The sequence below is a fragment of the Stegostoma tigrinum genome, unplaced genomic scaffold, assembly GCF_030684315.1.
Source record: "Stegostoma tigrinum isolate sSteTig4 unplaced genomic scaffold, sSteTig4.hap1 scaffold_49, whole genome shotgun sequence".
NCBI lineage: Eukaryota > Metazoa > Chordata > Chondrichthyes > Orectolobiformes > Stegostomatidae > Stegostoma > Stegostoma tigrinum.
In genome coordinates, this window is record NW_026728419.1 from 1,195,508 (window position 1) to 1,267,596 (window position 72,089).

Below are 72,089 nucleotides of genomic sequence, written 5' to 3' on the forward strand. Positions count from 1 at the left end.
GCCTGCATGCTTGCTTTCAATGACTGATGTAGAAGAACACCTAGATCTCGTTGTACTTCCCCTTTACCGAACTTGACTCCATTGAGATAGTAATCTGCCTTCCTATTCTTGCCACCAAAGCGTATAACCACACATTTATCCACATTAAACTGCATCTGCCACGCATCTGTACACTCACCTAGCTTGTTCAACTCACCCTGTATTCTCGTAACATCCGCCTCACATTTCACACTGCCACCCAATTTTGTGTCATCAGCAAATTTGTTAATATTACTTCTAATGCCTTCGTCTATATCGTTAATATATATCGTAAACAGCTGCGGTCCCAGCAGTGAACCTTGTGGTACCCCACTGGCCACTGCCTGCCATTCTGAAAAGGACCCGTTTATCACTACACTTTGCTTCCTGTCAGCCAGCCAATTTTCAATCCAACTCAGTATTTTGCCCCCAATACCATGTGCCCTAATTTTATTCACCAATCTCTAATGCGGGACTTTATCAAAGGCTTTCTGAAAGTCCAGGTACACTACATCCACTGGTTCTCCCTTATCCATCTTCATATGGACATGGTGCAGAACTTGTTGGGAAATATAAGCTCAGAAACAGAACAGTGATGGCTTCCTTCTGACTCGAGAGGGTCTAACTTTACTTTTTAATTGAAAAATGTTCAGGTTCGTTTATAGTTCTTCACGGAGAATGAATTGTTGAACTTTTCAGCTGCATGTGTACAATAAATTTCTTTCGATGTGAGTTCAAAGAAATTCAAAACTATTCCTCATCCTCCCACAAACTTTCTCTCACTGTTAAGGTGCCTACTCATGGACCTAGGGGATCCAGGTACATGATTATTTGAAGTTTACATCCCATTTACACAGTGGTTAAACAGTCTTTTGGCACGCCAGCCTTCATTGCTCAATTGTTTCAGTTTCGGAGTTGGGAAGTCATATTGAGGTTGGACAGAAAGTTGATGAGACCTCTTCTGGAATACAGTGTGCGGTTTCTGTCGCACAATTACAGGAGGCATATTATGAAGCTGGCGAGTGTTAAGAAGAGGTTTACCAGGATGTTGCCTGGTATGGAAGCTTTGATTTATAAAGAAAGGTCGGATAGACTTTGACTTTTCTCGCTGGTGCTTAAGAGGTTGAGAGGCGGCCTGTTAGAAGTTCATAAAATAATGAGACATGTAGATGGTATGAATTGTGGTCGTCATTTCCCAAGGATGGGAGATTTCAAGACTAGGGGATGTTTTTAAGTTGGGAGGAGATAATTTCATAAAAAAAAGATATGTGAGGCAGAACTTTGCAATAACTGTGAATAAAACAATGGCAAGTTCCAGCAGAGAAACAGGTGACAGTGAAGCAGGCATGTGAGGATAAGTGTGTTTCGTTTGCCAGTGACATTCGCCACTTCACAAAGTGGGGAACATTGAAGTGCAGCAGTGACGGTGATTATTTTGCAGGATATTCACCTTGCAAATGTGTTTTTTTCCCGCCACGATCCCTGATTACATCACATTCGACAGGATGAAAGCTGCAGCAAGACGTGTGGAGCCAGTGGAGTAATTGATACGGCATCTGAATTTGAATTGGAAGTTTGGAATATTGTATCCTCTCTCACTCGAGTGAAGTTGACAGCTTTCCACCCTTGCAAATTGACAGACGCTCCCGAAGAGGAATGTCTGCCCAAAGCTGTTTTTGTCAGGTTCCCAGCAGCTGAAGTGAATGGATTGCTGGGTTTTGTAAATTGAAAATTGAAATTGAAAGGCAAATGAGTAACATGAGTGTGGGGCTACTTCAGCTCATTGTATATTTCATATCCCACTGGCGACGGTACATATTGTCAGGAGAAACTGCTTGTGTTCCACATAAAGCTGCCTTTTGTCGGGAAACCTTGTGTACAGCGGGAGAAGCGGGTAGAACATTGTGTGTATAATATCACAAAGACTGACACTGAGCCACATATTAAACGGTAAAGTTAACAAGTAAAGTTGTAAACTTGCTCACCCAGGTGGCTTGTTTTCTTTTCGACTTTTTGTCACCATGCGAGGTAACGTCATGAGTGAGACTTCTGAAGAAGCGATGTTGCTCTCCTCCACTTGCAATTTATACTGCCTGGTCTGTTCCGGCGACTTCTGTCATTGTGCATTCTGTTCTGTATGGGTTGCATATGGGGTCCAATTCTATATGTTTGCTGACTGCATTATGGATTGAGAACCATGCCTCTAGGAATTCCCGTGTGTGTCTGTGTTTAGATTGCACTACTACGGTTATGTTGTCCCAGTTAAACTGATGGCCTTCATGATCCGGGTGTACTGATATTAAGGAAAGTTTGTCATGTTATTTTGCTGCCAGCTGATGTTCATGCACACTGATGGATAGTTTCCTTCCTGTCTGTCTGATATAATGTTTGTGGCGATCGTTGCACGGTATTTTGTAAACAATGTCAGTTCTGCATGTTGTGGGTATGGTGTCTTTAATCCTTGAGAATGTTTGTCGCAGCATGGCTTTGGGCTTGTGTGCTACCGTAATTCCTAGTGCTCATAGGAGTTGTCAGTTCTGATATGTTCTTGATGTGTGGCAGTGTGTCCAGTGTGTTAGGGCAGAATGTGTCCTCTTCGTGTTGCTGTTTAGTCAGCACCTGCGGATGAAATTGCAGGAATAGCTATTCAAAGTGAAGATTTTGTATTGGTGTTCTTCCACTTCCTGCATAGCTCTTGGTCATTGCAATGAGTGGTGGCCCGTTTAAATAGTGTCCTGACACAGCTTAGTTTGTGCACCACTGACCTGAGTTAGTTGCCAAATTAAAAGTATCCGAGCCCCTCGAGGCACTGACCCGAGTTGTTGTGTGCAAAGAACAACACACAAAGGAGGATCCTTGTGTGATTGATCCAATGTGCTCTGTACGCCAGAGTAAACAGTGAAGGCTGGTCTTCAGCACCCACATTGAGCCTAGCTCCACTTGGCCTCCAGTCAACCCTCACAAACTACCATTGCCCTTCACTTTTCCTGACCTCCCCTCTATTCTTGTTTTAAACTGATTGCACATCAGGCAGTTACAGCTGGCATTGCTGATGTGGAACTGTAACATGGAGTGAATCGATTTTGACTGATCAATGGCATAATTCTGCTTCTCAAGATCAAGATCAGTCAATATTTTGTATTTATTACTTTAAATGATAACCATGAACAGGCTACAACAGTGAAGGCACTGAATCGTAATCACTGGACCAGCAGGAAAGATCAGTTTATGGCACTCAGGACACTGTCTGATTCGGCCTTGCATTCTCCCAACCTTCTGCACATGATGCCCCTCTGCTCTGTTTCGGTTTTGTTACGTCTTGATATGTAATAGTCTCCAGTTATCCATTCTTTTGTTATTTCCAATACATGAGACCCTCTTTCCATGCCTTGTGCCTGGCTGCACAGCTCAGTGGTCAGAGCACTGGCCTCAGAAACAAGTGGTTTCGAGCCTGTGACAGTGTTTGTGCACCCCCTGCTTCAAAGGTCAAAAAGAGCCCTTTAAATATTATCTGAAATTATAACAGTATCATTTCCTCCACAGGCCGGAAATATGTTTGAATTTCCACATTGCTGTTTGTCCTTCCACTTGAGGAGCAGCATTTGGAATGGCAGGAAGCAGCTGACATCAGTGATGTTTGGCTGGAAGTACAAGGTGAAGCAGGAAAACTGCAGGTGAGCAATGGGGGAGGAGCACAAACCCAGGGCATCCGTCAAATACTTCCATTTGTTGCTGTAAATAGGTTCTGGTTTTGGAGTCTGAAATGGGACAATAGAGCCAAGTGAGTGACGTTCTGCTTTCTGGGGGTTGCTCTCTCTGAAAGCCTCCGGCACTCTCGTTGGAAGGTGTCCTTGTCAGTTTCGTTCTGTGGGTGAAAATGAGGTTCACTTCCCCGAGGGGGCATGGACACAGTCTTCCCACCTCAAACTTCAGTTTTGCTTGTCAGTTTTGCTTGTTGGTTCCTCAACGTGTTGATCAAGAAACCCGCACAGCACACAATTCATTGGGGAGACAATGGCCTGAGGTTGTTATCACTGGACAGTTAATCCAGAGACCCAGATAGTATTTTGGGGACATGTGTTTGAATCCAGTTGCAGCAGACGGCGGAATTTGAATTCAATGCAAACCTGGAATTAAGCGTCTAATGATGAGCATGAATCCGTTGTCCTTTAAGGGAAGTAAACTGCCATTCTTGCTTACATGTAACTCCTGACCCACAGCAATGTGGTTGACTCTTAACTGCTCTCTGGACATTTAGGAATGGGTAATAAATGTTAGCCTAGCCAGTGATGCCCTCATCCCGTGAATGAATTTAAAAAGTACGTCAGGAATTCCTCCTGTATGGAATGATAACTGATTCGCTTTGCCCAATCTTTATGCGGACTGAAGTCACCTGACTCTTGAAGTCAGTGACCTTTCATCATAGTTAGAGCTCTCCCTTTCTGCTGGTGTCTTCAATTTCCTGTTTAGTGCCTTCTGCTAAAATTACCACTAGTGTTGACTGGGATGTATATACATTGACCGCGGTCAATTGCAGTCCCTTGATGTTTCTAAACTGTACCCAGACTCCATTTCACCAGAACTAATATCCATTGTCATTACCATATTAATTTTATTCCGTAACCAGCAAAGCTGACCTACCTCCTCCTTCTTGTCAGTCCTTCTAAGAAACTGAATACCCCTGGAGCCCAGCTTCAGACATCATAAATGTTTTGGTTTCTGATTTACCAAAACACCTTGGATTCTGGAAAAGTCTGAGTGAAGTAGAAATTGGCAGTTGTAACACTGCTACTTAAGAAAGAAGGAGGAGCAAAAATAAGGAATAAAGCCAGTTAACATGACTTCAATCAGTTGGGAAAGTGCTTAATAATGTCTCTTCATTAAGTATGTTTCAGCAATGCACTTAAAACAAAAATCGTATCATCTGATTAAATCAACGTGGTCAATCCAGAAGAAGACATTCCATGATGGAGACAGGGCAGTTGCAGGTAAGTCCAAGGTCACCCTGGGGCCAGGCATGTTTGACAATTTTATTCCTTTTTCAGAGTCAAACAAGTGAGTTTGGAAAGAGGAAACCAACAGCTGCATAATACCTGGATTCCCAAGAGGCATTTTGTAGGGTGTCACACTGATTGCTAATAGATAAGATTGGGGCTCATGAACTGAAGATAACATATGAGCATGAAGAGAGAGTTGGTGAACATGCAGGACATAACACTAAGTGTTGTTGTGACTGTGACGAGAGGAGTACAAAGGATTCACAGGCCAATGTAAAGTTTGACTTAACTTCCAGGATGTTTTTAAGGGACTTTCAGGACAGATGAGACCATCCATCCTCTTGACAGCTGACCAGCCAGTCTGGCCACCAAATAAATTCATAGACGTATTGGTCACATGTGGGCAGGCCTCCTGGTACCTTCACCCCCATGGGCAATATACCAGGAAGGCTGTTCAGGGAAGATGGCGGAGATGGGAAACTGCATCCGTGACATGATGCCCACGTTTACAAACAAGCCCTCCCGACATGACAACCGCGTACACGGAGATGAAGTGGAAAACAGCAGGTAACTGCTGGAACAGGTTTTGTGTTCTTTCTCGGGAAGGTTTTCTTTTAAAAAAGAATAAGCCCAGTGACATCACAATGGTTTGCCTGTGATGTCATAAACACAAACAAGAATAAACAATAACTGCTGTGTGTCTTCACTTCATGTTGAGACAACGTGAGGTGAACATTGCAGACTTGTAGCTCTGCAGTTTCAAGTGCGAATCGCTTATTTCTTTTCTCTCCCTCATCAGTGTAATTAGAACAAACACTAATTGAAGCGGAGGGAAAGGAGCAATACCTTCGTGGTATCACTCTTGGTTGTGAGAAGAGTTTTGAGGTAATTTGAATTCAGTTTATACTGGACACTATTTGTAAAGAAATTGGATTTTAGTGCGAATTTCAAAGATGGGAAAACTGGAAAAATGATGTGAATATGGGGTAACCCGATTGAATTAATGTGTGTATGTTGTAGGTCGCAATGGTTCCAGTACTTGCCAAAACCAAAATTATATTGGCCACATTTTTGTGTCCACTCTTTGCTGGAGCAAAATGTTTCTTCTGGTCTTTGCTGAAGGTGATATTAGCAGGGAAAATGTTCATCTCGGATGACCATAAGATTCCATTATCACAACAATTCGCAAAAAAAAACAAGAATGGAATTCTCCCGTATAAATCATCTACTATTTATCCCTCAGTGAATGTTGTTTCAATGGAAAAGCTAATCATGACCAATTGTTATTCATGAAAACGTGCTTTCTGCACATTAACCAGTGCCTTTCCTACATTACAGCAGCCAAAAAATAGTATTTAGATGAAAAAGGCCCTTTGGGAAATCATTCCAGATATTCAAGGTGTTGGGTTAGAGCAAAGCTTTGTTGAGTTTCATTTTGACCTGAAGTATCTGGAAGGGTGATGTCCTGGCTGCTCAGTTGACAAGTTAAAGTGTTCAATTGTTGAAGGAAGACCAAGTAGGCAGTGAAGGGGCAAATGAATATTAGACATATGTAATGAGGCTGAGTCAGCAGTTGATATTTTTTGGTCTAGTATTTAAGTGTGATCATACTCTTTCTCTTTTCATGTTGAATTTGGTTTTTACTTTTATGGTGTTTTCATTTGTCTTTTAGGTTTGACGATACTTCACCTTTCTCATTCCTCAGACTCCAACCCACTTTGATTCTGAAAGGTATGAGTTATCATTAATTTTTCACAAAGCACAAGCTTCAATCCAGTTCCTTGTCTCCCTGTGTTCAGTCAGGCATTGACTCACTTATTCCAGACCTCACATGGAAATTTACCTTTAGAGACAATGGGAACTGCAGATGCTTGGCCTGCTGTGTTCATCCAGCCCCACACTTTGTGATCTTGGAAATATTCCTGCTCCTTTGTTCCATTTGCTCATACTCATCTCTGACATATTAAATTAGATTAGATTCCCTACGGTGTGGAAACAGGCCCTTCAGCCCAACAAGTCCAAACCGCCCCTTGAAGCATCCGACCCAGACCCATCTTCCTTTCACCCACACAACCCTCAACACTACGGGCAAATTAGCACGGCCGATCTACCGAGCCTACACATCTTTGGACTGTGGGAGCACCCAGGGGAAACCCATGCAGACACGGGGAGAATATGCAAACTCCACATAGTCAGACTGAGCCTGGAATCGAGCCCGGGTTCCTGGCACTGTGAGGCTGCAGTGCTAATCACTGAGCCACCGTGCCTCCCATATCCGACGAGATTAAAACAGCAGCGGTCCATGACACCTGTGAAAAGTAGTAGTTGTCAGCCTTGCATCAATGACAGCAGCCTGACCCTGGAGTCAGACAGTTCTCAGTGTAATATCACTGAGCACAATGAGGACTGATGTGGCAGCCCCCTTGTGCGACCTTGACAGTCTGAGCAATAGGTGACCCGACATCTAACTGATGTCTCTACAGTCTCCCAGCTGTTTTCTCCCCACTCCCCACACCGGGTTCGGTCTCCCACTGGGCTGACTGTGTCCCACTCACTGGACTGCAGTGTTGTGGACTCTGAGAAGCTGACTGCCTCGGGTGTCCATCTGGCAGTGCCCATTTCCCTGTATTAATGCCAGAGACTGCTCTTGGTGAACCTATCCTGCATGAAGGCAGCCTCCCTTGCTTTGACTCTGGGTTACTCCCTTTATATTCTGCGACAGTGCTTCCAGGTTGTGTAGAGTGATTTTTATTCATTTATTGATGTGAAAGCTTTGTTGATTTTTATTTTGAGTGGCCTAAAAAGTCTGAAACCTGACGTCCGTGTTGGCTTAGTTCGGATTTTAAAGTTGTGTTTTCTAAGCAAGAGCAACATGATATCAGAAGAGCAAACAGATCATGGACAGATGTAACTACACTGAAGTCAGCATTTTATCTTTTTTGGTCCAGTATTTAATTTTTTTATGGCTGTCTTTCTCTTTACGTGTTTAATTTTGTTTTGTCTCTCATGATGTTTTCATTTCTCTTATAGATTTGACTATTATTTCCGGTCAGTCAGCTTGCCGAAGCAGTCAGATTTCCGTCATACTACTCTGAATAAAAATGGTATGTACTATCCTTGCTTTTTCACACACAACAAATTCCAATCCCCTGATTACTTATTCTTCATATTCCGATATATCATCCAACACACACTCACTCGCACATTCTTCCACGATGTGCAAGATGTTTTATATATTTGGTAACAGGTTTGTCCCATTTCATTCTGAGGGAGCTGAAATATTTGAAGGCTGATGCTCTCGTCTGCTCACTTGGCCTTTTAAAGTTTCAATTGTTCTAAGGAAGAACAAGGTGATATTGAAAGAGTAAATAAACATTTGTGTTGACAATGAGGGTTTGTCCTTATCAACTTCTCTCCGTGCCTGACATGCAGGTTAAACAATCACCAGCTGTCTCTCTCTCTCACTCATGTGAGCACAGCCCTATGATGTGGTGTGATAATGGTGACTTTCTTTTCGAAAGGTGGGTCACTTTGGAACAGACAAGCGGGTTTTTCTTGTGATAATCACTGACTGTTTATGTCAGGAAATATCTATTGCTGCACTTTTCAAATCCAAGCTACGTCCGATCGGTGTGAAATCTGGCGACAGACATTTTTCCAAAAATGTTGTCCGTTGGAGCTTCTGAAGTTGGAGTCTGTTGGGTTCATTCAGAACTTCAAGACTGCCATTTATGTTATGCTAGTGTATTCATGGCAAATGGATAAATGGTGGATAAATGGAGTTAAGAGAGAAACACATCATGATGTGATACAATGGAGCAAGCTCAAGAGACCTTATTCCTATGAATTCAGAAAATATAGTTTAAGTTCTGAGATATTCAGCAAGCAGACTGTCAGACAAATGGAGTAACAAAAGTATGCTGTGTACTAGGATAGAGATCTGTTCAAACTTTTCTAATTGGTATTAATTAAGTAAGCAACGTGCAAATTCTTCTTTTCAATTTAAGACTGAGATAGAATAGTCACCCAATTTACATTCATGATGAACGTAGAACAATGATATAATCATGAAGAGGAATTGTGTCCCTTGATGTCGTGTAGTGGGGGTGGTGAAAATAACTGTCATGTTTTTCGTAAATTTTTGACAATCATCATGACGAGAACTAACTTATAGCCACAAACTGGAGTGTGTTAATAGGGGTTAAGAGTGGACATTAGATGGTGTTTCAATCACTGGCCACTTTCCACTGCTCTGCCACATGCTGTGCCTGGCAACCTTCAGTTAACAAAGTCCAAATTTGAACCAGATTTGCAAATCAGTTCCTGAATTCAAAACAAGAAGAGAACATGTCATCTGTCAGGCAAGCTAGTGTGTTGTGGCATTTTGACTACGAGAGGTAAATAAAACGATGTTCATGTGGAACTCTACTTAATATTTGAAACCTGAATGTGCACACTTCAGTTGATTTTCTCCACTGCATAATTAACTTCAACTCTTCCATCCTGCTTTTATTGACATATTAATATCTGCTTGAGAGATTTCCTCCATGCCTGTTGATTGCTTACTAATTGCATATGTTCAATATGCTGTGAAAATGCACCAGTTTTGATTTATCGCCGCAAAAACTGTGCGTTGAGGGACTGTGATTTACTGTGCTCGTTTTTTTTTCCTTTTTGCTGGCATTGTGAAAACTTAGAACACTGAAGGGCACATCCTTCCATAGATATCCTGCCCTTTCTTCTGTTACACCGTGCAATGAATGGGAAGGAAAGGAGCGGGAAGAATGATTATGAAGTAAATTTGAGTAGGGGAGCTGATAGCCTGGTACCACAACAGCAGAACAGATGGAAGGAATGAGTAGTAGGGTGAGAGAGGAAGGAACAGAGATTTCACCATTAAAAATGGTGAAAGCAATGTATTGACAGCTGGTAGCTTTTATTTGAGTAACGTATTGCAACCATTCAATAGTTTTGCTCTTTTAATATTTAAACATGGACATTACATAATTTCTCTTGCTGAGATTGTCAGCATGGTCATAAAACATCAATTTATTTTTAATGTTATTTGTCTTACTGGATCAAAATATGGTGACACATAAACAATTTGAGCTTCAAAATCTCCCCTTCCCCTACAGCATCCCAATACGAGCCCAACTCGTCCCCGCCTCCCTAATCTGTTCTTCCTCTCACCTATCCCCTCCTCCCACCCCAAGCCACACACCATTTCCTTCTGTCTAACCTCATCCCACCCCCTTGACCTATCCGACCTCCCCAGCCTGATCTATCCCTCCCACCTCCCCACCTACACTCACCTTTACTGGCTCCATTCCTGCCTCGAAGCTTCTCTGTCTCCTCCCCACCTAACTTCTCCTCTATCCATCTTCGATCTGCCTCCCCCTCTCTCCCCATTTATTTCAGAACCCTCTCCCCCCTCCCCCTTTTCTGATGGAGGGTCAAGGCCCGAAACATCAGCTTTTGTGCTCCTAAGGTGCTGCATGGCCTCCTGTGTTCATCCAGCTCCACACTTTGTTATCTGTGTTTGAAGGTTATGCTTTTCTTCAGTCATGCTTTTTTATACTTGTGTGGGGTAAAGTTCTTAAAACGGCAACTTCATTTAATTGAAACACATTTTGTCCAATTTTGTATTACTTGGAACAAGTCTTGGAAATACATTTCCAGTGATTACAGACAATTCATAATTCTGACAGAACCGGCCAGCTACTCTGGCAAAGTTGAGAGGTTCACATTGGATTTCAAATTTCAAATCAGGCTCCTTAAAGAGTGCTCCAATTCCCTCCATTGCTGACATGCTCCACCCTGACCCCTGCCCAATCCCAAAGGTATATTCATCTGCTGACATGAAGGAAACTGAATTTGATATAGGGGTGCTTGATGCGATTTGAACTATGAAGTTCTTTGTGAGAGTTCTTAATTTCTTTTGCACCCTCCACAGTATCAAGTATGATCATCCTTAGGCAGCACATTGGAAGAGAGCTGTGGAACAAAAAAAAACATAGCTTTCCTTTATCTTCAGTTTCTCCCTCCTTCTATTTTCCTCCAAGTCAGCAAACATTTTACACCTCTCTGTTTTCCTACCAGTTATGTAAGCTTGCTTTCAAGAGTAATTAGATTCCTAAAAACAATATTGTTCAGAAATGTGAGGTCAGTGATAATGTTAGCAGAGAGTTCAAATGTGATCGAAGCCGGACTGTCCTGTTTCCGGTAGCTTGCTGTGGCCTCGAGCTGTAGACAGAAGTTGCTGCACATAATTCCACATTTACTCTGTTGTGGAAACTTTCCGGCCCGTCTGATGACTGGATTGAAGTAGAAATTGAGAAATAGTGGGTGGTCAGCTGAAGGGATTTAATATTAAATGTTTATTTACTTAAAATGATGGTTTAATATTCTTGAGATCGATACAAAATAACTCCAAGGCTCAAATTTCTGTTTTATTTGAATCTAGCTGGCCATGTTTCTGTGATGTTTTGACTTTAACTTTGTATTTTCTTCGAATGGTTCAAGTAATAAATGAAGTGACCAGCTGCTTTATCATTGGATTGAACATATTGTGTCTCCTCATCAATGGTATTCCCCTCCAACCCTTCAATGCTCATATCTTTGCACTTCTAATTCCGGCCACTTTGATCTTGCCTGCATGCTTGATCTTCTTTATTCTGTCATTGGTGCGTTCAGCTACCCAGTTCTGGGACACTGTTCCAAAACATCTCCTCTTTGTCCTCAAAACCAATCTTTCTGACCAAGCTTTTGGTGACCTGCCCTAGTTTTAGCTTCATGAATCTTGGAGCGATTTTTAAATGATTATGTAAATGTGAAGCATTTTGAAATATTTCTACCGTGTCAGAGATCTATACAAATAAACGTTGTTCCTGCATCACATTTACTTTTTAAATTCGTACTCTCTGTAGGCATCAGGAGATGAGCTTCCATCACATCTCGCTGTCGATACCTCCAACGTTCAAATTCTTAACTCTGAGACCTCAAAAAGACTCGTCGAAAATTTTGTAATCGCTCTCATGAACAAGGAGCGTTTCTACATCCGCATTTCTTTTCGACATACAAACCATATGCCACTGCTGAAAGTGTGTTGTACATCCTCCTGGACAAGTGAGCATAAATCTTATGAGCATCTCCTTTGTTTCAATGTAATGATAGAAAAGTATGTTCTGTCGAGTAATTTTTGTTATTAATCCTTCTGGCAATGAATCGCTGAAACTAGCCGAATGGAAACAACTCTCAGTAAACTGAGAATCTCCATCCAACCCTCAGTAAGGGAGACTATTTTTTGTTCATTGAAGACACGAACTTACCTGCACCCCAATCCCTTGGACGTTAAGCTCTGCAAATTTGGGCTTTAACTTTCATCCAGCTTCATCAGAAAAGTCCACATTTTTTAAAGTACAATGGAAGATTTTATTCTTCACACAGATGGTTTTATCCTCCATCTTCTGCCTAAAAGGTCCAGATTCAAATTCTATCTCCTATGTCATGTGTCAAAATAAGTGTGAATAACTTGATTAAAAGTAATTAGACTTGACGTCCTTCATAAAGAGAGACTGCAGTGGGACTGATGAGCTTGTTTGTTTACGACAAGGAAAAGCAGTCCTTCAGCTCTCCTGTTTTGTGTCCCCATCGCCTTCCAATATCCCTGATCCCAAATGGTGGCACAAATCATGTTTAAGCTCCCTGCTAGTGATTTGGGACAGAAGTGAATAAAACATACTCACAAAACATAATGCTGAGACAGGTGCCAATGTATTTTTGATTATTTTTTCGCAATAATGAAGCGATCGAGAACCAGTACAATACAACGATTAAAAAGTGTGGTGAATGTATTAGGACAATGTCTAGACCTTGGTATTAAAGATAAACAGTGACGTTGACTTCCTTCAATGCTTTTTATGTAGTTTGGAGCTTCCTACAACTATGTTTGGAATATTTAATTTTCTGCGTGTAGTGAATGGAAAAATGTTATTTTAATTGAAAGAAGCCTATCAATTGTCTGTAATAACAAAGTGTGGAGCTGGATGAACACAGCAGGCTAAGCAGCATCTTAGGAGCACACACGCTGACGTGTCAGGCCTAGACCCAGCTTTTGTGCTCCAAAGATGCTGCTTGGCCTGCTGTGTTCATCCAGCTCCACACTTTGTGATCTCAGATTCTCCAGAATCTGCAGTTCCCATTATCTCTGATCAATTGTCTGTAAGTCTGTGTTGGGCACAACAATCAAAGTTTGGAAGCTGAGTTCAGGGTGAGGAACCTTCATTGCAAAACTGAAATGTTGGTCAAATGAATGTCTGCTTCCAACTGAAATATGCAGGAATACCGCAATTCTGTAATAATGGGTGAAATGTTTTTCAAATGACATCAGTGATGGTTTCTCTCGTCACCTCAGTTTTTATACATTAGTTTTTTTGCATGTTGGGTGAGGATTGAACAGTTTATGTACTTCACAAATGGTTTTTTGGGGTAACTGATCAAAATTCAGTTCGGGGACAAAGCGATTCTCACCACTGCTGACCTTCAATTGATGTACCTCTGACATTAGAGGGATATCCCTGGGGAGGAAAAGTTTCCCAAATGTGCTATGCTTATAAAATTTGAGAAAATCAGCAAATAACCAGAGATGATTAGATTTTTCTTCAAAGCAGTAAACTAATGAGCTGGCTTTCATGAACCCAGTGGGTTGCAGAAATCAATCCAGCTGGACCTTTCAAAAGTGAATTTGGGTTTCTCTTTTTGCCTGTGGCCAAAATATTCTCTTTCTTTGCCCAAGTAAATAAATGTTCCAGCAGAATAATTCCAGCAATAAGCTTCTGAGTTTTTAAAGAAAGATGGCCCATACTTGCCGTAGAATTTGAAACATCACAGCTCACTCATGTGTCTCACGTTATCTCTCAGAGGTGAGATAGTGGACAACGATTCTTCGCAGATTATTACTTTCTTATTTGCTTTTGTGTTAGGCCGGTGGTCATCTTAGATGATGGTATTCTTTTAAAGGTAAAGCGAAAATTTCATAAAACCAAGGAATCTCAGCAAACTGTGGTTTGTTGAAATTTGAGGAGTTTGGTTCTCATTAAACTCTAAGGTAGCTGTGGTTAAGACAATCATCTGTTATATTTACTGTCTCCTCCTTTCACAATGTAGCTGTTTATTACTTTGGCTGCTTAGATCTCTAACTTGTCCATTGTCTTTTGGTGAAAGTCTCCATCTGCAGGGAGATTCTTGGAGATTTTAAAAAGTCAACAACAAAATGGCTTCCATGCCATTCAAAAGTTCAAACCCATTTTACCAATTGGACAGATGTTGTGTTTAAGATTAGTGTTTGAGCCAACCATTTTAATTCGGCTAAAAGATCATCATAATTCAACGGATGTTTATAGTATCCGTTCACCTTACAGGCACCCTACATTTCAAAATTTTCCTTTATCCGTGGTGAAAGGGAGGAACAGTCTGACTACACGCTCCAGTTATTTTGGTGTTCTGTAATTAGATCCAGGGAATTCATCCCTTTTTACGTGAGTGTTCTCATTTACTGAGGTTTTTATTTGAGACTGAGAATTAACTTGAGTTCAAAATGGTTAGGATCGTATAGTATGAGTATAATTTTAAAAAATCTCTTCCTGCCCAAGTTTTCCAAGTGTTGACGATCAGCCCATGACTTCTGAAGGAATGAATTTATGACTGACAGATTTGGTGATGTGACAAAGATGGGCTAAAAAATTAACCTTAGAGGACTTCGGAATACTGCAGAGAAATATAGGTTTAGCAAGTAGTCAACGATCTGACAAATAGAGTTGTATATGGGTAAATTTGAAGTCCATTTTGGCAGAAAGAATAGCAGTTTTGTTTTTATTGAGGGAGATTGCATTGCTCTGAGATAGAGTGGAATCTGGGTATCCTCGTGCATGAATCACAAAATGATCATGCACAGACACATTAAGTAATTTGGAAAGCAATTAAATGTTTTCATATTATCATGAGGGAATTTAAACACAAAATTAGGGATCAATGGTGAGCCCATGCCTTGAATGATTTTCTTTGTATTGGTCAGTATATTTCAATGGTGGAAGTAAATATATTAGAGGCAGTTCAGAGCAGGTTTACCAGAATAATACCGAGACTAAGTGACTTGTCTTACAAGGAAAATTTGCACAGGCAAGGCTTGCATCAGTTGGTGTTTAGGGAAGGAAGAGGCAACGTGATTGAAACAAAAAAAAAACCTGAGCATTTGTACAGGGTCGACATGGAGACAATGTTTCCTCTTACGGAAGAGACAAGAATGAAGGGTGAGTGTCTAAAGGGCAGTGGTTGTCAATTTAAAACAGTGATTTTTTAAAATCTCTCAAAATGTAGGTATTCTTTGGAGTTTTCTTCCAGAAAAGATGGTAAAAGCAGAGCTCTGGAATATTGTAAATGCAAAGATAAACAGATACTTGTTGAGGGAGATAAGGTGAAAGGTCATTAGGAGAGGCAGGAATGCAGATTTGACGTTACGATCAGATGAGACAGAACCACATTGAATGCTTTACTCTTCTCTCTTTGTATGGGAAGTGGCAGGTATGCTGGAAAATGCCAAATTGGAGTTTCAGTGCAAAGTTTTAACAAACTCGGTAATCAAGGCTTCAAATGCCGAAATCCTGACCCTTGAGATGTTTTTCAGCGGCTGGATGCAAATTGCAGATTCAAGCTTGTTCAAAATCACTTAGTTTGTGCTGTATGACCAATTGCAGATATGGAAGCTTTGACACCTCAGAGGCAGAAGAGATTCCAGTAATCGATTCAGTGAGCACAAAGTAAGCTTTAGTCGAATGTGTGACTTAATTAAGTTTCATCCAAAATACAACAATGTTAAAAAACCTGCTGGCACTTCCTGTAAGATCTGTGGAGGGCCTTCCTCCCACAGCAATGCAGCAAACACTGGACAGCAGCAGTCATACTAATGAAGTTGCTTGATTGTATCAAAAATCTACACAGATTTTGTTAGTTTGAAAAGAAAAGTTGTATCAACAGAAAAGATCCAAAAGTGTTGAGTGAAAAATTGCTCATCCATTCACTATTCAGACCTCCATTGGTCGCCAAACATTTAGATAGCTGAGCTCTGAATTAAGTATACAACATGTCGAAGAATTGATTTTCCTACCTCCTCCCCTCCCCTCAGTCTGCCTGTGGTGTCTTTCAAATCTCCTGTGAAGGTTTTGAAGAAAAACCTACTCCCAGTACATCTGGAGGGTGATCTATTTTATAAAAACAGTTGACCAAAGAATGAAATAGAGGCAGAGCTGCAATCTTTTCTTTGCTGTCATTACGGTTGGTATTGCTGAGCTTATACAAAAGAGATTTGCAGGCCAATGTCCACTGTAGGAGTTGGGAAGCTCCAATATTTGCCAGAGAGACAGACATGTGCAGCTCTCAGCTGGTGACTTAATTCATGCCCAGTGAGTCATTAAACCTGCTACTTTGCCCACTGCTGACAACACAGTATAATGGTGCAGAAGAGAGTTCAGCTCTCCTCATGAACTCCCCTCCACTTTGCCAAGAATGTCATGTCTCAGGCCAAGGCCAGTTGACTTGGGACATTCAGCCCTGTATGTAGAGACAGTATCTGAAGTTCTTCACTGGAAAGTTGGTTGCCCTTCTATATTTGGGCCTGGAGCTCATTGTTTGAGATATTTTTAGACTTTGCAACAAATATAAAATGTTGAAGAAATGGATTTGTTACATCCTTCTGTCTCTCTCTCTCTCCGTCTCTCTTTACTTCCACTCTCCAGTTTCATGGTCTTATCCTGTAAACTATCGTTCAGGGTTTGGGGGAGACCAATCATCATATTCTGTAGTTGCGTCTTGACCCGTTGTTACAAAATTAGCTGTCAATGGCACGAAATGCCGACTCAATATCTTTCAGGTGTGTGGAGATAATTTACTTGTGGATGTGGATGTTTGCTCAAATTTACTTGATAACACTTTGAGGACCATTTGCAGATCACCTGAAAGTGCAAACTACAAGGTAGGTGGGAAACCATGCACTCTAAAATCTATCATGAAAGAGTAAATTTGAATACAATAAGTGGTTAAGGTTTTGCTTTATTCAGAGTACAAGGAATACAAAGGAAACTGCCGATGAGCTAAGAATTACTGGGTACAAGTATTTGTTTAAAATGACATTCTTCACAACTAATTTCAGCAGCAGGAACAATGCTAACATTCCGAGCTGTGAGGAGCTTGAAAATCCAATTCCTCCAGAGACAGTTGCTGAGATCAGAAAATAAGTATTGATCCAATGTGTGAGGAAATGATGCTTTAATCAGAATACAACTATGTGAAGGGCAACCGCTGGAGGCCGCCATTTTCAGGAACATTATTGAGAGACTTTCTCCTGAAACTTAGCAGCATCTGTGGAGAGAAAGCAGAGTGGGCATTTTGAGTTGAGGTTCCCCTGTTCAGAACTTCGCATCTCTGAAGACGTGTCGCTTGGCTCAACTTGAACTCTGTTTTCAGTCTGTAGATGCTGCAAAACCTGTTGAGTTTCTCCAGCAATGTCTGCTTTTCTTTCAGCTTGTCGGCTTCTGTAGTTTGTTCTTTTACATTAAAGAAACAGTTGGCTGTTGTTCTAATATTTGCTCTGTTCTTAGTGTTGTTAAAAGAAATTTTAGATGGTAGATCGTGGTTCATGCTGCAGGCCTTCTGCTGGATCTGAAACCTGGAGGCCTTGGCCGATTCCAGCGGTGACCAATGAAGAGATTATTGCCGGGTTACTCACCAGTTGACGGTTTGGCTCAGTTTTGACAGCTGCTGGTCCAGTGAAAGAGAAGGCAGATCAGCATCTTTCTCAGCCCAACTGTTAATGCTGATTGTCACTGAGGTTATGTAAGTGGGCGCCATCAGGGAAATGAGGGAGGCAGTCCTTAGATGTCAGGGAGAGCCCAGGTGAAAAAGAGAACTGGCCCATGTCACATAGCTTTGCAATGTGTAGGTGGTAAACTCCCTCCCTGCCATTTTCCTAATCCTCCCACCTCCAATTTAATTGTCAGCGAATTATTGGCCATGCATTAACACACAGTCTTTAATGGAATATTTCTTGTTCAAACATTGGACTGTGCACTGCTGGTAAATATATTGAAAAACTTGACTCTCTAACTCTGTTTGCAGTGTTATTACATGTCCCACCTCCCCGCATCGCCCAAAAAAATCCAGACCATTGTGCTTTGAGAACTTGTGTGAAAGTTGAAATTCCTTCTTCCTTGCAACTCCCCCAGCTTCTCTTCCAGACTCAACTCCTGTCACTTGCAAACCACCTGTTAGAGCTTGGAAGGGAAAAACAAATCTCGATCTATTGTAGTTACATACATCAGAAATGTTGCCTGTTTAACAAATCCAGTTGAATAGGACTTGAAAACTTGAGAGGGCTTGTCATCTGAAGAGTGGTTGAGGGTTTTGGTTCAGTTTAGGATGGAGTTTAGAAGGATGGGAGGGAATTTCATTGGCACTTACAGAATATTGAGAGGCCTGGAAGGATTGTACATGGAACAGAGAAGATGTTTCCACTCAGAGGAGAGATTAGGACATGTGGGCACAGTCGCGGAGTGAAGAGGCCAACCTTTAGAACGAAGGTAAGAAAGAATTTCTTCAGTCAGGGAGTGGTTAATCTGAGGAAAACATTGCAGGAAGCCGACGTCATTCGGACTATTTAAGATATAGAGAGAGATGGGTTCTTGATTAATAAGGGGATCAAGGGTTTCAGAAGAAGGCTGGCGATTGGGCTTCAGAAACGTCACAGCCAGAATTGAATGGCAAAGCAGACTGAGGAGGTCAAATGAGCTAATTCTGCCCCTAAATCTTATAGTCTTATGGATTTGACACGAAATATTTCAATGGTCCTTTTGTGAGGAAGCCACTTCTGGGTGCAAGTGCTTGTTTAAAATGTCTTTAATTTTTGCCTTATATAGTCAGGAAGGCAAATGCAATGTTGGCATTTATTGTGAAAAGACATGAATCTAAAAACAGGGCTGTACCTCTGAGGCTTTATAAGGCTCTGGTCAGGCCATACTTGGAGTACTGCATGCAGAGTTGTGCCCCATATCTCAGGAAGGATGTACTGTCCCTGGAACGGGTTCAGAGGAGGTTCACGAGAATGGTCCAGGGAATGGAAACCTTAAAATATGAGGAACGGTTGATGACTCTGAGACTGTACTCATTGGAGTTTAGAAGGATGAGGGGTGATCTAATTGAAACTTTCAGAATACTGAATGGCCTGGACTGAATGGTTGTTGGGAAGATGCTTCCATTGGTAGGAGAGACGAGGCCCCGAGGGCACAGCCTTCGAATGAAGACAAGACCTTTTAAATTGGAGATTTGCAGAAACTTCTTCAGCAGATAGTTTTGAATCTGTGAAATTCACTGCCACAGAAGGCTGTGGAGGCCAGAAAATTTAAAACTGAGACAGATAGGTGCCTGATTATCACGGGGATCAAGGGCTATGGGGAGAGAGCAGGAGAATGGGGTTGAGGAACTTATCAGCCATGACTAAATGGCAGAACAGACTCAATGGGCCGAATGGCTAATTTCTGCACCTATGTCTTTCGGTTTTGTGGTCTTAAATAATTGCAGGTCTAAAATCTTTGAGAGCCCAAACTCTGAGAAAGATGAAGAACCAAGTTCACCAAAAGAGACAGCAACAATTTCAAAGTAAGTTTCACCCTTCTGTGCTTCATTCGTAATACATACCATGAAAAGAAATTGCTGTGAATATAGTAGCTCTTGAAAGATTATATCGCCATTCAAGACAAGAAAAATCACATTAAAGAAACAGCTTTAATCCCTCCGAGGCCATTGCCAGTAATTAAATCAATGACACATTTCAGCCTTTGATCGACAGAAAACATTCAAAAATGTTCAGTGAAAATTTGATTGGCCCTCAACATCCAGACCTTGGTGGTCTAACTTGCAACAATGCTAAACTGTGAAACCTCCCACCTCCCGTCAAATGCCCCAGCCAATGTAACTGGAGTGACCTACATATTTTCTCTGAAAATTTGGAAAGCAAACCATCTAGTGTAGTCATTCATCTGGACTTTGACCAAATGAGGACTTGAAATACAGAGCATTTTGGGATTCAAAATTTATTTTCAATGTTGACAAGTCATTTGTAGATGCAAATCCTTTCCTTAATTTGTGCTTCATGTGCACTTGCAGCTGCAGATATTTTGGCCGTATAGATTGTCGGGTGGGTGGGAATCAAAGTTTGCCAGGCATCTGTGTAACCATGAGGAAGCAAGTTTGATCAGAAATACTTTTGATGTGTTTTAATTCTGCAACATTTGGAATGGAGCAGTATGAAAAGGGAATGATGGGGAACCATTGATTTCAAAACTTTTTGTGCAATGTAATGAATGCCACTCCAGACTATGGCAGTCACATTAAAGTGTCTGCTGGACTGCTTTCCTAGAAAATTCATGGTAGAGACATTTGTCTTAAATGATAGCATCACCGTTGAAGCATCCAAAACACTGAGATGGGAAATTGTTTTCAGATCAATATTGAGGTTATATTTCTGGACAATGTGGCTCTGGTAAAATTGCTAAAGAAATGGGTTAATCTCCTCTACCCCACCTCAGCACTTCTCTGCGTTCCTCCTTCCTGCTCAGCTACACCCTCCCCACAAACTTCCTCCAAGTTCATTGAAGTGTCCTCCAAACGTCTGTGACATTTGAAGAAATATTTCTAACAATTAAGAATGTGACCTGCTCCCCATGTCCGAGCCTTTGTATTTCTCCCATACAATATTGCCATTGAATAATTTGCATTTTGAATTATCTAAGTTGGCCATCTGCCATGTGTATCCATGGAGTCAGGCAGAGACCTGGAATTAATCCTGAGTTTATTCTGTCCAGGTCTTTAAGGAAACTCAGAACTTTTAAAGGAGCAGGAAAGAAAAATGATTTTTTTTTCAGCAAAACAGCCAATGGTGACTAATCTGACCTTAAGCTTCAGTGAATTTGAGCAATGACAAATTCCGACATCAGTGCTCCGAATCAAACTATGAGTTACAAGCTGTGCTTGTGAGGGTTGAATTGTCAATAGTCTGTAAAGAGCTTGAGTTTCTTTGCCAGAGATGAGGAAGTTAAACTTAAATCCTCTCTTTTGGGATGTTTATTGTCTGTCCCAGTGCAGAGGTTCTTAATTTGACCTCTTTACACCTCATCTACCCACTGGCTCCCCCTCACAGCCAAAATAAGATAAGAGTGCCAGAAATTAAAAATGTGATCATGTGCACAAGTAAAATGATTTATTTGGTGTTTTGTGACCAGTTGCAGCTGTGAAAATGTTGACATGTCACACTGTGTAGTGGGTGGAAACCTAAGTTTGTCAGAAACTGAAGGAGTAATTGACAAGTAAATTTGATGTGACGACAGATTAAACCTGTTGTATGGTATTTGGGATCTAATACTGTGAAAGCAAACTGTTGGGTATTGCTGTAAGATTATGTCAGGGTTGCCTCAGGAAGATACCCCAATTGGCAGTGCAGTGAGCACCAATCCAGACAATAGCAATCACATGAAGCAACTGCTTCACTGCTTCGGCAATGTTTGGCTTACTTTAAGAGATGGAATAATGTTGAATTAGCATAAAACTTTCAAAGCTTTTCAATGGTAGATTGAATTTTGCTTGTCTTTCAGTATCAAGTTCTTGCACAGCGCAGAAACGGCTTTCAACAAGGGTGAAATACTGAAGAAATGGTTTTCTCTCCTTTTTGCCCTGCTCTGTCTCTTCCAACCCCCACCCCAGCACTGCCTCAGTATGAAGGCCTGTGGGCATCCTGTGGAAGTCAAAAGAACCCCTCTCTCAAGACTGTGATTTTTTGTTGTTGAATTGGGTTGGATTTAATTCTGGACGAGTTTGCCTGTTCTAAATGACTTAATTTGTTCTCTTTGATCAATTGCAGTTCTGGAAATGTTGACAGTGCAAATGGTGAGGAAAATGGAAGTTGTGGTTCTTCAGGATCCAGCGAAATAATTGCTCAGTAAGTTTAATGCATGCATGACAAAGTGAATCATGATTCAGAATATGACAAAGCAGTAGGAAATAGCTGGGGAGCTAGCAGTTTGTGCAATGTTATACAGCCATCAAATGGTAATAGCCCAGAGACAATGATTTGATGTTTGTACCAGCTCTCAAAGAGGGATTTGCCTACGTTCACTCCTGAGTCCTTTTACTGTGTAATACTGCGAAACTTCTCCTTTCGAAAATTGTAGTTCACTTTTGAAGACCGCAATTGAAGCTGCATCCACCACACTATTCGGCAGAGCTTTCCAGTTCCTGAATAGGCTATAGAAAAAAAAAATTCCTTGTCACCATTGGTTCTTTTTGCTGATCATCTTATATCAGTGTCCTTTTCTCCTTAAACCTTCTGTCACAAAGAACCGATTGTTCTTTTCCATTCTAACCAAATCCCTTATGATTTTGAACACTTTTAAAATCACTTCTTAGTTTTCTCCAAGAGCAGCCTGAGCTTCTTCAGCCTCTCCACAGGGCTGTCTAGTTTGTCATCTCTGGCAATATTTTTTGTGAATGTTTTGTGCACCCTCTCAAATCCCTTCCTGAAGTGTGGTTGGTAAATACCAGAGTTGAGGGCATATCAGGAGTTTTTTTTATAATGATTTGTCAGAACATATTTGTTTTTCATACAATGCTCCAATTTTTAAAGTTCAGAATCCTGATGATATCTTCAACCTGCACTACCACTTCTATAATTATTGTGCACACACATACACACACACTATCGATCAAATATCAGGCATGGATCATTTCAGGAAGCACCATATCATAAGATATTTATTTTGGCTCCAGAAGAGAGGAAGGAACAATCCAGAATAATTTTGATTTGGAGGAGGTCCAACTTCATAAGGAACAAGACGGCGTTTGCAGGAAGTAAATTTCAACACAAGTTTAGGCAAAACTGCAATGAAACAGCAGTCTGTCTTACAGCAGGAGGTTGCTTAGTGACAGTCTCAGAGTGTTCCCACAAGCAGGAGAGAGTGGCAAATGGTACAAATGATGAGGATTATTGATGACCCCAATGTGTGCAGAGTTAAATATAGGTACTTCAGAAGGGAAGTGTAGAAGGAAAGGAGACTGGCAAACATTTTCAGGTGCCTTGCAGCATTCAGTAATCTCTTGCTAAATGTGGATTTGCATGCATAAGAGATTTAAAGGACCCACAAAATATTGTGCCATATTAGTGCAGTCAGAATGATTTCACGGGCAATACACAACTGTTCTAATTTTCAAAATGAAAAGAAAAGAGATGTGGAAATCCAGTGTGTGACGTTCATTCTGCTTCCCCGACATTTACATTAGATTTTATTTTCTCGAAGATGAACTTGTAACTACTTTGGGCTCTCCCATTTCCTGCAGGAATCCTTGACAACATCCTGTGATGAACTTGTTTGCTTACAACAAGGCAAAGCAGTCCTTCAGTTCTCCTGTTTTGTGCCCCTATCCCCTTCCAATATCCCTGATCCCAAATGGTGGCACAAATCATGATTAAGCACCCCGCTAGTGGTTTGGGACAATAGTGAATAAAACATACTCACAAAACATAATACAGAGACAGGTGGCAAAGTATTTTTGATTAATTTTTCGCAGTAATGAAGTGATTTTGACCCAGTACAACACAAAGTTTAATAAGTGCAGTGAATGTGTTAGGACAATGACTAGACCTTGAGATTAAGGATAAAATGTAACGTTGACTTCCTTCAATGCTTTTTATGTAGTTTGGAGCTTCCTGAAACAATGTTTGGGATGTCTAAGTTTCTGCATGTAGTGAATGGAAGAGTGCTATTTTAATTGAAAAAAATCTATCAATTTCTGTAAGTCTGTGTTGGGCATAACAATAAAAGTTTGGAAGCTGAATGCAGTATGAGGAGCCTTTTTGCAAAACTGAAATGTTGGTCAAATGAATGTCTGTTTACCACTGAAATATGCAGGAGTACCGCAATTCTGTAATAATGGGTTGCATATTTTTCAAATGACATCAGTGATGGTTTCTCTTGTCACCTCAGTTTTTTTTAATACATTAGTTTTCCGAATGTTGGTGCGTATTTAACAGTTTATGCAATTCACAAATGGTTTTTTGGGGTAACTGATCAAAACTCAGTTCAGAGACAAAGCGATTCTCACCACTGCTGACCTTCAATTGATGTGCCTCTGACATTATAGGGACACCCCGGGGATGAAAAGTTTCACAAATGTGCTATGCTTATAAAATTTGAGAAGATCAGCAAATAACCAGAGGTGATTAGATTTTTCTTCAAAGCAGTAAGCTAATGAGCTGGCTTGCATGAACCCAATGGATTGCAGAAATGATCCAGCTGGTCCTTTCAAAAGTGAATTTGGGTTTCTCTTTTTGCCTGTGGCCAAAATATTCTCTTTCTTTGCCCAAGTAAATAAATGTTCCAGCAGAATAATTCCAGCAGTAAGCTTTTGAGTTTTAAAGAAAAAGATGACCCATACTTGCCCTCGAATTTTAAACATGACAGCTCACTCATGTGTCTCAGATCATCTCTCAGAGGTTCAATAGTGCAGAAAGATTCTTCGCAGGTTATTACTTTCTTATTTGCTTTTGTGTTGTGCCTGTAGTCATCTTAGATGATGGTATTCTTTTAAAGGTCAAGCGAAAAATTTGTAAAATGAAGGAATCTCAGCAAAATGTGGTTTGTTGAAATTTGAGGAGGTTGGCTCTCATTAAGCTCTGAGATAGTTCTGGTTAAGACAATCATCTGTTATATTTACTATCTCCTCCTTTCACAGTGTAACTGTGTATTACTTTGGCTGCTTAGATCACTGACTTGTCTATTGTCTTTTGGTAAATGTTTCCATTTGCAGGGAGATCCTTGCGAGATTTTAAAAAGTCAACAACAAAATGGCTTCCATGCCATTCGAAAGTTCAAATCCATTTTACTAATTGGACAGATGTTGTGTTTAAGATTCGTGTTTGAGTCAACCATTTGAATTCGGCTAAAAGATCATCATAATTCAATGGATGCTAATAGTATCCATTCACCTTACACACATCCTACCTTTCAAGATTTTCCTATATCCGTCGTGAAAGGGAGAAACAGGCTGACTAGATACTACAGTTATTTTAGTTTTCTGTAATTAGATCCAAGGAATTCATCCCTTTTTGCATGAGTGTTCTCATTTACTTAGGTGTTTATTTGAGACAGAGAATTAACTGGAGCTCAAAATTGTTCGGATCACATAATTTCAATATAATTTTAATAATCTGTTTCTGGCCAAGTTTTCGAAGTATTGACGAACAGTCGATGACTTACGAAGGAATGAATTTATGGCTGACAGATGTGCTGAAGAGACAAAGATGCATTAAAAAATTAACCTCAGAGGACATTAGAGTACTGCAGAGAAAGAGAAGTTGAGCAAGTAGTCAAAGATCTGACAAAGACAGTTGTACATGGGTAAATTTGAAGTCCATTTTGGCAGGAAGCATAGCAGTTTTTTTTTGTTGAAGGAGATTGCATAGCTCTGAGATCCAGTGGATTCTGGGTATCCTCGTGCATGAATCACAAATTGCTTATGTACAGATACATTAAGTAATTAGGAAAGCAAATAAATGTTTTCATTTTATCATGAAGGAACTTAAACACAAAATTAGGGATCACTGGTGAGCCCATATCTTGAATGTTTTTGTTTGTGGTGGCCAGCCTTATTTAAGGATGGAAGTAAATATATGAGAGGCAGTTCACAACAGGTTTCCCAGAATAATACCGAGACTAAGTGACTTGCCTCACAAGGAAATTTTGTACAGACAAGGCTTGCATCAGTCGGTGTTTAGGGCAGGAGGCGCAATGTGATTGAAAGAAAAAAACCTGAGCATTTGTACAGGGTAGATATGCAGACGGTGTTTCCCCTTACAGAAGAGACTAGAATGAAGGGCGAGTGTCTAAAATTCAGTGGTTGTCAACTTAAAACAGTGGTTTTTAAAAATATCTCAAAATGTGGGTATTCTTTTAAGTTTTCTTCCTGAAAAGATGGTAAAAGCAGAGCGCTGGAATACTGTAAATGCAAAGATAAATAGATACTTGTTGAGAGCAAGGGAGTGAAAGGTCACTCAGATAGGAAGGAATGTAGATTTGAAGTTACGATCAGATGAGACAGAACCACATTGAATGTTTTACTCTTCTCTGTTGTATGGGATGTGGCAGGTATGCTGTAAAATGCCAAATTGAAGTTTCAATGTAATGTTTTAACAAACTCGGTAATCAAGGCTTCAAATGCCGAAATCCCAAACCTTCAGATGTTTTTCAGTGGTTGAATGCAAATTGTAGATTCAAGCTTGTTTAAAATCACTGAGTTTGTGCTGTCTGACCAATTGCAGATATGGAAGCTTTGACACTTCAGAGGCAGAAGAGATTCCAGTAATCGATTCAGTGAGCACAAAGTAAGCTTTAGTCCAATGTGTGACTTAATTAAGTTTCATCCAAAATACAACAATGTTAAAAAACCTGTTGGCACTTCCGGTAAGATCTGTGGAGGGCCTTCCTCCCACAGCAATGCAGCAAACACTAGACAGCAGCAGTCACATGAACAAAGTTGCTTGATTGTATCAAAAATCTACACAGATTTTGTTTGTTTAAAAAGAAAAGCTGTGTCAACAGAAAAGATCCAAAAGTGTTCAGTGAAAAAAATTGCTCATCCATTCACTATTCAGATCTTCATTTGTCGCCAAACATTTAGATCGCTGAACTCTGAATTAAGGATACAACATGTTGAAGAATTGAGGTTCCTACCTCATCCCCTCCCCTCAGTCTGCCTGTGGTGTCTTTCAAATCTCCTGTGAAGGTTTTGAAGAAAAACCTCCTGCTGTCCATGAACACACTAAATCTGAAGGGTGATCTTTTTTTCATAAAAACAGTTGACAAAAGGATGAAACAGAGGCAGAGCTGCAATCTTTTCTTAGCTGTCATTACAAGTGTCATTGCCGAGCTTATACAAAAGAGATTTGCAGGCCAATGTCCACTGCGGGAGTTGAGGAACTCTAATATTTACCAGACAGACAGACAGACACAAGTGGCTGTCAGCTGGTGACGTGATTCATGCCCAGTGAGTCATTAAACCAGCTACTTTGCCCACCTCTGACAATACAGTATAATGGTACAGAAGAGAGTTCAGCTTTCCTCCTGAATTCCCCTCCACTTTGCCAAGAATGTCATGTCTCAGGCCAAGGCCTGTTGACTTGGGACATTCAGCCCTGTATGTAGAGACGCTGTCTGAAGTTCTTCACTGGAAAGTTGGTTGCCTTTCTATATTTGGGCCTGGAGCTCCTTGTTTGAGATATTCTTAGACTTTGCAACAAATATAAAATGTTTCAGAAATGGATTTGTTGCATCCTTCTCCCTCTCTCTCTCTCTCTCTTTACTTCCACACTCCAGTCTCATGGTCTTATCTTGCAAACTACCGTTGAGGGTTTCGGGGAGACCAATCGTCATATCCTCCCACCCACCCTCCTGCAAAAATTCCATTCCCTATTCCCAATTCCTCCGCCTCCGCCGCATCTGCTCCCACAATGAGGCATTCCACTCCCTCACATCCCAGATGTCCAAGTTCTTCAAGGACCGCAACTTTCCCCCCACCGTGATCGAGAACGCCCTTGAACGCGTCTCCTGTATTTCCCGCAACACATCCCTCACACCCCGCCCCCGCCATAACCGCCCTAAGAGGATCCCCCTCGTTCTCACACACCACCCTACCAACCTCCGGATACAACGCATCATCCTCCGACACTTTTGCCATTTACAATCCGACCCCACCACCCAAGGCATTTTTCCATCCCTACCCCTGTCTGCTTTCCGGAGAGACCACTCTCTCCGTGACTCTCTTGTTCACTCCACACTGCCCTCCAACCCCATCACACCCGGCACCTTCCCCTGCAAACGCAGGAAATGCTACACTTGCCCCAACACCTCCTCCCTCACCCCTATCCCAGGCCCCAGGATGACATTCCACATTAAGCAGAGGTTCACCTGCACATCTGCCAATGTGGTATACTGCATCCACTGTACCCGGTGTGGCTTCCTCTACATTGGGGAAACCAAACGGAGGCTTGGAGACCGCTTTGCAGAACACCTCCTCTCAGTTGGCAACAAACAACTGCACCTCCCAGTCGCAAACCATTTCCACTCCCCCTCCCATTCTCTAGATGACATGTCCATCATGGGCCTCCTGCACTGCCACAATGATGCCACCCGAAGGTTGCAGGAACATCAACTCATATTCCGCCTGGGAACCCTGCAGCCTAATGTTATCAATGTGGACTTCACCAGTTTCAAAATCTCCCCTTCCCCTACTGCATCCCTAAACCAGCCCAGTTCGTCCCCTCCCCCCACTGCACCACACAACCAGCCCAGCTCTTCCCCCCCACCCACTGCATCCCAAAACCAGTCCAACCTGTCTCTGCCTCCCTAACCGGTTCTTCCTCTCACCCATCCCTTCCTCCCACCCCAAGCCGCATCCCCATCTACCTACTAACCTCATCCCACCTCCTTGACCTGTCCGTCTTCCCTGGACTGAGCTATCCCCTCCCTACCTCCCCACCTATACTCTCTCCACCTTTCTTCTTTACTCTCCATCTTCGGTCCGCCTCCCCTTCTCTCCCTATTTATTCCAGTTCCCTCGCCCCATTCCCCCTCTCTGATGAAGGGTCTAGTCCCAAAGTGTCAGCTTTTGTGCTCCTGAGATGCTGCTTGGCCTGCTGTGTTCATCCAGCCTCACATTTTATTATCTTGGAATTCTCCAGCATCTGCAGTTCCCATTATCTCTGTCATATTCTGTAGTTGCGTCTTGACCTGCTGCTACAAAATTAGCTGTCAGTGGCACAAAATGCCGACTCAATGTCTTTCAGGTGTGTGGAGATAATTTTTTTGTGGATGTGGATGTTTGCTCAAATTTACTTGATAACACTTTTAGGACCATTTGCAGATCGCCTGAAAGTGCAGACTACAAGGTAGATGGGAAACCTTGCACTCTAAAATCTGTCATGAAAGAGTAAGTTTGAATACAATAAGTGGTTAAGGTTTGCTTTATTCAGAGTACAAGGAATACAAAGGAAACTGCCGATGAGCTAAGAATTACTGGGTACAAGTGTTTGTTTAAAATGACATTTTTCACAACTAATTTCAGCAACGGGAACAATGCTAACATTCTGAGCTGTGAGGAGCTTGAAAATCCAAATCCTCCAAAGACATTTGCTGAGATCAGAAAGTAAGTATTGATCCAATGTGTGAGGAAATGATGCTTTAATCAGAATACAACTATGTGAAGGGCAACTGCTGGAGGTCTGGCATTTTCAGGAGCATTACGTAGAGGCTGTCTCCCGAAACTGAGCAGCATCTGTGGAGAGAAAGCAGAGTGGACGCTTTGAGTTGAGGTTCCCCTGTTCCGAACTTCACATCTCTGAAGAAGTGTCACCTGGCTTCACTTGAACTCAGTTTTCTGTCTGTAGATGCTGCAAAACCTGTAGAGTTTCTCCTGAAACGTTTGCTTTTCTTTCAGATTGTCTGCGTCCGTAGTTTTTTTTTACATTAAAGAAACAGTTGGCTGTTCTAATATTTGCTCTGTTCTTAGTGTTGTAAAAAGAAATTTTAGATGGAAGCTTGTGGTTCATGCTGCAGGCCTTCTGCTGGATCTGAAACCTGGAGGCCTTGGCCGATTCCAGCGGTGACCAATACAGAGATTGCTGCCGGCATTACTCACCAGTTGACGGTTTGGCTCAGTTTTGACAGCTGCTGGTCCAGAGAAAGGGATGGCAGATCAGCATCTTTCTCAGCCCAACTGTTAATGCTGATTGTCACTGAGGTTGTGTAGGTGGGCGCCGTCAGGGAAATGAGGGAGGCAGACCTTAGAAGTCAAGGAGAGTCCAGGTGTCAAAGAGAACTGACCCATGTCAACATAGCTTTGCAATGTGTCGGTGGTAAACTCCCTCCATGCCATTATCCTAATCCTCCCGCCTCCAATTTAATTGCCAGTGAATAATTGGGCATGCATTACACACGGTCTTTATTGGAATGTTTCTTTTCCAAACATTGGACTATGCAATGCAGGTAAACGTATTGAACAACTTGACTCTCTAACTCTCTGCTTTCCAGTGTTATTACATGCCCCACCTCCCCCATTGCCCAAAAATAAACAGACCGTGGTGTTCTGAAAACTTGTGTGAAAGGTGAAATTCCTTCTTCCTTGCAGCTTCCCCCCAGCTACTCTTCCAGACTCAGTCACAATCACTTGTATAACCACCAGTTAAAGCTTGGAGGGGGAAAAACAAATCTCGATCTATTGTAGTTACATACATCAGAAATGTTGCCTGTTTAACAAATCCAGTTGATAAGTACTTGAAAACTTGGGAGGGCCTGTCATTTGAAGAGTGGTTGAGGGTTTTGGTTCTGTACAGGATGGAGTTTAGAAGGATGGGATGGAATTTCATTTAAACTTACAGCATACTGAGAGGCCTGGAAGGATTGCACGTGGAACGGAGAAGATGTTTCCACGAGTAGGAGAGATTAGGACATGCGGGCACAGTCGTGGAGTGAAGAGACCAACCATTAGAACTCAGGTCAGAAAGAATTTCTTCAGTCAAGGAGTGGCTAATCTGAGGAAAATATTGCAGAAAGCCATCGAGGCCAAGTCATTAGGTCTATTCAAGAAAGAGAGAGAGAAGGGTTCTTGATTAATAAGAGGATCAAAGTTTCGATAAGAAGGCTGGAAATTGGGCTTGAGAAAGAGCTCAGCCAGAATCGAATGGCAAAACAGACTCAGTGGGCCAAATGAGCTATTTCTGCCCCCCTATCTTATGGTCTTATGGATTCCACATGAAATTTTTCAATGTTCATTTTGTAAGGAAGCCATTTCTGGGTGCAAGTGCTTGTTTACAATGTCTTTAATTTTTGCCTTATATAGTCAGGAAGGCAAATGCAATGTTGGCATTTATTTTGAAAGGACTTGAATGTAACAGCAGGGCTGTACCTCTGAGGCTTTATCATGCTCTGGTCAGGCCATATTTGGAGTACTGCGTACAGACTGGAGCCCCATATCTCAGGAAGTATGCACTGTCCCTGGAACGGGTTCAGAGGAAGTTCATGAGAATGGTCCAGGGAATGGAAAGCTTAAAAGATGAGGAACGTTTGAGGACTCTGAGACTACACTCATTGGAGATTAGATGGATGAGGGGTGATCTAATTGAAACTTTTAGAATACTGAATGGCCTGGACAGAGTGGATGTTGGGAAGATGCTTTCATTGGTAGTAGAGACTAGGACCCGAGGGCCCACTTTTAGAATAAAGAGGAGATCTTTTCAATTGGAGATTTGGAGAAACTTCTTCAGCCAGAGAGTGTTGAATCTGTGAAATTCACTGCCACAGAAGGCTGTGGGGGCCAGGTCATTGAGTACATTTAAAACTGAGACAGATTATCAAGGAGATTAAGGGTTATGGGGAGAAAGCAGGAGAATGGTGTTGAGGAACTTATCACCCATGACTGAATGGCAGAACTGACTCAATGGGCCGAATGGCCTAATTTCTGCTCCTCTGTCTTATGGTCTTATGGTCTTAACTAATTGCAGGTCCAAAACCTTTGATGGCCCAAACTCTGAGAAAGATGAAGAACCAAGTTCACCGAAAGCGACTGCAGACATTTCAAAGTAAGTTTCATCCTTCTGTGCTTCATTCGTAATACATAACATGAAAATAAATTGCTGTGAATATAGTAGCTCTTGAGAGATTATGTCACCATTCGAGACGATAAAAGTCACATTAAAGAAACAGCTTTAATCCCTCCGAGGCCATTGCCAGTAATTAAATCAATGACACATTTCAGCCTTTGATCCATAGAAAACATTTTAAAATGTTCAGTGAAAATTTGATTGGCCCTCAACATCCAGACCTTGTGGTCTAACTTGCAACAATGCTAAACTGTGAAACCTCCCACCTCCCGTCAAATGCACCAGCCTATGTAACTGGAGTGTCCTACATATTTTCTCTGAAAATTTGGAAAGCAAACCATCTAGTGTAGTCATTCATGTGGACTTTGACCTAATGGGGACTTGAAATACTGAGCATTTTGGGAATCAAAATTTATTTTCAATGTTTACAAGTCATTTGTAGATGCAAATCCTTTTCTTAATTTGTGCTTCATGTGCACTTACAGCTGCAGATATTTTGGCTGTATAGATTGTCGGGTGGGTGGGTATCAAAGTTTGCCAGGCATCTGTGTAACCATGAGGAAGCAAGGTTGATCGGAAATAATTTTGATATGTTTTCATGATGCTTCATTTGGAATGCAGCAGTGTGAAAAAGGAATGATGGAGAATCATTGATTTCTTCAAAATTTTTAGTGCAATGTGATGAATGCCACTCCAGACAATAGCACTCACATTAAAGTGTCTGCTGGGCTGCCTCCCTAGAAAATTTATAACAGAGACTGTTGTCTGAAATGATAGCATCACCATTGAAGCATCTAAAACACATAAATGGGAAATTGTTTTCAGATCAATATTGAGGTTATATTTCTGGACAATGTGGCTCTGGTAAAATTGCTAAAGAAATGGGTTAATCTCCTCTACCCCAACCTCAGCACTTCTCTGTGTTCCTCCTTCCTGCTCAGGTACACCCTCCCCACAAACTTCCTCCAAGTTCATTGAAGTGTCCTCCAAACGTCTGTGACATTTGAAGAAATATTTCTACAATTAAGAATGTGACCTGCTCCCCGTGTCCGAGCTTTGGTATTTCTCCCATACAATATTGCCATTGAATAATTTGCATTTTTAATTATCAAAGTTGGCCATCTGCAATTTGTATCCATCGAGTCAGGCGCTTTCCGAAGTCAGAGACCTGGAATTAATCCTGAGTTTATTCTGTCCAGGTCTTTAAGGAAACTCAGAACTGTTAAAGGAGCAGGAAAGAAAAATGATTTTTTTTTCAGCAAAACAGCCACTGGTGACTAATCTGACCTTAAGCTTCAGTGAATTTGAGCAATGACAAATTCCTACATCAGTGCTCCGAATCAAACTATGAGTTACAAGCTGTGCTTGTGAGGGTTGAATTGTCAATATTCTGTAAAGGGCTTGAGTTTCTTTGTCAGAGATGAGGAAGTTAAACTTAAATCCTCTCTTTTGGGATGTTTATTGTCTGTCCCAGTGCAGAGGTTCTTTATTTGACATCTTTACACCCCATCTACCCACTGGCTCCCCCTCACAGCCAAAAATCCCAATGTTGATAAGAGTGCCAGTAATTAAAAATGTGATCACATGCACAAGTAAAATGATTTATTTGGTGTTTTGTGACCTGTTGCAGCTGTGAAAATGTTGACATGTCACACTGTGTAGTGGGTGGAAACCTAAGTTTGTGAGAAACTGAAGGAGTAATTGACAAGTAAATTTGATGTGATGACAGATTAAACCTGTTGTTCAGTATTTGGGATCTAATACTGTGAAAGCAAACTGTTGGGATTTGCTGTAGGATTATGTCAGGGTTGCCTCAGTAAGATACCCCAATTGGCAGTGCAGTGAGCACCAAGCCAGAGAATAGCAATCACATGAAGCAACTGCTTCACTGCTTCGACAATGTTTGGCTTATTTTGGGAGGTGAGATAATGTTGAATTAGCAGAAAGCTTTCAAAGCTTTTCGATGGTAGGCTGAATTTTGCTTGTCTTTCAGTATCAAGTTCTTCCACAGCGCAGGAACGGCTTTCAACAAGGGTGAATTTCTGAAGAAATGGTTTTCTCTCCTTATTGCCCTGCTCTGTCTCTTCCAACCCCCACCCCAGCACTGCCTCAGTATGAAGGCCTGTGGGCATCCTGTGGAAGTCAAAAGAACCCCTCTCTCAAGACTGTGATTTTTTGTTGTTGGATTTAATTCTGGACGAGTTTGCCTGTTCTGAATGACTTAATTTGTCCTCTTTGATCAATTGCAGTTCTGGAAATGTTGACAGTGCAAATGGTGAGGAAAATGGAAGTTGTGGTTCTTCAGGATCCAGCGAAATAATTGCTCAGTAAGTTTAATTGCATGCATGACAAAGTGAATCATTATTCAAAATATGACAAAGCAGTAGGAAATAGCTGGGGAGCTAGCAGTTTGTGCAATGTTACACAGCCATCAAATGGTAATAGCCCAGAGACAATGATTTGATGTTTGTACCAGCTCTCAAAGAGGGACTTGCCGACGTTCAGTCCGAAGTCCTTTAACTGTGTAACACTGCGAAAGCTCTCCTTTAGAAAATTGTCGTTCACTTTTCAAGACCTCAATTGAAGCTGCATCCACCATACTATTAGGCAGAGCTTCCAGTTTCTAATGATGCTATTTTAAAAATAATCCTTGTCACCATTGGTTCTTTTTGCTGATCATCTTAAATCAGTGTCCTTTTCTTCTTGAGCCTTCTGTCACAAGGAACCGATTGTTCTTATCCATTCTAACCAAATCCCTTATGATTTTGAACACTTTTAAAATCACTTCTTAGTTTTCTCCAAGAGCAGCCCAAGCTCCTTCAGCCTCTCCACAGGGCTGTCTAGTTTGTCATCTCTGGTAATATTTTTTGTGACTGTTTTGTGCACCCTCTCAAATCCCTTCCTGAAGTGTGGTTGGTAAATACCAGAGTTGAGGGCAAATCAGGAGGTTTTTGTTTAATCATGATTAGTCAGAACATATTTGTTTTTCATACAATGCTCCAATTTTTAAAGTTCAGAATCCTGATGAGATCTTCAACCTGCACTACCACTTCTATAATTATTGTGCACACACATACACACACACACTATATATCGAATATCAGGCATGGATCATTTCAGGAAGCACCATATCATAAGATATTTATTTTGGCTACAGAAGAGAAGAAGGAACAATCCAGAATAATTTTGATTTGGAGGAGGTCCAACTTCAAAAGGAGCAAGAAGGCGTTTGCAGCAAGTAAATTTCAACACAAGTTTAGGCAAAACTGCAATGAAACAGCAGTCTGTCTTACAGAAGGAGGTTGTTTAGTGACAGTGTCAGAATGTTCCCACAAGCAGGAGAGAGTGGCAAATGGTACAAATGATGAGGATTATTGATGACCCCAATGTGTACCGAGTTAATTATAAGTAGTTCAGAAGGGAAGTGTTGAACTAAATGATGCTGGCAGCTAATGTTAAAAGGGAATCCGAATGTCGTCCTCCATTGTGAGCAGTGAAAGGGTAGCGAAAGTGGGGCTAATGGTCATAAATCACTGTTTAATCTTCACAGAGGTAAGGGCCTGGCTGCGATACTATTCAGAAGAAGTTGATGCCCAATTCACGATGAAAAGTAAATAGTTGAGACAAGGATGAGCTGAGGTTGGACAGCATTTTAGAAATGTGAACATTAAACAACTGCAGATGCTGGAAAACTGAAACGAAAATTGAAATTGCTGGAAAAGCTAAGCAGGTCTGGCAGCATCTGTGGCGAGAAGGCAGAGTTAATATTTTTGAGTAATTTGAGCCACTGAGCTTTTACAGCAATTTCTGCTTTGATTAGAACGGCTGGTTGTCCCTGGTGTTGGTAACTCAGAAGGAAGTGAATTGTAGACAACTGAGGATACTGAGAAAGAAAAAAAATAGCTTGAGGCTGCAGTGGCACTTTGCACAACAACCTCATCCTGTTTGAATACAGGGGGTGGTATCAGAGGACTGGAGGATTACAACATGTACTATGTTTATGTTCAAAAGTGTGTGGATAAATCCAGCAACTAGATTCATCTTATTGGCGGGACAGCATCACAGGAACTGTAATCCCAGTCTCAAGCAAGAATACTTGGGGAGCATATGGGCTAACATTTTATGCTGACTCAGAAATCTTCACCATCTGGTGTGTAACCTGTTTAATAAAACCATCTGATGGAGGCTTGTCATTCTGAATCTTCAATTTTCATGGGTATTTTAATGGATTTAACTGAAGATGAAAGGGTTTGCTTGAGGTGTTTTAAATTGTTCTTGATGTTCAATTGCAGCTGTGAAAGTGTTGAGTCCAAACACTGTCCGAATTCTGATGAAATTCAGAATTTAAGTTCACCGGAGAAGGGAGCGACAGTCAAGAAGTGAGTTTGATCCAAAATGTGACCATGTTATGCTTCATTTGCAATACAGTAGTGTGTAAAGGGAATGGCTGGAGAGCTGGTGGCCATAGGTTGAATTATCAGAAATCTCTTCATGAAGGCAGAGATGTTTCCATGCTGTATGACTCTGTAAGACATACCACAGAAACAAAAACTCGGATATCATTCCAGATCATGGCACATCGATGAAGAAACAGCTTCTGAGTTCTTTGCATATTCTCTCCCTAATTCTGAGGAACAAGCAATACAAAGCACAAGCAGCAGTTGCGTGTGAAGGTGTTGAGTTTATCTCAGACTGAAATTTCTGGACTAGTAGCAAATGTAAGCTATTGAAGAAGTGGCTTCACTCCTTGCACCTGCTCCTTTCCCCTGTTACCACCAGCCACCACCACTGCTGGTGAGCTGCTTTGGCCCTCAAGGGCATTTCTGGTAAACTTCCTGAGGAAATTTAAAGAAGGTATTCACTATTTTATGCAGTTTTACATTTAGAGTGTGACCTTGTTTCATAAAGTTAGCTGATCACGGCTTAGGATGCTGAATTTTGAGACTTCATTTCTTATTTTACGGCTGGCAAGCAATTGTAGACCCAAACACCATTTTAATTTGCTTTTTCTTTTGTGGTTTATGATCAATTGCAGAAGCATAGACTTCAACAGATCAAGCTTTCTAGAAGAATATAATTTCAGTCCTGCAGAAAAGGAAACACTAATGAAAATGTAAGTTTGATTTGACATGTAGTGAAATTGTATTTTCAATGTGAAATTTAAGAATGTGAGAAGAATTGCTGGAGAGCCAGAAAGACCTGTAAAATAATGTAGAGCCTTTGTCATGAAGATATGAGGCACCCAGAACAGGATGGCAAACGGCACTCCAACCCATAACAATCACATTCAAGAAGCTAAATAATAACTGAAAGAATCACGGACACTGCAATTCAGGGACAAAAACAAAGTTGTTGGAAAAGCTCAGCATTTCTGGCAACATCTGTGAAGGTAAGAATGGAGTTAATGTTTCAGGTCCGGGTGACCCTTCCAGTTCTGAGGGAGGGTCGCTGGACCCAAAATGTTAACTCTGTTTTTGCATTAAAGAAGCTGCTTGTCTTGCATGTCCAATGATTGCATTATTCCCAGAGATTGGCTTGTTTATATTTTTCAGTGTAAATCATCCAAAATTCTTTGTCTTTTGGAATTGTTTGTCCTACATGATCACGCTTTTGGGGTTGTTTATCTCAGATTGTCATTAGTCTAGTTTGTGATAATGATGCATTATTGCAGGAATGGTTTTCCTCTTCACACCACTTTATTAGAAGTTATCCTGCAAACTTCCTGTGAATAGTTGAAACCGAATGATACCGCTATCTAGAGCAGTCAGATACTTGGCAAGTGGTTTGTTTGTGGTGTCCTGACTTTGGTAGACCTCCCACTCCGTGCTGCTGTTGTACATTTTGCACATAATCGATCTTGAATTAATACTTCCTGAATCTATGAAATCCAAATGATCTTGTGAAATGATTTTTCATGTTTGAAGTTTGTAAACTAAGTGCTTTCAAAGATATTTGACTGTAGAAAGCATCGCACAAATGCATCTCTAGCTGGAATTCTAGTTATTTTTGAGCTGTACCAGATTGCTGAGGTTGTTTTACTGCTCTGAATAAGATTAGATTACCTACAATGTGTAAACAGGCCCTTCGGCCCAACAGGTCCACACTGTCCCTTGAAGCATCCCACTCAGACCCATTCCCCGAACACGAAGGGCAATTTAGCACACGGCTGATCCGCCCAGCCTGCACATCTTTGGACTGTGGGAGGAAACTGGATCACTTGGAGGAAACTCACTCAGACATGGGGAGAATGTGCAAACTCCTCACAGACAGTCACCCAAGGCTGGAATCAAACCCGGGACCCTGGAGCTGTGAGGTGGCAGTGCTAACCGCTGAGCCACCATGCTGCCCTGCATGACACTTTGGCTGCATGGGGTTAAAGATGGGATTATTCTTCTTTGTCTGGCCATTCGATTAAACTCTGTGCTTTTTGATTAAGACAAAAGAACATTTATCCAATAGATTTGAGTGCTGGACTGGACTTGGGGACTTTAAAGTTTGAGATTCTTACCTTTATATATACAGTGATTTATTTTCTTTTGTACATGGTTTGCTTACTCATTTATTTTGTTTTCTTGAGTTGATATTGTTTGTCGTTTTTACAATCAAGAAAGCCAATGCCTGAAGGGCCAAGCACAGAAAAATTACTTGTGAGCAAATACAAAGGCAAATTTTTGCAGTATTGCATTGAGAAAAATGGTCAATTTGAGGGAGTGAGGATTTTCATGGAATATTTTTACTTCAGATGCAATAGCAAGCGTTCACAACTGGGCTGCACTGAAGTTCGAAATAAAGCTCAAACAATTTATGAAAAATGCAGCAAAGGAAAAATCCCTCTCGTTAATCAAACAAATAGGACACAGTTGGCCAGGCAGCATCAGAGGAGCAGAAAAACTGATGTTTCGGGTCTGGGCCCTCCACCAGAAATTTTCTGAAGATCGGTCCAGACCTGAAATGCCAGCTTTCCTGAGCCCCTAGTCTGCTAGCCTGCTGTGTTCATCCAGCTCCACACCTTGTTATCTCAGACTGCAGCATCAGCAGTACCTACTAACTCAGAACACAGTTGGGATGCCTTGTGCATTGCTATTCACTCTAACCCACCCAGTTGTCTTTTTGGGTAAATGAAACAAAGTTTTAGAAATCTAAGCCATAGGGCTTGGTGGTTATCCGGACATTTTTCTCCAACACCTAGCTATTCATGTCTGGATGAACACAGCTAATTGTGGATACCAAATTGGTCCTGATTAATTTCACAATATTCCTGTGCCAATGTCTCAAGAGACATATAGGGATGAAGTGTATAAAGGAACCTAAATTATCCTGATCCCCGATTGAGGACAGTGTAATCCTCATGAAAGTAATGTGCTGGTTTGGTATGTTTTTTGGTATGTTAATCTCCTTTTAAATTCAAGTTTTTTGGGTTGAGTTCTTTTTCTACAGAATAGTAGCTTACAACCTGTCAGTTTGACATTGAAGAAAACACAGATATTGAGGGGTTGAGTAAAAGCATGGTTTTAAAGGAACATCTTGAGTGAGGGCAGAAGAGGCAGGAATCTATCCAGTGAAGTTGTCATCGGTGAAACAATTAATCTCAGATGCGCAAGTGGCCAGAATTGAAAAGAAAGACAAAAGTGCACCCGTACATAATTATTTCAATTCTGGAACGCTCTAATACTTTAAGAATACACTTCTCTCCAGTGCCATTGGAATCTAAGATTATGTTGTGCTCGCTTTAGGAAATGATCCTTTTAGATGGTGGAAGGCTGATAATGAGTAATTAAATGAAATGATGTTGTACACTGCAGCTGATTAAAGGTTTCAGATTACTCGGTGGGGATGTAGTAACTTGTTAATGAATCTATTGGAAACAGAGACTTTAATTCTAGTGGGACGACAGAAAAGTGTTTTGGGTCAAATTTTGGACTCAGCACAGTACTAATTAAGTTCTACCATATTGTCAGCAGGGTAGAGGCTCTTTAGCTCAGCAACTTATTTCCCAGCCATGAAGGCTTTCAGTAGGAAATGGAATTTTTTGGTTTTGTGATCTTTTGAATTGATTTTTCTTTATATATATTTTTGGAGGGTTACTGTTCGAGTGTTTGTAATGTGACCTAGGCATTTCTGAATGATTCAGGACCAAATGAGCCCAGGCAACTTCCTTAGGTCATGTTTCCAGTGTGTTTCAGTTAGTCACTGTTTCCGAGAGGTAACATAACAAATAACATTTCCACAGCCTTGTCCCTCCATCTCTGCAATTTCCTTGTGTCCGCTTCGGACGTTTCTCTTTTTTCCTGTCCAGTTTCACTTTTTTGCCTATCCCAGATTATGTTTGTCCTGTTGTTACCAGCCATGGTTTCAGCTGTTGAGACTCGAAAATCTGAAATGCACAGTATGCTTTTCTCCATTTTGTAAAAAGCTGATGAAAAACTTCACCTTTTATCAAGCTTTTCATGATTCTTCTGACCTCACTGAAAAACAATCTCTTGACATTTCCAAAATGAGTCACTTCATTTCAAAATTTGCCATGTTCACTAGTTAATATCATACAGCACCTTACCAGTATGGGCCAGCTGTGTTTTTGAATCATTGCAAAAGAGTACAACCTATGCCAACTGATCTGAAAGCAGATGAAGTCAAAATAGCCCCTCCAGTGTGAACTATTTCTAAGTCGTATATCTTTCTCAAACAACAAGAGGCTATTGCTGCATATGGCACTGTGGCTGCCTAGCACTTCCTACACCAACCACTGTTTAACAGGAATGGAGCTGGTGAAGTCTGAATCAAGCCCCAATGTCTGTGTGTAATGTTTCACACCATGTAATTTCTGTGCTGTCATGATCTATTATGAACGGGCTCAAATAGGTGATCATCGGTTTCAGTGTAGGGCTGCAGATAAAGAAATTCCAAATTAAAAACTAGAACAGCACTTTCAGCGTAAAATGTTCCATGTAAATTGGCGATGCTAATCAAACAAATGTTTACTTTTTGGAGTCTTTGGAAAGTCAAAGTTTTCTCCTACCTACTGCATTATAGACCATAGCTGCAACTCAGTCCATCTCCTAATTCACAACAAGACTCATCATTCTGATGTTTGCTGGCCCACGTTGTCTCTTGGTTGACCAATGTCTGAACTTTAGATTTTTTTTCGAAAAAACTTTCAATTCTTGTGTTCACATCCTTTCATGTTCTTATTTTGCTTTAGTCTGGAATTATTTTAGGTCCCAAACTTTGCCTGGAACTTTTCTGTTCTGCCACGTCCAGTGTGCTGTGTACTACTTGATTTTTTTCATCAGCCCACCACCGTTAGTGCTACTTCCTGCAGATATATAGTTCCTTCTTCTAGACATCACCATCTCTCGCCTTTAAGAAACTCATGAAAAGTCACTATGACCAAATATTTAGTCACCTGTTTGAATATCTCCTCCTTTGTCGGTTTTTGTCTGGTTAATCTGCTGTGAAGTGCCCTGGGGAGTTTTTCTGTGCAAAGGGTTCGATTTCAGTGATGTGATGACTTCTCTGTGCAGCTGATGTCTTGTTGCAAAAAAGTAACCATTGATTTACCTGTGAAATAATGCTACGTGGCCTCTCAGTATTAGCCAGACAGTTAAAATAAGTGAATTGAAAGCTGACTATGTTGGAGTATTTCATTATTCACCTGCAACTAGACCCAATTTATCCATGTTACCGAGGTATCCAAGTACTGGCAATGCAACTCCCAGAACAAACGCAAACAAATCATCATTATCCTTGTGTTTTTCTTTGTTCATCTGATTTGTCCCATTTGACTTTTATAAAGAAGATTTTTTGTTAAAGCTCACTTTCTCTTTACTAGTAAACTCTAAACACGAAGAGGTCCTGCTGGTGTAATAAGTAACCTCAGACACATGTGAAATCACTTTATACGTGAGCCTTAAGCTTACCTGTGCAATCTACAAAGAAGAAAACTTGGAAACATGGCCAACTTGCAGTTTCCATCCATGGCCAGCGTAATTCTAACTTGGACAGTCATTTCTTCATCATTGGGTCAAAGTGCCACACAGCCCCCCTCTGATGGCACAGCAGGATCACCATTGCCATGTGCACTGCAGCAGTTCAAGATGGCAGCTCATCTCCTGTGTGAGCACGATGACCCCATATTCCAACTTTAATCTATTGCATTGACATTTGTAGAATTAGAAGCTTTTTCTCCCCCACATGTTTTGCTTCCCCGATGAACAGTTGTTAACTCTGACTTTATTTCCAGTGCTATTCCTGAAATTCTCGAAATCTGGCTGGAGGAGTCTGCCGAAGACTTTCGTCAAGTTCCAACTTACTCTTGTCTCCGGAAGGTACTTTCCTACTTGAACCAGACAGTGCCAGGGTCAGATGCTGAACATCGGGCCCAGAAACTCCTGAGTCGGTTTTTGGCGGAGGAAACAGCGGAGAAAGAGATGTTTAGTAAGATTTACAATTATGTTGCAAAAATGTGGTTTTAATTCAGGGTGCCTCCCTACAAGTTTGTGTGCGGCTTGCCCCTCTGTCTCAGGATTTAGTTCATTTTGGTTTCCTTTGACAAGCTTCAAAATTACTTGCAAATTTTTGGATAAACGAAGTGAATTAAAATTATTGCTGAGTGCTTACCCCTGTACTAATTGCATGATGTACAAGACCAAATTCTGCATAGAATTGATACTCTCATATGGTCCGATAAGACCCAGCAGCATGTAATGCGACTTTCTGGACAATTTCCTTTTGAAATGTTTTCGTCAATGACATTTTATTTTATAATCTGACGTAATAATTTTGCAAGTTATTGTGAAACAATAGATTGTGATTCAGAATATTTCCTAAAGCCAGAAATAGGGATGGGAATCTGTCATTAAATACAAGTTCTTTTGCAATTGAGATGCTCCCAACAAGAGGATTTCAGTGCAATATCATATTACTTTCACCAAATCTAGATTTAGAAGTATGAATATTAGATAACTATTGGAAACCAATGCACAATTTCTAGTCACAAGTTCGTGAGATATTTTAGAGCAATGTGAACTTTGGGCACAAAATACATGTCTATCTTCACTTGCACAGAAGGCTACCGTAGAAGAGTCAGATTCTATGTGGGAGAAGAACACGACCAAACCATCGAACAAGTTGACGAAAAGCTCCTGTCCTACCCATCACGCTTCATTGCAGAGCAGCTGACTTTTATGGATGCTGTGAGTAAACAGGAGTCTGGCGGCCAGTCATTCTGAATAAGATGTTTCAGTCAGCAGTCGGCATCTGAATCTCTCTGTATTGTTTAATGCTATTACTGCTCCACCAGTCATTATAACTGAATTCCCTTCAAAATGCAGTCTTCCAAGATGTTAAAATGTGTTGTTTGACGTGTGACTTCAGTATCTCGCTTGAAATACCTGCCAACTAAAACTTCAGCACTTGTCATTTGTTTTGAATGAACGCCATGTGAAATAAGTGACCCGAGAGAGCACTGAAAATCCTTTGTAACTTAGTGTTGAAACTTTACAAAATGAATAGTATTTCAGGGTAAAAGTTTAATTGTTTCATCATAACAGTCACTGTTTCTTCAAGAGTCCACTGATTTTGTTTGTAGTATCCAGGATGGCAATTTTGTTGTTTTCCCAGAATCTTCTGGAGTGGGATCAGCCACGGGGTATTCCAGTCTAGTCTCCAAGGTGGCTTGATGCCTACCTCTACAAAATGAGACTCTTGGTTGCTGAATCAAAATTTGAGTTATGTCAAAGTCTGGTCATAGGCTTAGGCTTGAAGTGAAAGTTTAGTGGTCTGTATGACAGCATTGGGTGTGACTCTAGAATGTAAGTAGTCCTCTAGGTCTCAAAAATCCTAAGCATATGTTCATGTTCAGAACAGGGGTGCAGCAATCTCATCTGGAAGTGACCAGTTTGTCAAAAGTAGGTTTTGGTTATGGGATAAGAGATAATGGGAACTGCAGATGCAGAAGAACCCGAGATAACAAAGTGCAGAGCTGGGTGAGCACAGTTGCTCCGAAGATGCTGCTTGGCCTGCTGTGTTCCTCCAGCTCCACACTTTGTTATCTCAGTTTGTTAAGGGGCAGCTGCTTTTCTGCACAGAGTTCCAAAGGTAACTGTCTGTTTTGACTGCAGTCTCTGTTGCATATGTGTATGTATACACCGACTGGCACTTAGAGTCTAATCATGTGACATATTGATGACAACAGCCATTTTTGGTGGGAAGCAACCTAGCTGGGTGTCTGTTGAGGAATGTAGCTGCTTTTCTTTTGTTGAACCATCGAGATCTGCAGTGAGGGTTGTGAGTCTTTGTCAAATCAGTGGTTTTACCTGGTGAATATTAAAGCGGTTTTTTTGATCCTCATTGCTAGTTTTTTTCTTTACCATGCAGAGCCAGGGGGCTGAAATGTTAAACAGCAGGAGTTTTATTATGTAGTTTACTGTCGAGGCAGCAGGGTTAGCCTAAGCTATTCCTTGCCGGAAATGATCGCTGACATCATTGTGACGTGATCAGACTGTTAAAAGTGAGAGCCCACCATGCTTGCATAAACATGCAACAGTTTCCCTCTCGATGGTTTCTGAGCACTCCTTTCTACTGCAGCCTGTCACAGCCAACTCTGGCTTTGAAAGTGACGAAACTGACAAATTTCTCCATTCTGAATGAGTTTACGGGGATCCGAAGGAGCTATTTGCCGGTTGTGTTAACTTTCACTGTCGGAGCATAATTGTTGATGGGAGTTGCTCATCTTGAAGAGGGAGACAGAAGGACACAATGTAATCTGAATGACCAGTTGACAAGCTTGGACGTTTGGCAATATTTGTGTTCAGCATGAAACCAACAGTGGTGAAGTGTTGACATTGAGGCCTGTTGAACCAACAGAGGGCCAGGCTGCCATTGTGTTCTGTCAACCTGCCTTGGTGCGAGAAGTAGACATGATGCAGGGCCGCTATACTGATGCCCAGCCTGTCTAGCCTGTGGGCCACCAGGGCTGAGCATCTGTAGCAGTGACTATTGCCAGCAGAGCCATGCATTGATGGTGTGCGTGGAGCCAACAGTCGGAGTTGGGTGGAGATAACCAGTGATTTTAAATCTAACCTACAAATAGGAAGCAGATGACTGAAAATTCGAGGGTTTTGATCTGTCTGAATAGCCAATGTGCCCTTGTGCATCAATGTGAGTATTTTCTAGCCAGTCGTTGACAATATAGCATGCAGTTTTAATGTACAATTGCAAACTAGCAGGACGAATGTACCCATGGATGGACAAATCTTGTTTGTCGTTCATTGCTTAAAACATGGCACGACTGACACCTTTAACCTTTGTTTCCTTTTTATTTTTGATCAGGATCTTTTTCGGAAACTTGTGCCCAGCCAATGTTTAGGGTCCATCTGGTCTCAACGAGGGAAGGAAGAAAAACAGCATCTGGTATCAACCGTCCAGGCCACCATGACACAGTTCAATAATGTTACAAAATGTGTCACCAGCACCATATTAAGACGCCAACAGTTGAAACCATGGCAGACGGCTAAAATCATTGAGAAATGGATTGATGTTGCCCAGGTACACTATTCTTTATTGGTTTTTAGCCTTTGTGACATGTTAAAGTCCACAGTGCATGAAACAACCATGGTGGAAGAGAGCAAGCCATTAACACTATGTGTTGATATGTCCAAGGTTTGAAAGCCTCTTGAATTGGTGAGCAGAATACTTTTCTGAATAAGAGTTGAATGCTTCATGGAAAATCCTAGCATTCATAATTTCTGTAGTGCTGGCTGCTAATAGCTCTTGCCTCAGTTTACAGTTGCATTGAAATATTAATGTATTTTTTTCTAATCAAAAATATTTATGTGGATAAAAAAGGCAAACTGATTTCAGATTTTTACTGGCCCTTCAAAAACGAAGTTAGTTATTGGGCATTACATAGTGTTATTTGCCTCCCTTCCAAGCCGTAATCAGTTTATGAAACAGTGTACATTTTATTCCCAATGTTCTGCATTCTGTATGCCTACATGACGGCACTTCAGTAACTTGCCTGGTTGTCTGTTTCCTATGTGTTTGCCAAAGGAATTTGTCTCAGCATGTTAGTCAGCAATCGGGAAAAGAGTGAGGAAGGGCTGTCAGATCTGATACCAGGTTTGTACTTGTCGCCAACATGTGGCATGCCCACTCGTACATTTGGAAAGGATCAGGATAGGAACCGAGTAATTAACTAATTAAGTAAAGGAAGTAATTGATTCTTACTGATTTTATAATCCAAAATTGCACTGGATTTTGCAACAAAATTGTACTTTCAATGTATTTTCCCGTATACACGTGACAACAAAATATTCATTCATTCGTAAGGTTTGGAATGAAAGTTCACAATAATTCTGTTGCCAGCTAATTTAGAGAAGTCTGGTTTGGGTCTTGGCAACACTGCCTGCATCAGTTTTGACTCGTTAAGAGTCTTGAGGCATTAATGGGACCTTGATGGGGATTTGAAAGTCTGTCTCCAGTTTCACAACATGGAGCAGTTCAACCGAATGTAGGCTGACTCCCAGTAGTAGACATGGATGAAGGAGTTGCTGACATATACACTGGTGTTATCAAAGGCTATTCTGAAGAGGAATCACCACCTTACTTTGATCACTTGGCTGACTTTTCTAGTTCTGATTTTGAGTTTTTACAATAGTTGACAAGGAGTGGCTTCCATGTTGAAGTGCCCTCCATTACTTCCATTTTACTGCAGCAGCTTTATTTCCCTGAAGCCGGAAGACTATGGGCTGGAGAACCTACCTGCTGGCCTTAATCAGATAAGGCTCTTATGATTATGCCAATTGACGCACCTCTAAAGAAATCCCAAATGGTGTGATCACCCTGCCCCTCCCTGGCCTTCCTCCCCAAGCAGAATTGGCTTTGAGACCTGATAACAAACACTCGCAGGCTTCCTCCTCATCTCCACCACACCCCAAAGTACACATTTGGGAGGTTTGATTTGATCCAGTTTTCTCCCTACCTCCAACAGGTTGGGGGGGTGGTGGAAACAGATGAAGGACATTCAGCTGCTAATCTAGGTAAGATTAGTTAACTCAGTATCAATAACGTAGTGATTCATAAAAGTAGACCCAATTTCCTGATTTGTCTGTTTTCCCTCGAATGAGTATCTCACGTGACTGGTCCTGCCCTCCTATTCTGTCAGATAATACAACCTATCATTCATTTATGAGCTAAATGTGATGGATATAACAAAGATGATTACCCCGCCTCCACCCCCTACCTTCGCGACTTCTACCACTCAGATGTCCATGTCTCAATCCTACTCATTTTAAGCTCTCCTTTGGTGTCAGTAATCATATCTAACCAGTCACAGGCTGGCAGCAAGGGAACTGAAGAGGTTGTCTCAGAGGGATACAAAACGAATATCAAGGTTTGAGTTGCCAAGAATCATGGAATTCTTTCCCTCAAAAAGTTTGTTTGTTAATGCTGTTATTTTCTCAGCTAACATTTTTCTGATAGAACCTTTTTAAAAAGTCTGAGGTGTTGGGTAATGGGGAGTCACTGCTTTTTCCACAGAACTCACGGCTTTTTTTCTCTGACAGGAATGTAGGATTTTGCAGAATTTCTCGTCAGTGCATGCTATTACCACTGCATTGCAATCAAATAGTGTGTTCAATTTGAAGAAGACTTGGGCAGCCGTGTCAAAGTAAGTCATTGTTCAGAAAGAGCCATGTAATTTTTATTTAATAAGTATGAGGTAGGAAATTGCAGGTTTGACCTCCAGGTTTACTTGCACAAGTGATCTTCACACGCTCGGTGCATTAACAGGATTACCAGAGGCACTACAGTGCAATCCTAACAATTGGTTAATTGGCAGAATCTTTCATCCTTTCACAAAGGAGCGAAGAGTTAATTTGTTTAATTGGAAAAAGAAAACTGTTTGGCAACTTGAAATATTTAACTATCGTGTTCCAAAACTGATCTGCTGTTGGATGTAACGTAACACAGTTTCCTGTGGATATGCTGTGATGGGGTGATATAAGCCGGAGGTTTGTGTGGGATGCTAAAATACAAAGACAACAATTATTTTAATCTCCCAAGAAAGCACTCTATAACACTTTGAAGTGCACACCTGTAGTTTATGTTCGTGTGCCTCAGACCATTTGATCATGGTTGTGTTTTTGTAGGCAGCTTGGGAATGAAATCTCTCTTGCTGCAATGAGATTCACCAAAACGACTGCACTCAAGAGCTTTTGCAGCACAATGGCAGTATCCCCATCCCTGGGTTTCAACAATCAGGGTTCAAGTTCTACCTGCCCCAGAGATTGCCAAAACATTTCTGAACAATTGGGTTAAAATAACTATACTTATTGTAAAAATGCTTCACTGCCGTTCACTCTCTGTATTACTTGCTTATTTGTCAGATTCCGTATCAGCTGTTTGTTATCTTGACTCTATTCTGTCAAGAGTAATTTGTCTCATTCTCTTGACTAGGAGCAGTAAGACAACATTTGAAGACCTTTCAAACAATGAAGAAGATAACTTTGTAGCGAGTAGAGAGCTGCTAATGGAGGTAAGGTGTTGCACTTGGCCCAGTGTGACTATATTCAGGGCATGATCAATAGTTTCTAGTAAAATATCTGCAATGAACTCAGTTGGTGACTGAATGCATACAGATTCTGTCAATCAATACTGCAACAGGAGTATATGTATTGCAGTCCAGGTGGTCTGGCTTGGCTCAAGTCTTCCAAGATTGTTTTGTCATGATTCTTATAATTGCTGATGATATTGCAGTTAACATTTTAATCGACATCTAATTTGGTTATACTGCAGTGATGCAGCCTTCATAGATTATCTTTCTCAGCGTTCATTATCTTGGAAATTTGAACTGAAGCAATGTCTATGATGCAGTAATGCAGCCTTCATAGATTATCTTTCTCAGTGTTCATTATCTTGGAAATTTGAACTGAAGCAATGTATATGATGCAGTGATGCAGCCTTCATAGATTACCTTTCTCAGTGTTCATGATCTTGGAAATTTGAACTGAAGCAATGTCTATGATGCAGTGATGCAGCCTTCATAGATTATCTTTCTCAGTGTTCATTATCTTGGAAATTTGAACTGAAGCAATGTCTAAAGTGCGATATGTGCCAATTTCTTTTTCTTTTGCTTTGTACACCTCAAGGGCCTTGTAATTAATAAAAGCCAAGGCAAAACATTAAGAGATTTAACTGGTTCTCATAAGTGTTTTTACTCAATTACCATGTCTTCCTTTTCTTGTTCTCTGCAGTCAGAACTATTTGCTGCGTAGGAATGGAGAGATATTCATATCTCTTTGTTCAGTATTTCAGACATCAACTATCTAGTTTCAACTAGCTTGGACGAAAACTGACAAGTTTCTAGCCATTCCTCCTCACTCCTTTTATCATGCTCTTTGTCCACTCATTTTGCTCCTGAATTTGACAAAATAACAGAATAATTGGTCAGATATAAATATTTTGGTGCCACTTTACCAAACTAGTTGTCCAGCTCAGAAAATAGTCAACGTTTTCTTATTCTCTAAATCATTCTTAGTTGGAATTGAAACACTTTCAAGCTGGTATTTGAAGAGGGAGAAATGCAGTAATCATGCTAGCATGTTGTCAGTTTGACAGACACTCCATTTTTCAAACTGCTCAATGTTCTAGTTGCAGTGAACTATCTTTTTACATTGCTTTCCAGATGTTTGCCCCAGAATTTCTACTGCCCTGCTGTCACACTTTGTTTATTGTGTGTTGTGATTGGTGCACTGTACAGAATTTCAACATATTTTTCTGATCTAGATTGAATCTAAAAGTAGGTTTGCTTTTATAATCAAAAATGTGTGCTCTGCATGATGATTGTTTTTGTGGTGCAAAATTCTGTAAGTATACAGGGGAAAATGTGAGTTCATGATTGGACAGTTGTATAACTTCCATAAAGCTTTCTCCCAGATTATGCAGTGAATTACAGTGCATGGTTTGCTAATCTTTCAGCATCTTACACAAATGTGCTTTGGCAGTGGTGCAGGGCACCGCAATAGTTCTTGCTGTGAGTACATTAATGTTCAAGACACAAAAGCTCCAAGTGTGAACAGCAGGTTCACAGATGACACAAGAATTGGAACGGTAGTAAGTAGCAAAATGCCTTAGTTTTGAGGCACACATTGTTCCAGCTGTGGCTCAACTAATGTTATTTACAGTTCCATCATTACCCCATTGCTGTTATATTCAGGCAAGTATCCAATATTTTACCAACTTATCCACAGGTCCTCCTGCCTTCAAGAATATGTTCATGCACACACCAAAGTCCTTTTGATCCTCTGTCATCCAGACCCAAAACATCAACTTTCCTGCTCCTCTGAAGCTGCCTGGCCTGCTGTGTTCATCCAGCTCCACACCTTATTATCTCATTGAACATATATTCTCCTGACCTATTAGACCCCCAAAATGCTTCACCTCACACTTTTCTGGATTGAATTCTATTTGCCTCTGTTCAGGCCTTCTAACCAGCCCATATGCATAACCCGAGAGACTAAGGCTTTTTGCTGTTCACAACCGTCCAATTCTTGTGTCATCTGTGAATCGGCTGTTCATACTTGGAGCTTTCGTGTCTTCAACATTAATGTACGCACAGTAAGAACTATTACTGTACCCTGTGATATGCTGCTGGATGAAAGCATCAAGTTGCTGAAAAGCCCTTCAAAAATCACATTTACTTCCTGCCGCAAACCCAATTTTGGCTCCAATTTGCCAATTCGATGTATCTCCTAGGCTCTTAGGTTCTGAACCAACCCACCATCTGAGACCATTAAATTATTTCTTCGGGTAAGAGAGGTGTCTAATGAAAAGACCTTGAGAAGAATTGTATTCTTGAGTTTAGAAAAAAATGACGTTTAAACTTGTTGAGACAAAGTTTTGGAGATCTGGTGAGGTAAATTGTTTTTATCTTCAAGCGAAATTGCACGTTACATAGAAAATTTCCAATCTCCAAATGATGAGGTTACACAAATATTGAGTTTGGTTTCCAGTTCACAGATGAGGGATCAAACGTTGAACTTGCCTGGCCTTTATAGATCTAACGTTGCATTCCACTGTATAACTGTCTAAAATTTTGAGTCCTAAATTTTGATTCTAAATAGATTTAGTTGTATGATCAAGGGAATAAATAAGACATGGAGTAGTAATTTTGAGAAATAGGACAATGAGTTCACAATGGATTAAACAAATTCACCTCTCTTTTTCTAGGATATCGTTCAGGGAATTGTGCCGTACCTGGGAACTTTCTTAACAGAATTTTCAGCACTGGATTCGGCTTTCCCGAATTACCATTCAGTAAGTCTCTCTTACAAGATTTGGATTCCTTATTTGCTGATGAGCGCTATTATTATGGTTTCATTGCAAGCTGCTTGTAGATGAGAATCAAAGCAATAAAAAAAATGAATGAGTTTGATTAATAATCCCAATCAGAATAATTTGATGCTTTGTGCTGTGAATCAAACAATTTGTAAACAAAGGAACATGCAAATCACTTTGCAGTTAATTGAATATGGGTTTAGTTTTTCAAAAGGTTGGATAAATTGCACATCATTTTTATTCTGTACAGGTAAATTGGTTACCTGGATGTCACTGCGTATTGAGCAGTTGAACAGCTGAGAATGTCTTCAGCTTGGTACTGACCTACTTGACTGGAGCAAAGGGCTCTATGTAGTGTCCAAGATATGACCTGGTGGTATGACAGATCATTTGTGATTGGCCTTTGACGATATACTAAAATGGAACCAAGTTTACAGAGCTTGTATTTCACTTCTGATCTTTTAAATTTCATGATCTTGTTGTACTGTTTGACCTTTGTACATTTGAATTAATTTTCTTTGTCCTTGTCTATCTCTTACAGAATGGCTTGATCAACTTTGACAAGAGACAAAAAGTTAGTACTGAAAATTGCACTGTACAAAATGTTTGGAATTGTATGAAAGGGGAAAAGCATGCTTTTCAATCTTGTGCTGCTTTATTTGCTTGATGGGGGTGTAGGGGGAGTCCCCAACAGCATCCTAAATGTATATGGTCACTAATAAATCCAATAAAGAATTAAGGAGATGCTTTGTTACTCAGAGCAGCCAGAATGCAGAAGCTGCTGCTACCAGGACTCGTTGAGAGGATGAGCACAGATGTATTTGAGAGAAAGTTAGATGTCAGAAAGGACACAGCGGCATATTTAGAGTTTGAAGCAAGGTGGGAGAGGTGTATAGATCAGCATGGAGCAGTTCAGTCAAATAGCCTGCTTTTGCGCTGCTAATGTGCTACAATTTACCTTTGAACAGTCACAGCCACGCACAGGATATGCTAGGCGTTATGTGAGTGAAGATGTTGTTCAATTAATCTCAGTGTCATGGAAGCTATTTCATTATTGAAGACACTGGATAAACAATCTCTCCATATTAGTATTTTCCTTTAGATGAGAGACATCATTTCGTCATGGGATGTCAGAAATTGAGGGAGTGCACCTGTTTGGATTCTCACTGACTGGGCAGTATGTTTTACTCCATATTTCTGAATTTGGTAATACCAAATTCTCAAACATCCCTGTTGTCATGGCTACTGTTGAGGGTATCATCAAATCCCTATAGTGTGGAAACAGGCCATGCAGCCCAACAAGTTCATAGGGCCACTCTGAAGAGGGTCCCACCCAGACCCATTCCCCATGTCTAACTCACTGAAGCTAAATATCCCTGGGCACTACGGGCAATTTAGCGTGGGCAATCCACCTAACATGCACATCTTTGGACCTTGGGAGGAAACCAGAGTACCCAGAGATAACCCACTCAGATTGTATTTTCATCTTGTACTGCAACATTCAGCAGGCAACCTGAGAATATGAATTTGAGAGGAATTTGACCTTATGGCAAACAATGAATTCTTGCTTACAGAGCTGTAACTTGAGGTCCCTATGAATAGAATAGGTTCCGATCAGAAGCAGCTGATGCTGAATTTGCCAAACTGGGCCATGTGATGTAAAATCAGCTGGGTGGCAAAATAGGCATCCAACGCTATGTGACTCCAATTCACCAGCTCGGAATGTAATCTGTCAAATGGCCCGCCATTTGTCGTGGCTGATGTGGATGTAGTGAAGTGTTTCTTTTCACTGACCTGTTGAAAACTGGCTGGCACTTTACAACTTGACAGTAACATGTTGTCAGAGTTTGACTGAGAAAGGTCTGCCCCTTTTTACATGTCAAATTGTGACAAGATTCAACCAAGAAGCCACTGTGGTTGAAAGAAAATAGTCCAGTAACTTCGAGCTGCTCATGGTCCATTCAATTTCATGGTGGTGCAACCTTGAAAAATTAACTCAACATTTTCACCGTCTGTCTTGGTATCAGTTACTATAGATCAGCCACTTATTTTGTACTTGGCAGACTTCCTTTTGCTTGGATGAATGATCTTTCATAACATTTCTTGTCTTCACCCTAAATCAGCTTATGGTTCTTAAGTGAATCATTTTTTAAAATAATCCATCTTTGAAGCACTGTTTTGGGAATTAGTGTCCTGAAACCATCCTGGATAATCTGTACAGAAATTTATCCTTGAAAAGTCACATTTGTGTCATTTATTTCCAAAGCAGAAATATTTTTGTGACATGATGTACTGTGCACTTTGAATAAAGTTATCGATGCTGTTCAAAATACCACAGACTAGGATTTAGCAGGAGCAATTATAGCAGTTTAAACTTGCCTTAACAGCTCATTATTTATTTGTGTTCTTTCAGGAATATGAAATAATTTTGGGTATCAAATCCCTGCAGTTTGCTTGCTCATCTTACACCCTTCGTCCAAACGAGAATTTTCTAGACTTGTTCTTTATGCAACAATACTTAAGTGAGGATAGCGAGTACGTAACTGGTATTGTAGGAGTGTGCAGGTAAAACAGTTAAGGGTTGTGTGTGAAATCTTCTCTCGTTATAATTGCTGTTTAATGCTAGTGAGCTGCCAGATTGTTTACTGTCTTCCTTTTCCTTGGTTTCAAAGTTTTGACAATGAATTCTGACCGATGAGGATAAAGCCAGTTGCTCAATGAATCAATTCTGTTGTGTTGCATCAAAATGCGTTTCATTGGTATATAATAGTGCAGAGTATACTATCACTAAGCCAATGATTGCAGGAAAATGCAAAAAACTTGATGAGTGACCAATTTTAGCAACATGTCCAAGAGCTCCTATTGTGGGTGCACCTACAAATCCAGATGTAAATTGTACCAGTTTTGAGAAATGTTTCTTTTCCTTCCAATTTCTTTTCAAACACATAATCCTATTACTAACATAAAATTAACAATAACCCTACACAATTGGTCAGCATTTTAAAGTATCTTTCAATGGTTGCCTAAAAACATCATTCCCTCATCTCGAAATAGCCACAGTATATTTTTAATAATGCAACCAAAAATAATCTCCAACTGATAAACAAAACACTTTGCCATTCCTGGACCAGAGTTGATTAAGGAACCAGATTATAGATCACTGAAACTATTTTTTAGTTTTGACAGAGCAGGCTTTGTAATAATTACATTGTTTGAAAACAGTTTGCTTCTTCATAAATTGATGGGCAGAAGTTCTTATTTAAAATGTACCTGATGTAGCAATTTACATTCCTGCTTTGAAAATCAAAGCTCACTATTAAGCCCATCCTCAGGCTATGGATGACCATGTGCAGCAAGCACCTGGCATTATCGTCAGTTCCATCAGTGGCACAGTCAGTATTGGGCCAACTTCAAACATGGTATTTATTTATAACAGTAATTACAAAATGTTACCGAAATTCACTTTGCATGGATCATAAGTTATATTTAAAGTTCTTTTGGACCTCTCGGATAGTTTGGTTGATTTTCGGACGGTTTGTCTGAAAATATCAGCAACAGAAAGTCTGGTCAAGAGATATACTCCTCATTTTACTACCTCCGAGATGTGGCATGTGGTGTTTTAGTCACCTGAAGTGACTGATTCATGACTACCTTTCATTGCTTGACATTGTCTGTACATTCACATGACAGTGTGGATGAGGCCCAGAGAAACTCCTGTATAACTTTACAACCTATTGTATCACCTTCGGCACTGGAAGTTTGATTCTCATGTTTTCCAGTTAACTTTTTTCAAGCCCAGTCCTTGTTAATTTTTTCTGTACCTGCTGTAGAAGTTCGAGCATTTTGTTCAATTCCACGTGTTCTGCAAAAAGACTGAGGGGGTTATCGTCTTGGTAAAAAATTAAGCAAAGGAACCGCAGATGCTGGGAATCAAAAACACAAAGAGAAATTGCTGAAAACATTCAGCAGGTCTGGCAGCATCTGTGGAAAGAAAGCAGAGTTATCCTTCGGGTCTGGTGACATTTCTTCAGAACTCTTATTGTCTTGATCTGCTGTTCATAAAGCAGAAAAGATCGATGTGCCTACAGTGAGAACTTTTGTCGCTCATTACTCAAAGTAATGTTCAGTGTTCTCCTGCCTGAAAACACGTGCCTTTTGCAAACAAAATTATCATTCTGCAATTTCAAATCTATGTAAATGATTGATTTTGCCATAAATAATAAGAATATTGAACAAAAGCATCTGATTCTTTTTAAATGAATCTTGTCTGAAAATGTTTATTTGCCACCCTGCAGCTCCTCTGAACTCGAGAAACCGCCAAAGCCCAAAAAGAGTGTGTTTAAACGCCTCAGCTGGTAAGTATCCCATGTTAAGCACCGCAAATATCTCATTATTTCCTTTATTATTGGGATGAATGGACAGAAAGGTAATTACATCTGTTCCTTGACAAATAGAGACATTTGATGTGTGGTCATTATTGCTTCATTGGAGTGAGATTTTTAGTAACTGTTTGAGTAATTTGAGATGATGCAAGGAGTGGTGCTGTTATTCTCACCTTGTGCATGTGTCTCGTGTAGACTGATTGATAGAGATTCTTTGCTATGACCATGAGTGTAGAATGTGGACCTGTGATGAGCTTGGTATTGCCTAGCGATTCTCATTTGTCCAGAGAAGTTTCTGCACCATGGCTAAATTTCACCGGAATAAATTTGTTTATGAGAGACAAGTAAGCAAAAAAAGTGTTACAGTGAATTAAATTTGCATATTTGTGGGCCTGTATAATGAAAACTAGCAATGTTTAACAATTTTGAGTGAAAAATCAGATTTGTGTTCTACTTTGTGGGTCAGCAGGCAGCAGAAATATCTTCTGTTGAAAAATTATCAGACATGCTTCTCACATTTGAAGCTCCACCTCAAAATTACTGTCTCAATGGAGTCAAGTTCGGTCAAGGAGAAGCACACGAGATCTAGGCGTTCTTGTACATCAGTCAATGAAAGCAAGCGTGCAGGTACAGCAGGTAGTGAAGAAAGCTAATAGCATGCTGGCCTTCATAACAAGAGGAATTGAGTATAGGAGCAAAGAGGTCCTTCTGCAGCTGTACAGGGTCCTGGTGAGACTGCATCTGGAGTATTGTGTGCAGTTTTGGTCTCCCAATTTGAGGAAGGACATCCTTGCTATTGAGGGAGTGCAGCGTAGGTTCTCAAGGTCAATTCCCAGAATGGCGGGACTATCATATGTTGAAAGATTGGAGCGACTGGACTTGGAGACTTGAGTTTAGAAGGATGAGAGGGGATCTGATTGAGACGTATAAGATTATTAAGGGATTGGACACTGTGGAGGCAGGAAGCATGTTTCCGCTGATGGGTGAGTCCAGGACCAGACGACACAGTTTAAAAATGAGGGGAAGGCCATTTAGAACAGAGTTGAGGAAAAATGTCTTCACCCAGAGAGTGGTGGATATATGGAATGCTCTTCCCCAGAAGGCAGTGGAGGCCAACTCTCTGGATGCTTTCAAGAAAGAGATAAACAGAGCTCTTAAAGATAGTGGAATCAAGGGTTATGGGGATAAGGCAGGAACAGGATACTGATTGTGGATGATCAGCCATGATCATAATGAATGGTGGTGCTGGCTCGAAGGGCCGAATGGCCTACTCCAGCACCTATTGTCTATTGTCTATAAAACTCAAATCTCTTTCCATGTAGGTGACATGAAAGTATGTGTTTGTGTTGTTGTGCATACATGTGTAAAGACTCCAAAGTTATTGTTTTTGATAATTTTCCTGAGTTGGGGATATTATTTTATATTTCTGTTCAATAGGTAAGGACTGACCGGAACTCAGCAAAGTCAGATTTTCCACCACCTACCCGTGTAGAGTTTCAGAGAAGCAAAACCATGCCTTGTTGCTGTGTTGTGCCTTGCAGTGATCTGGACTGTGACATGTGACTATTGTTATATAGAAACCAAGAAAGAGAAGGGAAACACTTATTCACTTCCTAGGATATCTTCTCTTTACATGAGTGTGGATGTTACATGGATGTGATTTAGGCTTCCGTGGCTTAATTGTGATTCTCGAAGTGCAGGCAATCAACGTTGCAGCATTAGTGTGCAATCTCACATTTCAGCAGCCATCTGCTCTTGCTCCCTGCACTATTTAATGCCTAATATACCAACAATCGGGATTTTCAGTGTAGGAATTTTTTTGTCATTGCATCTGCTGTACTTCTTTTGGGAGTTTTGGAAAATTTTCGATGTTAATTATGCAATATAAATGCAAATTGCTGAATAGAAATCCTAACGTTTGCAGTACCAATATACTGAAGGCCAAATTCAGAGTTCACTGTCCTACCTTACAAAGTGTTGTATACAGTTTTCTATCAATTATCAATGGTGTTACTTTGTTTTACGTTTTATTTTTAATAAACTGCAGCTTTCAGGATGAAATTACATACACATTAGCATGTGGCCAGGTTGGGGGAAATTTTCCACCCTGTGGGTATTCAAATCCACATTTTGCCTTTCATGAGATTGAAGTTGATAGCAGGTTGAACAAACACTGCAAAAAGCCCAGATTCTTGTGCCATTGGAATATGCAAACATTGTAACCTATTCATATACTCCCTAACTATTAGACAATGTAACGGTGTTCAATACTAGTAATGCGAGCTCTTGGTATGAGTGTGCCACTATTAATTTCTCACAGGTCAAATGTGGCGCGCATCAAACTCCTGGTACTCTCATCATCAATATACCTTCATTCTAGTTTAATTTTTTTAAACAGTTTCTCTAGAATGCAATGACATTTTCATGTTTGTTGTGTCCCCTTTCCCTTGTGCAGCCTGTTTTCAAAGAGAGGTGTTAAAATACACAACACTCAAACTAAAAGCTCTGAGCAGCGAGCATCCCTTCAGAATGAGGATTCAGACGACAGCATTACCGCAGCCAGCATTTTATCAGATTCCAGCCACTTGGAAATGGAAGAGCCGAGCACTTCGCAAAAAGCGCCGGAAAAGGTGAGACAGTGAGGCACTCATCACGTAAAATATGTTGTTCTTGGAGACTCTGGTTTGTCTAATAATGTCCAGACAGTTTTTTTCTTCTTTCTTTCCTTCCTTTCTTCTGCCTTCCTGCCGTCTTATTATCCTGACTACACTTTGGCAGTCAAGAGGATACAAGGGTACTCAGTGATACCGTCCCAGCCACTGGAGCTGGATGGCTGCCTAGCCAATCTCCTTCGCCTTTCTTTTAAGAGCTATTAGCCGAATAGCCATTTTGATGTTTCAGCCAGACTGAAATCCTTAAAGTGAATGCCGTTCCACCAAGCATCTTCATACCTGGCTGCTGCCAGCAATTTTCCGTCCCAAGTCCCACTTGCCAAAGTTGGGTTACTTGCTTTCAGAACGAAGGCAAGACAGCTGTGCAATTCCCAGCCAAATTCAACCTTTGTGCTGGTTACTGAAGCATTTGATTCCAGAAAAGGTGTTATTCGCTCACGAAGTGAGAGCTGATTTTATTTGTTTTTTTTGAGTTGTGCTGTTGGCTTTGTTTTGCTTAGATATTTTATATGATTTTATACTAATAGCCAAAATATTTCATCTTTAATTTTTCACAGCATGTTTAATTTCTACACAGTAAATTTTAGTGCATGGGGTACATCTGTCGCAGCTTGAAGCGCACTGCCCACAAAAACAGTATTTAGAGTATGTTGGATAGGTCTTGATCCAGCAATTGCAACAAAGTAATGCAGCTCTCTGCATGGAGTCCTCGTGACTGCACGTTTTCTTTTTCTTCAATATTTGGGCTTTGAGCTGTTGATTAGTGCGTTCTGTGCTGAAGACCATTGTATCTTGGGAGATTATCAAAGTTGTGTTATGGTTATTGTTTACAGAATATGTCTAGGACTTGTCCCAGGGATATTTTCATAATGTATTCCCCTAAGAATTGGGCTAAGTATTATTAGGTCACATTTAGGTGTTTTGGAGTGGTATTTCTTTGTTTCAAAATACCCTCTTCCTTTTTATGGATTCTCCTGTTTAGTGTTGTGACTCCCTGTATGTTAATCATAAACTGAGAGCTGCAGTGACTTGGATGATTTCATTCTGGTTTCTTTAGTTCTCTGCTGTATGTGGTTTGCTGCTGCTGTCTGTCTTTCTTTCTGCCAGTGGTGCTGTGCCGCACACATTCTGACCTGCACAATGCACTGGTTGGCCCATTCGCAGTCACCTGCAATTCATAAATGTGTTTTAACTTCAAACAGTATAGTTGTATTCAAGATTTCTGTGCGTAGCAGGGTGAAGTGGGCAAATAAATATTTATGTAAGCATGTTCACATACTGAGTGCAAACTGAAACCCCAAAGGTTTATCTGACAAACTTAGAATTGAAGCACCAGTTTACATGGTCAAGTGAAATGACCACAATGTTATTATGCTGAAGGAAACTAATTAGTAATTTATGGGCATGCTAAGTACTGAATTGTTGATGTTGACTGAACAGCTAGTAAACACAAGCGGGAGTATAATTCCTCAGAAGTGATCTTTACTGGTAGAGGAAAGAACTGCAAGTTAAATATTTCACAAGACAGCAACGACCAAGAATTCATGTACAACATAATGTTCTTGCAATTAAGCTGTCCTGAGCAGAATGCCTTCACCTTTATGGGCAGCAGGACAGCATATTTTGTGTAATAATAAATATAACTGGAAAGGGGGAAGTATCTAATATGCAACAATTGACAAACGTTTTCTTAAACAAAATAATTATTCCACAGCCATTAAGATCCGTGGATACTGCCTCCTCTGGAGGTTTATCCAACAGTGGTGCATCAGCAAAATCAAATTATGACAAAGCCAAGTCTCGTAGGCGTGCAGGTTTGGGCAGCTGCTGGTGTGCAACACGTCGGAGGGACAACCGCCAGAATGAGAAAAGCTGCCTCATCCGAGTCAGATTAGAGGAGGACAGAGCACAAGAATTCAAAACTATTTTGGTAAGTCCCTGGACTGGTTGCTCTCGTCATGCTCGGTCCAAATAATTGCCATTGCTCCCTGCCAGTATCGCAAGAGGAATTTTTATCCCAATTATTTGTTGCGATGCAGTCATATTCAGTGTGTATTTTCCACATTGCTGAAGCCTTTTTTGCTCTATGAGAGTGCTTTGACCATCATTTTGATCCTGTTTTGTAATGCAGTAGCAATGTTTAGGTTTTAGGCCTGAACACATTTTCCTTGCATTTCTCCTTTAAGTGTACATGGCAAGGTGCAGCGCTCTGTTGCCCCATTTTGGGGACTGGCTGATAACTATTGAAGAGGAAATATCACAAATTAACACGCACCATTAACTGTACAATAAATCAGCAAGGAGGTACCAGATCTTCAGTTAGCTGACCACAGGCACTTTGGTCCATCTGTAAGCCAATCGAGTAATACTAACAGAGATATTGAATATTTCTTTCCTGGCTTTGGCTCATGTGAAATTTAAAAGGCTGGTGCATGGAAGAAAGCACATCAAAAATGGGTTGGAGAAGAACATAGAACATTACAGCACAGTACAGGCACTTCGGCCTTCGATGTTGTGCCGACCTGTCATACCAATCTGAAGCCAATCTAACCTACACTATTCCATGTACGTCCATATGCTTGTCCAATGACGACTTAAATGTACCTAAAGTTGGTGAATCTACTACCGTTGCAGGCAAAGCGTTCCAATAGCAAGAGTGCAATCCAAAACAGAATAATTGCCTATTGGCTAGTTCAGGGAAGTCGAAGGAATATTGGCCAAATTAGAAGGCACATAGGTTGTTTTGTTTGATCATGCATTTTCCTTGACAGGATCAGTCGTACTCTGATTGTGCCTCCACAGAGGTCAGTGTGATGTGTGGAAATTGCTTCTAGTGTTTAAATATTGTTAACAAACAGCGCCTCTTTACTCTGGTGAAGAGAACATTTGTTAGCTTGTCAGTGAGTTGGAGATGGGGCAGAACCAGCCTAAGATCTGAGGCAGAATTTGGATAAGCAAATGGCAAACAGCTTGTTTAGATTGAACATCTATGAAACACAGAAAACAAAATTCTCAACCAAAATGACGAAAATGTCTCCTGATGAATGTGCAACAAATTGTTGCCAACTAATACAGTCATGAGAGGCCAACTAGAAAATCGTGGAATGTTATCACAAAGCAAAACAAAAACTTGAGTTATTGTGTCTGTGTTAAATCTCAGTGAGAAGTAGCCTAATTCGCCACCCATCTCCCCCACCACAACCACCATTGCCCTTTTTAGCCCTGCCCTGCAAATTTTGCTCCATGCAATTATTCAGTTGTCTTTAGAAAGTTATTTAATCTGCTTTAACCACCTATTCGTACATTGCGGTTTGGAAAAAGCAGGATTCTTTTTTGTTTTTGCTTTTTCTCCCCACCAATGACCTTAGATTTTGACCTTGGTACATAGTGTCAGAAGGACCAGTAAACAGTTTCCCTCATTTACTTTAGTTAGCCTGAGCAAATGACTGTTCTTCATGATTCTATGTTCTAATCCTTACCCAATTTTGAGTCTATACCGCCACTGCCCATTTCATTCCACAGGCTTCAATTTTGCTTGCACACTTGTGTGGCACTTCTTCGAACATAATTTAGAAAATCCAATTTATCACCAATGAATCACTAAAATTAGTGATTAATCATTTAAAGTCTGAGCATACAGAGTGGAAAAGGTATTGGTTATTCAAAAAAGATCACTTTTGGGGATGTTAGTTAATGTAAAATAACAAGGTGTCGAGCTGGATGAACAGAGCAGGCCAAGCAGCATCAGAGGAGCAGGAAGGCTGACGTTTCGGGCCTAGACCCTTCCTTAGAAAGATAATGTAGTTCATCTAATCTCTAGTTGTGTAATATTTGACTCTACCACTTATAGAATTGTCGAGACGTACCGAACAAAATATCCCCCCAAACCTTTCCTATTTATGTACTTATTCAAATGTCTTTTAAACATTGTAATTGTGTCTACATCTGCCACTTGCTCAGGAATTTAATTCCACTACATTTTTTGGATTTTTCAGATTTGCTATCCATTAATATATTTAATATGATCTTTGCTTTTGACTGGGTGGCAAAAGTAGTTTTTTTAGCCATGAACTATAGCAAAATTAAAGTAGAATTAAGTGTGAGTTTACTCAACCAGAAAACATTGCAGTTCTCCAGAAGAAACAGAAAATTTACTGGTGCATTTCATCTTCCAGGTCATTGCTCAAACTTGAGCTGAGAAAAGCATTCTCCAAATATAACAGAGAATTAAACAAAAGCAGACAATTGCCCAAAAAACTGGTCTTCTCAATATCCTGCCTATCAAATATTATTCCTGTACAGTCACATTATGATTAAATATTTGCACTGTCTTCAAATCACAAATTGCTAACTGTTTCAAACTGTTAAAGCAATTTTATGAATAATTTATATGAATAAGCATAACATTAGGAAATGTCAGACTTCACAAACAACATTGAGCCATTTGCTGTAATGACAATAAATGTTAAAAGCAGGCAAATTGTATGGGGGTAACAAAGTGGGAAGCTGGATGAACACAGCAGGCCAAGCAGCAGAGCATCTCAGGAGCACACAGTCTGGCCTTTCAGGCCTAGACCCTTTTCTGATGAAGGGTCTAGGCCTGAAACATCAGCTTTTGTGCTCCAAAGATGCTTCTTGACCTGCTGTGTTCATCCAGCTCCACACTTTGTTATCTTGGATTCTCCAGCATCTGCAGTTCCCATTATCTCTGATACAATTTTCACCTCATTGTGAAGCCTCTTCCAGGGATACCTAACCTGAAGAAGTTACCCTCCTCTCTCCGGAAAAACCTCAGTGGATCTTTCTCCCACTGCAACTCTCTTGTAATCTCTTCAGCCTTGAAACAAAGCTTTTCTGTTGAAGGATCTGTGCCCGAAACATCAGCTTTTGTGCTCCTGAGATGCTGCTTGGCCTGCTGTGTTCATCCAGCTCCACATTTTGTTATCTTGGACTCTCCAGCATCTGCAGTTCCCATTATGTCAAATGGTATGGGGGTTTTGGGTGGGAGGGGATGGAAGTGGATTATTTAAATTATGAATTTCGTCATTAGTTACTTGTTTCAAACTGTGTGTATAGGTAAACTTGATCACTGGGCTCTGTTTCCATTCAAATTCCAACCTTTACTGTTCACAGTAACTGTGTTATGGAGCATCGAATGCAGATTTTACAATAACTGTCCTACCAGATATTATTTCATTAATGTAACTTTTACAGCTTACAGTGTAATGTCCCAATTAGTTTTCTGGGTGAAAGCAGCAATATTTATAAGCCCTTTGGAAATTGAGGCATTATATATTTCATTTGGTGTGTGTGTCTAATGCATTAATGAAAAGTGAATGTTGTTTTAATTAGGTGACTAATCAAGATCGTGTATCTGAAGTTCTCAACAAAGCCATCACCGCGCTCAAATTTGAACCCGAGCGTCCTCAGCAATTTGCTCTAGCACAGATCATTGAATCAAATAAAGGTGAGCAGTGGAAATTGCTTCAATTTAAGTTAAATCTATTTCTGAACAGCATAACAACTGCAAGGGAATTGATATTTTCTTTTGATTTCACCAAAAAGCTGCAGATATCTAAATTTGTATCATTGAACATACCCAAGCATGTTCAGCAGGATTCAACTCTGAGGAATGTAAAGCCAATAAACAACTAATACCTGCACCTAATAAAAGCAAATTATTTCATCAGATTGCCCTAAAGCCAAATCAGAACAAAGAACCACAAATGCTGGAAATCAGAAACTGCTGGAAAAGAACAGCAGCAGTAGCAGCACTTGTAGAGAGAAGTCAGGGGTAGTGTTTAGAGTCCAGTAGCCCTTTTGTAAAACTACCTAAAGCCATATTGAGTGAAGGATGTACATCGGGATTTGGGTGTGGCATTAAATCCTGAATTATTCGCATTGTTAGCACATTGTTCTGCTTTGTTCATTCTTATTTTAACTGGTTATTCCAAAATAAATGTTTCCTGTTGCTGAAATTAATCTGTTCTTCCCCTCTTTTTGGCCCGTGGCTGAGAGACCAGAAACATGGTTGGGGTCACTGCTGTCAAGTTGCAAATCTGTCGCAACCCTCCCCCAACCATTTCCTGGTGAAAAGTAGAAACGAGGTCTCATGGGTTTAATTCTGCTGTGGTGTAAAACTTGCCATCCAGGCTGTGTTAAGCAGAATGCCTTATGAAAATGAAAGGTCCCAATGCCTTTGCAGCATGCTATCCCTGTCAGATTTCACAGAAAAGAAAAATCAGTTCCCTGGACGTAAGTCTCACTGACAAAGCTGGAATTTATTCTGCATCCATCATAGCCCTCAGAAAATGGCCATTCACTGGATCACTAACTCGTGTTTGATTTAGGTGCCCTCAGTGGTGTTAGTTTCATGATTCCAACACAATGCTGAAGGAGAGGATAGCTTTTCTCAGTGTTTTCGCATTGATCACACTGCACCTTTTTGTGTTTGATGCTGGTATCAGCAGAAGTGACCATGTAGCTGCTGGGTCATTCGTGAATCAATTGGGGTTTTGCGTTGTTCTGTAGTAAGGAAAATCTGACATCTTTACCTGGGCTACTGTATGCTGACTCTTCACAGCCTCATATGTGGCCTAATAAAGCCACTCAATTGTACAAACTGTCATGAAGAAGGCATGTGCCATCGGACAGTGAGAGGTTTGAAATGGATTTTAGTCTTGACCAACAATGCTCATCCTGAGAATGGGTCTCAGATATAATGGTTTTCAGTTATTGAGTTTACCTAATTTGGTATAACTCCAAGATTTTCTCTTGTGTTTTGTAATACGTTCTGAATCCTTGCAGTACATTTGTTCTGTTCCTCCCAGCCATTGATATTTCCGTATCCAGGAAGCAGTTGGACCTGTGCACAATTAATATGATGAAAACACGTGTGAATAATAATGTGCTTTCCCTCTGCTTTTTCAGTGCTCATACTTCCGGCCGATGCCATCCTGTATTATGCAATGAACAAGAAAGTGAATCATGACTTCATCCTGAGATTCACTGAAAGAAGATCTTCATGTCTATGCAAGTTTTAGCTGTAAGGAACATAATGTTTCATGGGACTCTGTTGGATCTAAAATCTCTGCTCAGTACCAAAAACCCTGCAATATATGAATAAATTACTTTGGCAGTGTTCTACTTTAAATTATTGGACAATTTGGAGAGAGTGACTTGACTTCAGACAATTGCTTAACATTAACTTTTGAGTCCAGTGCTTGTTTGTCCTTTTCAAACATCTTGCACATCAGCTATTTTTTCTGGAATGCTGGAGAATTGAACCCTGCCACCGGTCTTCTATGAACATCACAGTCATGTATCAATTGGTTGGATGAGAAAAAGAATCGTTTACGTATCAATCTTGTTGACCAATTGTGATTGAATTTGCTTGGGTTCCTCAATGGTTGTTTGGTTAAAAAGCAAACCAGCCATTTGTTCAGCCAATGGCAGGATGATGAATACTTCAACTGAAGTGTTTGGTTTGGCCTTTAAACTCTTCAGCACTCCATTCCTGCCTTCAATATTTTTATTTCTCCAGTGGTTTAAACTAATTTGGACAGAATGCCATTGACATGCCTTCAACAAAGGGTAACTACCAGAAATAATAGAGTTGTTTATTACTGCCAGTCATATTGCACTTGTTTGAGACCTTAACTGTTTTTACTTAATGTTCAATTTTACAACAATTTAACATAAAATTATTGTGTCATAGTGGGACATATGAGTGAGACTGTGTGAGTGAGAGTCAGAGTAAGCGATGTGTGAGTGAGACTGTGAGTGTGTGTAAGAGTGAGACTGTGAAGTTAGAGTAAGACTGTACGTGTGAGTGAGACTGAATGACAGTCAGTGTGAGACTGTGTGAGTGATACTGAGAGTTTCTGTGTGAGTGGGTGTGAGAGAGTGGGACTGTATGAAGTCAGAGTGAGACTGTGAGTGAGAGCATGTGTGCGAGTGAGACTGTGAGAGAGAGAGTCAGAGTTAGATTGAGAGAGAGAGAGAGAGACTAGGGATTTGTATGTGAATGAAACCGTGCATTTGTGAGAGTGAGACCATATGTGTGACTAAGAACATGTGTGAGTGAGAGAGTCTGAGTGGGACTGTGTGTGAGTGGGTCTGTGGGTGAGTGAGTGAGTCTGTGTGTCAGTGAGTCAGAGTGAGACTGAGAGAGAGAGAGTAGGAATTTGTATGTGAATGAGACCATGCATTTGTGAGAGTGAAAACATGTGTGTGACTAAGAACATGTGTGTGAGTGAAAGAGTCTGAGTGGGCCCGTGTGTGAGTGGGCCCGTGTGTGAGTGGGCCCGTGTGTGAGTGAGTCAGAGTGAGACTGAGAGAGAAAGAGTAGGAATTTGTATGTGAATGAGACCGTGCATTTGTGAGAGTGAGGCCATGTGTGTGAATAAGAATGTGTGTGTGAGAGAGTCTGAGAGAGACTGTGTGTGAGTGAGACTGTGTTAGTGAGACTGCGAGTGATCCGATGTGAGTGTGACTGTGAGTGAGAGTTTGAGTGACACAGTGAGATTAATTGAGAATGTATGATTGAGTGTGAGACTGAATATTAGTCAGACTGAATAAGATTGTGTGAGAATGTATGAGTGAGAGAGCATGTGTAATTGAGTGAGTTTGAACAAGACCATGTGTGATTGAGACTGTGAACTCAGAGTGAGATTGTGTATGAGTGAGACTGTGTGAGTGTGAGAGGCAAGGTGTGTGAGAGTGAAATCGTGGGAAGTCAGAGTGATACTGTGTGTTTGAACCTCCAAGTAAGACCGTGTGAGGGTGAGACTGTGTGCGAGTGAGTCTATGTACGGGTGAGACTGCATGCGAGTGAGACAGCGTTATGAGTGAGACTGTGTGTGTGAGACTATGTACGGGTGAGACTGCGTGCGAGTGAGACTGTGCGCAGGTGAGACTCTGTGTGAGTGAGTCTCTGTGTGGGTGAGACTGTGCACTCAAATGAGACTGGCTAAGAGTGTCAGAGACAGCCTGTGTGAGTGAGACTGAGTTGGTGCGTGAGAGTCAAAATTGGGCATGTGTGTTATTGAGCCTGAGTTTGTGCATGTGACACAATGTGAGTGTCTGTGTGGGAGGGAGTCAAATTACATGTGTGAGACTGTGTGAAGTGAGAATGAGACTGTATGTGTGAGACTGAGACCATGTGTGTGAGTGAAAAAGTCAGAGTGAGACTGTGTATGCGTGTGACTGAAGCTGCAAAGTCAGCGTGATACTGTATGAGTGAGAGCGTGTGAGATTAGATTGGATTCCCTACAGTGTGGAAACAGGACCTTTGACCCCACAAGTCCACACTGCCCCTTGAAGCATCCCACCCAGACCCATCCCCCTACAACCCACACACTCCCAAACACTACGGGCAATTTAGCGTGGCCGATCCACCTCACCTGCACATCTTTGGACTGTGGGAGGAAACCGGAGCACCCAGAGGAAACCCACGCAGACACGGGAAGAATGTACAAACTCCACACAGACACTCACCGGAGGCTGGAATCGAACCCGGGTCCCTGGCGCTGTGAGGCTGCAGTGCTAAACACTGAGACACCATGCCACCCTTGAGATTGTGCTTGTGATACTGTGTGAGACTGAGTGTGAATGAGACTGTTTGAGAGTGTGAGGGAAGGGAGTCAGTCCATGTGTGTGAATGAGTCCATACTTGTGAGTGAAACTGAGTGTGAGTGAGGCTGCGTGAAGTGTGAGTCAGACTGACTGAGTGTGTGTGTGAGCGACTATAACAGGCTGAGTGAGAAATTGTGTGTGTAAGTGTGAGACTGCGAATGAAACTGTCAGAGTGTAAGAGTGAGGGAGTGTGTGTATGAGAGGATATATGAGAGTAAAGTGCAAGCCATCTCAGGGGAAAAAAAAACTAACAAACTAACCATTTATCCAGACCATTAGGTGGGATGATGAGTACTTCAGCTGGTTTGTTTGGCTCGGCCTTTAAAGTCTCCAGCCAACCTTTTGTTTCCAGAGGCTTTAACTAATTCTGCATTAAAAACCCATTGATGTTTTTTAACTCACTGCAACTGCAAGAAATAACAGCACTGTTTATTATTGCCAGTGGTATTGCACTTGTTTGAGACTTTAATTAATGCTCAGCTTTATAATGAATTTATTTTGAATGGTTATATTGTGAGATGTGCGTGCGTGTGTAAGAGAATATATATTTGTAAAGTGCAAACCATTTTGGGGATAAAAGGTATTTAAAAGATGTACAGGGGACCAGATCACCTCAGACATGAATACTGTAAGACACTTGTTGTTCCTAGTTTATCTGCTCATGTTCCATTACTCAGACCTGTCATTGTTTCAAGTGGGTCTCATTGGTTAACAGCCAATTTGAAACTCATTCATTGACCTTTTCATCTTCATGCAATCACATCTCACGTGCAGGACAGCGTTGGTTATGTATATTCACTTTTCAAATGGATCCAAAACAAAAATCCATTCAAAGTAGCAAAATATCAGGAATTTTTAACAGTATTTGAGTCTCTGTCAAATTCACATTTGCACGATGTATAAATTAACACCAGGAACAACAAGCACTTTAACATTTCTGGTATTCCTTTCTTCCACAGGCAATGTTCGAGCCTCCTTCCCAATGTGAATCAATGAGCTCTGGTGAGGAAGGGCTTTAGAGAGCTCACCGCCCTGATTTTTGAGAGGTCATATGTATTTTATTTCCTTCTCCTCCTGTAAATCGCTTGGTGCTCGACATAGGATTCACTAATTAGACATTTACACATAACCACTTTAAAATTAAAATGGTTCACCATCGAGGCTATGCCAACAATACCAGCCACAGGTAGAAGAGAAAATCATCTGAGTTCTTTGTCTAAGTTTGTTTCTAAAAATAGTGTTCAGTAAATGTTTTCAATGTTCTTACATTTGTTTTAAATTAAAAAACTTAAATTGCAATCTTTTGTTTCATTCTTTTGAAGTAGAAGACAAATTCTAGGCTGAGGGAGTATACTTCATCTCTAATTAGTGCTGCTTCACTAAATATAACCTCCTATCAGCAATTTGTGTTGAGAGCTCACCTCCACGAACCATGTATCTGGGGCAATTGATAGTCATAATCCTAGAGAGCAAGGCAGGTACCTTGGCATCACACAGGAAATCTCTATTGGGGGGGCAGCTGATGGACAAACTGGTTGAACAAATAATGGCTCTGCCAGGATTGGAACAGTTTGTTTGCAATACGTGGGAAAGGTGCCTCCATTAAAAATGGCCTCTGACATCCGTCTACTCACTTGCATCACTGACCCCATGCCATTTGTAAAATGCAAGCCTCAGTGCAAAGGCCACATTGGTCTTGATGCACTTTCAAAGAATTTCTGTGCAAGACTGTTGAATAATGGTGTTTGCAGTGACTGTCACATCAGCGCTGTGGGGCAACTCGTGCTGGCACAAGCATTGGTGGGACAGATAAAAGAGTTAGCTCCAGGAATAGTGGCTGTACTGTTGTAGTTTTCCTCATCTTTGGATTCTGGGGAAGTATCTGGAAAACTGCCAATGTGACACCCCTATTCAAAAAGAGAGGGAGGCAAAAGGCAGGTAACTTTAGGCCAAACATTTAATGTTGAAAAGGTGTTGGGATCAATCATTAAGGAAATAATAACAGTGCATTTGGAAAGCAATAATCTAATTAAACAGAGTCATCATGACTCCATGAAAGAGAAATCATGTCTGACTATTAGTTTTTTGAAGAATGCTGAACCAGAGCAGTTAGGGGGGAACCAGTACATGTGTTATATTTGGAATTCGAGCAGGCGTTCATCAAGGTACCTCACAAAAGGTTAAGCCTTACAGTAAAAACCATGGTGTTGGAGGTGATAAGTTGACATGGATGGAGAATTGGCTAACAGCCAGGAAGCAGTGAGCAGGGATTAGAGGTTCTTTTCCAACTTGGTGACCTGCGACCAGTGGAGTTTCACAGGGATCAGTACTGGGACGGCAACTGTTTACAACAAATATAAATAACTTGGGGTAATGAAGTGTAAGTACCTGGGCCGAATTTGCAGAAAATGTAAAAAAAAAAGTAGAAAAGTGGGTTGTGAGAGATGTACACACATTTCACATTGAAATATTGATATCTGAATAGACAAAAAGCAAATGCAGTATAATGTGGGAAAATGCAAAGTTGTTAATTTTGGAAGGAAGAACAAAAGAGTTGTTTTATTCAAATGGAGAAAAAAAAGCAGAAATCTGCAATAAAGGCAGTTGAGGTCCTTGTGCACAAAACACAGGAAGTTGGCACACAGATGCAGCAGATAAACACGAAGACGAATCGAATATTGGCCCTTGTCTTACATTCCAACCACTTAAAATGAGGGAGTTGTGCTGGTGGGATACATTTGGACTATGTCAGCAGTTTTTCCTCCCTTATTTAAAAGATATCATTTTACTGGAGGCAGCTCAAAGAAGGTTCACTAGATGATCTCCAATGTGTTGGGATGACCTTATGAGTAAAGGCTAATCAGATTGGGACTCTACTGTCCGGAACTTTTTAAAAAATGAGGATGTGATTTCAGTGAATCGTACAGGATTCTTAAGAGGCCTGACAGGGTAAATGTGGAAAGGATGTTTCCTTCATGGGAGACTATATGTCCAGAAGGTATAGTCCCCAAATAAAAGGTGCCACGTTAGAATTGAATCTGAGAAGTAGCTTTATTGTCACATATACTCAAATGTCACAGATCGGGCCATTTCAGGTACAGAGGTACCCAGGTTAAGATTCTTAAGTACAAATTCTTGGTCAGATTGACAATTAGAAAAATAAAGAAAGAAAAGTTTCAGGATTATTGATCAGAGTAATAAGGGAGAACAATAAGCAAGAAATTCACCGTGATAGTTCACAGGAATAAATTTTAAAATATCAGTAAGAAGTTCAGAATGTCAGTCCTTTTAACCCAGTTCACGCTGGCACCGAGCCTCCAGTCTGAGCCTAAACTCCTGACCATGCCAGGCTTCACTTTGAGCCTCTCGAGGCCGGGAGACTGCTCTGGAATCACCTCAAGGCCAGAAGTCCATGCTAAGGCATGTCAGCCAATGGATCACCTTGCTGGGCCTACACTGAGGCTGGACATTCAGGGCATCACCGAGAAGAAAGAAGCCAAAATAGGGAAAACAAAACAGAAAAGAAATGGCCAGAGTTGACAGGTCCTACTCCTCAGCCTAAGACTGAGGCGAGGAGGAATTTGTTCTGAGACTTAAGAGTCTCTGGTACTCATGGAGTCATTGAGCTCTATAGCACAGAAACAGACCGTCTGGTCCAATTGTCCCTGCCAACCAAATATCCTAAACTGATCTAGTCCGATTTGTCAGCATTTGGCCCATATCCCTCCAAACCCTTCCTATTTATATACCCATCCGCATTCCTTTTAACTGTCATTGTACCCACTTCCACCACTGGAGTCAGGCTCACCGGTCTATAGTTCCCTGGCTTTTTCTTACCACCTGTCTGAAATAATGGCACTGCGTTAGCCAACCTCCAGTCTGCTGGCAACTCGCACATGGTTTTTGATGATATGAATACCTCAGCAAAGGGCCCAGTAATTTACCCGAGCTTCCCACAATGCTCTGGGTTACACTTGATAGGTCCCAGGGACTTATCCACCTTTATACATTTTAAAACCTCCGGCACTTCCTCTGTAATATGGACTGTTTTCAGGACATCACTGTTTATTTCCCCAGGTTCCCTAGCTTCCACGTCCTTCTCCAGGGGAAATACTGATGTGAAATATTCATTTAGTATCTCACCCACCTCCTGCGGTTTCACACACAGACGGCCTTTTTGATCTTTAAAGGGCTCTACTATCTCCCTTGTTACTGTTTTGCCCTTATTATTGTTATAGAATCTCTTTGGATGCTCTTTAACTGCACTTGCCAAAGCCATTCCATGTCCCTTTTTTGCACTCGT

General features: G+C 40.8%; 1 protein-coding gene and 1 long non-coding RNA gene across 3 annotated transcripts; both read left to right on the top strand.

The window, feature by feature from the left end:
• The first annotated feature begins 8,043 nt into the window (after window positions 1-8,043).
• Window positions 8,044-15,851, top strand: LOC132208607 (uncharacterized). Its single transcript, XR_009444741.1, has 3 exons — window positions 8,044-8,119; window positions 11,942-12,140; window positions 15,767-15,851. It is a non-coding gene; the product is annotated as an uncharacterized LOC132208607 (long non-coding RNA).
• Window positions 15,852-18,947: 3,096 nt separating this feature from the next.
• On the top strand, window positions 18,948-57,988 carry LOC132208605 (ral guanine nucleotide dissociation stimulator-like 1). Of its 2 annotated transcripts, XM_059644073.1 has the most exons (17): window positions 18,948-19,718; window positions 21,976-22,053; window positions 26,428-26,490; window positions 29,229-29,309; window positions 31,663-31,740; window positions 34,011-34,088; window positions 36,054-36,140; window positions 36,797-36,874; window positions 42,002-42,195; window positions 42,826-42,953; window positions 45,091-45,306; window positions 47,325-47,428; window positions 48,217-48,295; window positions 50,989-51,075; window positions 51,638-51,670; window positions 55,392-55,451; window positions 57,934-57,988. In XM_059644073.1, the coding sequence occupies exons 1-16, from the start codon at window positions 19,561-19,563 to the stop codon at window positions 55,398-55,400; spliced, it is 1,551 nt and encodes a 516-aa protein (XP_059500056.1). In that variant the 5' UTR covers window positions 18,948-19,560; the 3' UTR covers window positions 55,401-55,451; window positions 57,934-57,988. The 2 variants fall into 2 exon arrangements, with proteins under 2 accessions (XP_059500056.1, XP_059500057.1); XM_059644074.1 differs by lacking the exons at window positions 21,976-22,053; window positions 26,428-26,490; window positions 29,229-29,309.
• The last annotated feature ends 14,101 nt before the right edge of the window (window positions 57,989-72,089 follow it).

Coding starts and splice junctions, on each gene's coding strand:
- LOC132208605 (XM_059644073.1), top strand. CDS start 19,561: ATGGCAGAACAGACTCAATGGGCCGAATGGCTAATTTCTGCACCTATG. Junction 36,141..36,796: donor AAGGGAGCGACAGTCAAGAA/GTGAGTTTGATC, acceptor GATCAATTGCAG/AAGCATAGACTTCAACAGAT. Junction 36,875..42,001: donor AAGGAAACACTAATGAAAAT/GTAAGTTTGATT, acceptor CTTTATTTCCAG/TGCTATTCCTGAAATTCTCG.